The sequence below is a fragment of the Gymnoscopelus braueri genome (genome assembly GCF_963280865.1).
Source record: "Gymnoscopelus braueri genome assembly, chromosome: 9".
NCBI classification, from domain to species: domain Eukaryota; kingdom Metazoa; phylum Chordata; class Actinopteri; order Myctophiformes; family Myctophidae; genus Gymnoscopelus; species Gymnoscopelus braueri.
In genome coordinates, this window is record NC_137610.1 from 33,987,129 (window position 1) to 34,059,217 (window position 72,089).

Here is a 72,089-nt window from a genome sequence, read left to right on the forward strand (position 1 = left end):
ATCTGGGTCGTCTGGTCAACAGATGATTTGTTCTTGGAGATATGAACAAATCATCTGTTGGCCAGATGTTGATTGGGGGGAAATTGCACAACAACCATGTATTGTATTGTCATAAACTGCTTCACTTGTAGATGTGAACTGCAAATGAAATCAGCAGGCAATTCGACATTGTTTCAGCGCGTGGGTCACACATCAGGTTCAATTAGTCAAATTATTACACCTGTGCAAGATGTTCGACCTGAAAAAGGAATGGAATATTTGTTTCTCTGGTTGTGGGTTCATGGGGGTTTATTATGTAGGAGCATCTAGTTGTATCCTGGAACGTTTTCCTGAGCTCATCCAAAATGCCTCTAAAATCTCCGGCGCCTCGTGCGGTGCTCTGGTCGCAGCTGCTGTCACAATCGGAATCTCCATGGGTGAGAATGACATTTGAGTATTTGATGATTAAATGAAGCATGTTGTGCAGTCTATGACCAGAAATCAGGTGTGATGCAATCATGATATTTGCACATACAGGGAATTTCTAGTGTCCCCTGTAATGAATTGCATGCAAATTAAAAGGATTAACAAAATAGATACATTCATTTGATTAAAATTGGCCATAGAAAGTAGCCTATATGGAGGTTGTAAAATGTCATAAATATGAATCATTCAATTTGGTATGTACTGGCTTTATTAGATTAAGACTCGTAGATGTATTTAATCTGACATTTTAGCTTTCACCCCCCCCCCACCCCAGTTTCCACTGGATTGTCACCTCCAAAGTCCGTAGTTCTCCAAACATGTACAAATGCAAAATATAAGGTGCTTACCCGCGTGCCCCAAATGTTAACTAATCCTACGGGGGAGTTGTGCACTGTAATGGTCCATATTTTTCAATAAATAAGTGTTTTTGATCTCGTCTGTAGCCGATTCTGTCAGAAATTCCCAATGGGTGTTTCTGACGAAGCGCATCCGGAATTCACTCAATGTAAACAGGAAGTAAACGAGGGGGGAAAAGACAGACGGCATTAAAACACTTATTTATTGAAAAATATGGACTATTACATTGCACAACTACCCCGTAGGGTTAGTTAACATTTTGGGCACGCGGGTAAGCACCTTATATTTTGCTTTTGTACATGTTTGGAGAACTACGGGCTTTGGAGGTGACAATCCAGTGGAAACAGGGGGGGTGGTAGCTAACAGGAAGGCTCCAAATCAGTTAACATTCTTGAAGTGGCCTGCACCGGTAGAGGAAGCTTTTATGACCAATGTCATTAAATACCAGCCACTCCTCCTCCAGACCATCACAGACCTAGATTATAGGTGCAATCTACTTGTGTTTATCTTTGGCAGCCAAGGGTATGTACATAGGTTGGTTGAACTTGGTTCAGGTTGTAAGAGGCTTCCAACAATTTGGGATGGCAAAAAAGCAGCTAAACGGCTTGCAAAATTCTGTGCAATCTCTGCTATTATTGGTAGCCACCAAATATGGCGAAGACTTATTTTACCGTGTGTGTGTGTGTGTGTGTGTGTCACACACACACACACACACACACACACACACACACACACACACACACACACACACACCTCATGGTGACACTATACCAGGCCACTATACCAGGCCACTTCGCTATTCCATTCTGATTGGCTATGATTGCCTTCCAAAACTAACCTGACCTGCCAGATGAGGGCGGTATTGAGTTTCACCTGCGTGTACGAACCAATCAGCGGCTGCTAGGGGCAGGATCATCCAATCACCTGCCAAGTAGCTTGAAAAAATGGAACGTGGTCTTGCATCGATTCTGCTACCGAGTCCCAGATGTAAGTAGGTTGTGAAACAAAATGTGTGTCGCAAGCTTCTTTCATCTGGCAGAGCCAGGTTATTCCAAAACTTGCAGGAGGGGCGCATTTGACAAAAATGGCAAAAGTCATGATCCACCCGAGGGGTCTCTAAAACCAGAGCCTTAAGCGATTTCACTTACACCCATAGAACATGCCACAAATGCTACCAAGTCGTTGTTTGTTGCAGAAAAGTGATTAACAAACAAATGAGGTGCAAATGTTCTTGTGAGTCGTGACAATGATCGTCAAACAGGGTTTTGATATTCCATAGTGTTTGCCTGTAAATGCCTTCAAAAATAGGGGGATAAACATCTGGCCTGGTGTAGCAAGGCCTATATAATGTAGCCCTGATTGCAACTTGTAAATGTATAGGTTTATACTGCTTTTAGAAGACATTTGTTTCAATAATAATTTTGAGATGTTTGTATAGGTACTGTACATTATGGACGTACCATGTTGGGGCCACAAGTTGTATCCTGGAATCAGAATGGAATATGAAAGAAAGAAGAAAAGATTGTATAACCTTTGGTTCCTTTACTTATTGAAAACGAGCATAGGAAAACGCAAAATATATGGTGCCTCGGTAGGTGCTCTTATCGCAGCAATCAGAATCCCAAAGGTGATTAATAAGACAGATGGACACTTGCATGCTGGTATTTGTGGTCTTTCCAATGGACCCTTCGCTAAGCCCCACCCACTCCACTCTGTGACTGGTGGTGCGAAGTTAGTCACACCCAGGCCTGGCAGCGCCTGGCAATAGCTGCTTCTCACCCATTGACTTGCATGTTAAATGATGGCTTTTCCCCTTAAAAATAATCGATCATTTCAGGAGCAAGAGCTTCAAAATCTCTTCTAAATCTAGTCAACTAGGCCTGCAGTAGGCTATGCACTGGACAAATGTGCATGACATTATTTCAATAAACTAAAAACATGGGAAATGTTAGAGGGAGTAATAGCCATGGATACACGACGGTCGACTGTCACGACCGTCATGGATGAATTTCAACCTGGTGTTTGCACTTTCTCCATTTATGGCCTGTACATAAACGTTCATATTTCAAATATAAAGTGCTTATCCCATGGCCACGGATGTTACATGTGTATATACGGGCTCTCAGAAGTACCTGTATCATCCGTATTGTTCAATAAAAAGCATTTTAATCTGATCGGTGGCCATTTTCTCCATATGCTTTCAACTGAGTGACCCTATCGGTTGGTAGGTGTATTGCACTCGAATACATTATGAGAAAATGGCCACTGATCGGATTAAAATGCTTTTCATTGAACAATATGCGGAATATACGCATACTTTTGTGCATAATTGTAACATCCGTGGCCATGGGGTTGCACTTTATATTTAAAATCTGAACGTTTATATAGATGTACGGACCGTAAATGGAGAAAGTGCAAACACCAGGTTGAAGGTGATCCTTGACTGTATCAGGAGTTTTCATGTGCCGCAGGGACTGCATTAGCAGTTAATAAATAGACAAACAAATGAACTAATATACTTTAACGTGCGGAATCCGGAACAGGCAGCGCTGTGATTCTGAATTTTGTTATGATTCCGGTGATTAGTAGCCTATTATTGACACCACCTGGGCGAGTGAGTCGTGTAACTTTCCCAACGTTAAGCTGTGTATGTGTTCAACAACACAGCCATGAAGCCTTGCAGTTTAAGTGCAGATTTCAGCTTGGGAAAAGCAGCCTCCAACGGGTTTGGGTACGTGGTTCATAGTCACCATTACGTTATCGTGCATGGTATTCCTATTCTTGCCATTATGTTGGAAATGATTGTGTGTGTGCGGACTATATAACATTGACAACTATGGCAGGTGACGAAAGCTTGCCAGACCTATGCCAGGCTAACAACGGTTGCTAAGCTGGCATTGGACAGTTGCTTTTGGGGTGGGGTTTAGCGAAGGGTCCATTCTGTAAATGTAATCTTGAACATAATGGTAACACTCACTATGTGTCCCTGTGATTGGAGTAGGGTGCTGTGCTCCTTCTGACGCTCAGGTGTTATATATTATCATTAGCCAATGATTTTTGTATATACATGTTCCTTTTGTCTGTCATTATAATATTTGCCTGAAGACCTAAAAGGGTCGAAACGTTTTTGGAGCTTAAAAACAGTGTGCAGATGTTTTTTATCTTGTCCTTAACACTCACCATGTCTTCAATGCATTATAAACATCCTATAATGCATTATAATCTGTTTATATTTATAACACTTTATAATTATAGGTATAAGCAGTAAGCGCTCATAAATATTTATAACAATACAACTGTAACAATAATCACTACTACACTATTTAGCATTTCACAATGACTTGTAGGCCTATAAATGCATTAAAATCTGCTTATAAAGGAATAATTAGTTATAACCAAGTAGTCATTTATAACAATAATCATAACATAATAAAGATTTTATAATGACTTATAAGGTCAAGTACTGTATCCTAATTTAAAATTACTGAGGATTTCTTTAAATAATTATAATGCAGTATAATTTAGGGGCAATTGTGAAACGCATACATTTTAAAGGCCAGAAGGCCTTGAGCAAGGCGCTGAATCACTTCCGGTTCACTCATTATTTAACTGCTCTGGAGAAAAGTGCCATCTAAATGCGTAAAAAGTTTTTGTTCATGTCCATGTAGAGGTATGCTGTGCTGAATTGATGTACTTCGCCAAAGAGGCGAAGAAGCACAAACTAGGACCAATGTCCCCGGCGTTCAATCTGCTGCAGATGGTAAAGGAATCCTTGCTGAGGATGCTTCCAGAAGACGCCCATGTCCGAGCCTCCGGGAAACTCAGTGTTTCTCTTACCAGGGTGCCTGATGGAAAGAACGTTCTGGCGTCGGAGTTTGACACCAAAGAGGAACTCATCCAGGTACTGAGTTATGTATGTGACACTGTGACGGGGTATGTTGATGGAGGTGTGTGTTTTTGCAGTCTACTGCATGTGAGTGCATAGTGTTAAAGTACATTGTGTATACTGTATGTCTGCATAGCTATGCATTCTAAATTGGATAAGACACTTGGTTTATCCCTGTGGGGTGGTATTTAATCGCAGCATTAACATACAACAGATGAAAATGTATGATGATAGTACATGGATGAAATATACAAGATGTTCAAAAGATTCCGTGCAGTGAGTTGTCTTATATTGTAATTTCCCACTTCCCAGGCTCTCATATGCAGCTGTTTCATCCCAATATACTGTGGTGTGATTCCACCAACCTATCGAGGAATCGTGAGTGGACCATTACATTGACCATAATTCACAGGTTGTCATTAGGGCTAGGAAGTCTCACCGGAATGTCCTCCCAAGATCCTCACCCTAGCTTAAACAACTCCAAACCTGTACCTCAACTTAACCACACTAACAACCTTAACTAATGTTAATTAATTATACCTACTGTATTCTAATTTTAAAGCAGGACTTTGTATGGTGGCCATCTAGTGATGACCGTGATGACTATATTCACATGCCGGTTATTTTGTCCTTACTTCATATGAAGTAAGTTAGCAAAATTACTGGTATGTGATAGTGGTCTTTTGATTTGACAATTTGTCAATTGAGCTTGTTTGTGAAGGCATTGAATACAACCCAGATTTCAACTGTCTCCCAATTCACAATCCCTCTCAACTGTTTCTTCACATAACTTTTTATATTTCATTTGTAGTATTTAAATTGTAAAACTGTTTTATTGCATACTTGCTTTTACTAGATTTTTAAAGCTGTGTCGCCAAGTCTCAGTTATTTTAAACCACAAATAATGTACATATTAATTCCCAGATAATAACTTTTTTATATGCCTTCATCTGCACAATTAAACTATTTATCTAATCTGAGACCCATCTATGTCCATGTGTCTTTCCCAGCACTACATGGATGGTGCCATCAGCAATAACATGCCCCACTGTGACCAGCGGAACACGCTCACCTTCTCAGCCTATGCCGGGAAGAGCGACATATGTCCACGCGACGGCACCCGCTACTTCCATGCGATCAACTTTAGGAACGTCAACATCCAGCTCAATTCAGAAAACGTGTACAGAGTCGCCAGCACCTTCTTCCCTCCTGAGCTTCAGGTGAGACCATTGGGGTCCTTTCCTCCTCTACTCCAAATCAAAACACAAATATCTTAAAGGTTGTTGTATTATTATTAGTAGTAGTATTAGTATTACTAGTTTAAAAAAATATATACGTCTAATTTAGTATTAGTATATTATATACACAAATTAGACTAGTTCATTATTTGAGATTACGCTGACTAAAGTAGAAGACTGCAATTTGAAGACATAATTGTGTGAATATAGCTTTTAACATGCATGCATTTATGTACTATAGCAGGCAGTATTATCCCACCTTGCTTTGTTGTTAGGCATGCTTTACAGTAGTACAGTAGTGAATGTTGGTGTTCTGGAGAAATTTTGGAAATTAGTTTCCAATAAACATTAACACTAATGGATTACCTTCATTTCTGTTTTCTTACCATGGTGTTGAAAATATGAGAGATATGGCAAAACTGAGAGAACAGATCTATGGCTTTGATTGATTGAATATACATTATCAAGTTTGTTAACAGTACAGGTTATAGGTTATGCTAAACTCCCGCTTGGGACATTACTTTTTCAAACAACCGCGGACTACTTTTTTTCGCCGATAAAGTATAGTTTTGGACCATGACGGAGGCGCGCCGACTCAGCAGACCTTGAGGCCAAGGAGGCGCGCCCGAGCGCCTCCAGGCGCGAGTGCCCGCGACGACCGGACGATGGTCTGCTTGTCGACTAAGCGCTGTCCGAGTTATGTACCGATAGGCACAGAATCGTAAATGATGTTGTGGGGACGGTTTGCCCCTCTATGGTTTGCCCCAACTGCCACTCACTGCACTAACATAGCCCGCCAGCCCCGCCTCCTCAGGCTCGCCCTCTTGTGCTTCAACTGCATGGAATAAGGCTGTTCGCGGGTGTGTGTGTGCGCGCGCGCGTGCGTGTGCGCGAATACGTGTGTGCGTGCTCGTTTGTGCGCGTGTGCATGCGTGCATTAGAGATGCGCGGATCGCGGTTTTAGCCGCGGTTGCCGCAGTTAACCGCAGTTTGGGTGGATTCGGGTCAATCAAATATAATTATTAATTAATATCGGATAAACCGCGGGTGAAATATTGCGGTAAATAAATTAATGACATCTAATATATCTATCCATAAAATAGCTAAATCTCTGCGTGCTTGTGTCTGTGTGAGTGTGTAGAGCAGCCTCTGTGCGATGCGATCACAAAATGCATTGATTTAGCCTATGGAATGTCAGTGTGTCTTTTTTTATTTTTTTTAAATCGGTGCTGCGCTGAAGAGCAGTGTGCTCTGTATGTTGGATGCCGCATGTATGTTGGATGCCTGTATGTTGGATGCCGCACAGAGTCTGTATGTTCAGCGCAGCAGAGCAGTGCGCTCTGTATGTTCAGCGCAGCACCGGTTTAAAAAAAAAGGAAAAAAAGACGCACCGACATTCCATAGGCTAAATCAATGCATTTTGTGATCGCATCGCATCGAGGCATTGCACAACTAAAACTAACGGGGAATACCAGAAAATAATAATATTTGACATACGGGAAAAACGGTTGGTGCGGATATTTAAATTGGATAATATAATTATTGCGGTTGGATAACGGATGGATAATTAATTTGTTCATGCGGATTCGGATGACGTGAGAGGCCATCCGCGCATCTCTAGCGTGCGTGGTGTGGGACTCATGTCTGGCTTGCATTGCCCTCTAGCGTTGGTTCTACAGAATTGCCTGGGGGGCGGTTCTTTTCCAATTTACCTGGAATGCCAATTTACCTGTAACATATATACAGAGAAAGAAGGTGGGGGGCAGAGGATTTCAATTCAATTCAATGCTAAATGAAATTAATTAAATTAAAGTGCCAAATCACAACCAAGTTGTCTTATATAGAACAGAGACCCGACATTTCCCCACTCGTTGAGTATGCAATTTCTGCGACAGTGGCAACGGAAATATCTCCCCCTTAACTGGAAGAAAGTCTGGCAGATCCAGGATGGTGTTAAGCTATGCTCAATTGTATATGGCTACCAGTTTTATTCAGATCATAGAATTAATTTATTTACACAAGGGAACATACAGTAAAAGGATATGATGACATGTTTTTAATATTTTTGAACAATTTGGTATTAAAGGGACATTTCACTTTCATACATGTTTGGGGGATTTTTAACGTCTACTCAGGCTTTTGTGAGTACCCCAGACAGATTTCAAGTTGCTTGATTCAGTATTTAGATATTTGATATAAATTTGATCAGACGCTCCCCCTTCCTACACAAACCCATTGTAACTTCAAACTCCATTTTAACCATGAGGGATTCATCGAAAACACCCGTCCTTGGTTCTGGTGACTGATATTGTCCTTCTAATGCGTGGCAATGCAAGCCAGTGTTTTTTTTTTATTATAGCCCCTCACGCATTAGAAGGGCTATATATCTCTCATTTTCCTACATGGCTGAATGCATGGTCAGGGACCACACGCGATACCTTCACAGACCACCAGGTCCACGGACCACCAGTTGAAAACCCCTGAGTAAAGGAACCTGCTGGCAGCCGCAGAATAAAACTGACTCCATGAAGTGCTTGTGATGATCAGCAGAGGGCAGCATCAAATGCACTTGTTTTGTTACAGATTCTGGGTGGAGTCTGCCATAGTGGCTACATGGATGCTCTTCGCTTCCTTCAAGAGAACTGTAAGCTCATCTCTATGCTAAAGGCACTTTTTATTATTATATAATTCATAATTGTACAATATTTGATTATTCATTTCTTAAAACTATATTTGTACATTGGGGGAAATCATTACCTACTGTATATTTACACATGTAAAACATGTCATTATGACTTTGATTATGTGAAATTCAATTGAAAGTAACACAGTACATTCTATCCATCATTATTTGCAATAGTAGTTCACTATTGTTTGTCCAGAATTCAATTTAGGAGCAAAACTGTAAAATGTCTATTTATGCTAAGCTAAACTATTTTAACCAACAGAACTATCTATACTTTAGATCGGCATGCTTAATTCCAACTGTCCTCTCATGTTAAAACATATCTACCACAGGCCTCATCCATGTTGAGTCTCCTCTGGAGCCCAAGCCTTACTGCTGTGAGCTGGAAGCAGCGCAGACCAGAGAGAAGAACAAAGCACCCTGGTGGCTGGACCATACAGACATACACAACCTCCCTGTCCGTATCAAAAAGGGTAAGAACAATTCATTGTGACCAGGAGGGCACCATGAATATCTGGAGTTGTTTTAAAAAGTAGAAAAGGAAGGTGTATATACTGTATTATTCACATTGCTACAATTAATCTATGGGTATAATGATATAGAGAACCTCAAAGTTAGCGTAAAGAATAATGGTATGTAAGCCTTGCCCGAGCCATGTGGCCCACAGGGCAGGAGCCTATCTCATGTTTTTATAGCGTGAGGTGGCTTGATGTGCAAGCCATGATGTACAAGTAGTAAGTACACCCCTGGACATGGCGCTAGGGACTCATGCCCCAATCCAACCCTTGATGCTAATGCCCAGTTCAAGACCCTACTTTAAATTTAGATGTCACAAGACGTATCAGTAGGCGGAGATCTCCGATTCTCAGAATGTGAGACTATTGCAGACCAAGGGCGTATCGTCATAGAGGCCAATGGGGCCATGGCCCGGTCTGGAAAACTCTGCTCCCCCAGGGGGAAAAAAAACAAAAAATCAACATAACAACATTAGCACCCCCTCACCCTATTCTCTTGTAGCCAACCACAGAAATTCGCCTTTGTTTTCAAGTCGGGCTTATTTGCTAAAAAGTTTCCTACCTTGTTTTGAAAAAGATTAAAAAATGTAAAAAAGAAATATGTTGCTAATATATATATAGCGGCAGCTAATGTTACACAAAGGTGTTCCCTGATTGAAAGGTATAACAACGTATAGGTGTTCCAGGTCTAAATGTGGATGATGTCAGTCCCTGGAAAACTTGGTGCTTTATCAGGAAAGATGTGTAGATGTTGCTGTGATAGAACTAAGTAATGTCAAGAATGTTGTCTTGTTGTTTAAACCTGACATGGTCAATTCTCAAGTCTCATGTGGTCTGAGTTAGGGAAATTGCAAACTTACACCATCTGCTGGCTACATCCATGTTTGAATCACCATTCATTTCTCCATAGATGAATACCTTTCATGAAACCGACATTTTACATTTACAGTACGCTTATCAAGCTAATGCTAAGATATAAGAACAGAGTATTTTGCAGAGCCATATGACGGGTGAATATCGAACTATTTTATAGCTTTATTGCGTCACCACTCAAAGTGCTCTTAAATGCTGCATTTCTATCTTTTACTGTCAATCATTTGAAGCACTGGTTTGCAATATAACTGGAAATGGAGGTGACACACTGTAATTTGTACAACTTGTACTGTGCAGTGTGCATTACATCCAATTCATTGTTACACCTGCTGAATTAATTCTTATCCAATTCATTCAGCAGGTGGTAATTTGATTACTTTTGCTCCCCATAAATGTGTGCTTATCTTTGTGTCAGTGGTGTGTGAGGCATGCAGGGAGGGTCATGAAGGAGGTAGTCCGTTGACCCAGGCCTCCTACCTGCCTGTGGAGTCGATCTTCTCTCTGGGCCGGAGGTGAGACTCAGCATTACTATCATCAAGTGTTATGAGCCAATCACAACCCTTGGCATCAATGTCATTATCTGATAAATCAGCACTTGTTGTATAGGCTTCTAAAACAGTTTAATTTGCTGTGCATATAGAGCACCGAAGTCCTGATGTCACTCGTTCATCCCCAGGTTTGCGGAAGTAATTTCTCTATGGAGAATAACATTGGGTCATCTTAGAATCGTCTCATATAAGAATTGTGGTCCAAAAATAAACACCGCGTGTCGGCGTTATTGTCAGGGAGGAGGTTCTGTATCGTTTATGATAGTCAGTCACTTATATTTGATACAGTCTGTTTCTGGCGAAAATGTAACTAATTCGGCGGAAGTAACATTAGCGCTTTCTCACCGTCAGTTGATGCTTCATATCCATAAGAGTCAACCCGCCGGGGTCATTTGTTTATTTTTGGAACACAGTTCTTATTTGACGCGATATTAAATACGTCTATGGGATTCAGAACGGGGGTGGAAAACTGCGAACCAGGTAGACAAACAAAGGATGTGTAAATGACGTCAGACTTCGGCGGTCTATTCAAGACTCATTTAGCTTAGCTGTCAGGACCTATAGGAGCAATTTTGGGCTTACTATACCTTGGTGCAGCATTGTCATAGCTATACCACTCCAATCAGAATCAGAAGACTTTATTGCCATGACATGTGAACATTGTGAAATTGAACAGGAATTTGATTTGGTACAGTGGAGCACAGTTTACAACAAAAACAACACTCCCCAATACCACAGCAGCCGTGGGCGGCGCTATCATGGAATGCCTTCCCGTCGACGTCCTGACTCCTCTCTGAAGTCTGTTGCTCCTCTTGGCCTGCACAATCGTCATCCAAAGCTCCTCAGCACCAATGCTTTATCAGCAGTAGTTAATTTATTTACATAAAATAACTAAACACAACTGTTGGGGACAAAAGTGGAAAAACATTGTAGGGTGGTAGAGTGACATGTGTTGTCTTTGTAGACTGGTGGACTGGCTGCCTGGTGTATCCCAGGACATGACCTGGCTGTACCACAGGGCTGGAGAGCTCTACAAACAAGCCTGGATAGACGAGCCATTAATGGAACTCAAAGGGTAAGTAAATAAATATATATAAATGTAATAACATACAGAAACCAGTTTGAATACCATCAAACAGCCCAGGGCTGAGAAATGAGAATGTAAAGACAGTGAGCCCAGGGCTGAGAAATGAGAATGTAAAGACTGTGTACCATGAGATAGTGTAGGATGATGTGAAACCAAAATGAAACGTAAACCTGTGTGTGTGTGTGTGTGTGTGTGTGTGTGTGTGTGAGAGATCCATAGGAAAGCCATGCCATTTAGACCCCTTCTTGTTTTTTAAAGGTCAGACCAATATATCAATGGAACCTCATTGATCTGATCCCCATGGGAATGAAGGTCATTCATAAGACTTGTTATTAAATTAATATAAATCACTGGAGGAATCCGATTGCATTTAAAAGGTTTATAGTGTGTGGCATTAAAAAAGTTAATCAGAAACAAATTGACTATCCAGCCTCCCCCAGTCCCGGTAGAGTAGTTCCGGAGAAGCGGACTGAGTGGCCCTGTCTTTACCTAAGAGGACTAAGTCGGGGCTTGATCAACCCCGGCTGGGTCACCCGGGGCGAGGGTGTATGTTGTTGTGAGGCCCGAAACACCCTATGACCCCACTCACCCCAGGCTACAACACTGATGATACGTCCCAGGTGCATCCATGTGATGTTTTCTTTATAGAATCCATAATGTTGCTCGAGTATTCTACATTCTCAACTCCTTACCTGTAAAGCCCAGTCTACACCAATGATTCCAAATGCAATAAAACCGTTGTAATACATTGCAATACGTTGCAAAGCGAAATCACAATGGTCTGAATTGCCCTGAATTTCAGATCAGTGCATGTAATAAATGCACTCCAACTCTTACTCAACGATGACTGTGATTATGTGATTATGGAGTATCGGCAGTGTTCTTGTGGTGGGTTGTCCCTTTTCATTAGGCCAACTTTTTGGTCAGTGCAGGAAAGGGACAAGTGGGCACCTCATGTAAAATTGGCTATTTTCCCCAAAATGTTAAAAAAATAAAATATTGAAAATGTCTTAAGTAATGTAAAGTGTACATGATTAGAACTTGCTTGAACATTTGCCAATTAAAGCCTAATTCTTTTACAATTGCAACAAATTGTTACAAAACCTGTTCATCCAATCATTTTGGGCATAAACAAGATGTTAAAGGATACATTTAGGTCTGATAATGATGTACCGTGCATGTTTAAATCATGTATACTTTACATTACTTCAGAACATTTTTCAAATATTTTATTTGAAAAGAAATTGGACAAAATGGCCAATCTTTTTATCAAGGTGTCCACTCTTCCGTAGTAGCCACTCTAATTGTATCCAGTGCAAGTTAGTGCTAGCTGTACTGGTTTTGTTACCGTGTGTCAAAATTACCCTCGATAATGATCAATTATCGTCGATAAACTGAATCATTGTTGCCTCCCTCAAACTATAGGCCTTTGACTAGTTTTTTTTGTAACACCCATTTCCCAGCTACACTCCACTGCGCAGATGTACCAGCCTGCCGGCACACTTGGACGTGTGTTACCCGAGAGAAGAAACAGAGCAGGTAGAAATGCTACCTCTGACCTTGACACCCCCACCCACCTCGAGCAACATCTTCTTCTTGGATAGTATGGATACATATACAAACCCAGATTTCCTACCACTGACACCGCCTCCGACACCTACAACCAATCTAGAGTTTGGGTGTGTGGTGGATGCAAAATGTCAAACCAGACTAAACCCCGAACCCTGAGCCCACTTTGCTGGCATCTGTGAATTAATCAGTAACATTGAAAGAGTACATTACGAAAAAAAATAAAAAAATAAGAAGGAATTGCTATAAATGTGCGCTATGGCTATGTATTGGAATATATACTGGATTTGTAGGTAGTTAGAGTTCCGGCACTGATTAAGTTATTGATTCATCAGGGGCCGCAGAGCTGCCAGTCCAGTTTGCTGCTGTTCCTCTTCTTCAAAAGAAAATCTGCCTTCCCGACCGTGCATTAAAATAGTCCTATGCCAATCTTATTCAACTGACATTGTGGGCTTATAGTCCTGATGGTGGCGCTACAGCAACCGCCTTGAAAATCCATAACGAATCAGTCGTATACATGCTATCACTCAAGTGAGACGAATCAAGCAGAAATGTTCAGATGCTTTGAACTGGTAGGAATTATGAAGTCCATCACTCTATTTTCTCAAACTGTAAAACAAATTAAACTCCAGATATTTTTGCTCAAATGTTTCACTGTAAACGGAACTGTAAATGTCTACTGCAAATATTTGCTAAATAAAGCTCAAATGTTCATGAAAAAATAAAAGGCAAATTACACAGTTCTGATGTCATGGTAGATCAGGGGTGCCCACACTTTTTTAACTTGAGTTCTACTATTGAAATTGCCAGCTCAAGGTGATCTACCACTCGCACGTGCATGAGTGGTAGGCATGGTGGTAGGCATGGTGGGCGAAATTTGCGCGGTTTTGGGTGGATTTTTTTTTTCTTCTGGTTTTTGGGTGTTTTTTGTTAGTTTCTTTTCCGATTTTTGGTTACTTTATTTCGGTTTTAGGGTCAGGATTAGGTTATTTAATTATTATTTTTGCCTGATTTTACCGATTTATTATTTTAAAAAATTTAATTCATTCATTTTATTTACCAACCAACAAATAATTATTATCCCATTAATGAAAATACTTAAACATTTACCTATGGGGGCTAAATAACAACATTAAGGCATTAGGACTGTTTCAATATTTTTCCTGGCGCCCCCCCCATTTAGCGCCGCGCCACCTTTTTCTGCCACAGCACCACCTAGAGCCTGCAAAAAAAAAAAAAAAAACTTTTTTTTTTTTTTTTCAGGGGCATTGCAGGTGGTCTACCTGCGCAGCCTCTGCGGTCTACTGGTCGATCGCGATCGACGTAATGGGCACCCCTGTGGTAGATGTACTGTAGTGTGGTGATTTGCAGAATTGTATATCAAAAACTAAAGATGGATGAGGGTATAATTCAAAATGCTTTCAAACATCAGATTTCTCAGTTATGAAGCAATCAATGTTTATAAAAAATGTATGACAGACATGTCACGGTGAAGTACAACATTTTTGAGAATTTAGTCTCGATAACTTGTTTGAAATCTGCCCTTACAAGTGAATAGTCAAACTATACTACAATACTACAATTCTGCCCAATTCTACAAAGTTGTTTCCAGTAGCTATTTGCTTGATTACATGGACCTCTCTCACTCACAATAACATTAAGGCAGAAGTAGCTCAGGAGCTAGCGCCTTGCTAAAATGACACAGATGCTTTCCGGGTTTTAATGGGTTAATAAACATTTCGATCACGACAGTTCTGCTGATCAACCCTCCAGTATTTCTCATTTATCTTCCTTGGTGATAGATTGATAGATATGTATTTATCAATAAATATGTATTTATCAATCTGATAAAGATATATTTCATTTGTATGTGCTTGTTCATATTTGGGAGCCAGCTTGTCTTTTGTGCCAGTTTGGTTGAACTGCCTGGGTCTCTCAGTCGGTGCCTGGGTCTGATTTTTGTTGTCTGCTGGCCTCCTTCTCGGTGTCAACATAAGATAGTGGGGGGTGACCTGGTTGCCAAGGAATCGGTCGTGGCGACTCTGGTTGCCAAGTAAAAATGAAGCAAGGTGAGACTACAGCTGGATGACGGAAGGCAGACACCAACACCATCTGTGTATAAAACTATGTGCTCACTGTTTAAAATTCAGAATAATATCTGGAATATCTGGAAGCTATCTCTTAGAATTTCCAATGCTTGTAACATATGTTCTCATGGAATAACCCATTTTTAACCCATTAAGACCAATTCTACAAATGCTGTCTAAATCAGTAGTTCTCACACTTCCAAGATTTAAAAAAAAGCTAAATAATAGCAGATGTGCGAGCTTGTAGATCTGCAATTTTTGAATAGCCAACTCTAAAATAAAAAATAGCATGGATGCTTTCCTGGTTTTAATGGGTTAATAAGAAGTTTATTGATTTAATTAATTTATATCTGACAGACATACGGACAGTGAGCTGTTTTTACTAGAGAAAATAAACTTGACATCAACTTGGTCCATATCGAGCTGGATTCAGAACTCTGGGATCCGTTTCTGGCAAGCGGTGGCCACCTTCCAGCTTAAGAACCCTGAGGGACAGAATTTCAGAACCACCATTCTCCAGATTTCCGGCTAAGTACAGTATGGGTTTATTCTATTAAATAGGCTTTTGGCTAAATTTGGAGAATTGGCTATGTTAAACACAATATTCTACACCAGACACTGTTTGTCTGGGTTTTTGTTCTCCTTCTGAAATGTATTCACCAAATTCCAAAATGATTATAATTATTATATAACCTTTCAAAAAGGTTTTTAAATATGTATTTCTATTTATAATAAGACTGTCCACTTGCTTGAACTGCAGAACTCTCTCTCTCTCTCTACAAATGGTTACAAATGGTGTTTTTAATATTGATAATAACTTGTAGGAAGTTACAATAACCCAAAAGGGTTCCGAATGGAGTTGTGTGGAATTTCTGTTCTATAAAATCCACAGTTATTCTCCTTGTCTCTCTGCCTGTGTGCAGGGAGTACTCCTAATCCTTATCACCCCAGCCGGACAAAATGTAATCCATGTATGGATGTATGTTTGTAGATGTGTATGAATGTGTGCGTATGTATGTAGGGATCTATGTATAGATAGATACTTTTTTGAATATCCATTACAGTGGCCAATCACTTCAACATCATTACATGAGTTAAGTATTATACCTTTTAGTCATTTGAACGATAATTTGTTTTAATTTGGCCCAGATATTGAATTTAAGATATACTGTAACATATAGTTTATACAAAGTACTGCTCAAGCGACATAGCGTGGTCTTATTTGAACCCTAGAAATTCAGTGCCGTTATTCATATTTTTATTAATTTCTTCTTAATTTCTTTTCTTAATTATACACTTTTATCTTCAATCAGTAACATTAGTATTATTCTCATGTTGTATGAAGATGTTTTTTCTTTTGGCAAAATTATTACATGTTTAATTCCTTTCAGACACATTTAGTTTTTATTACTGTTGTTTCCTGGAGTCACTGGGTATTTCGGGTCTTGCAACAGACACCCTCCACAGGCGACCCGACCGAGGCTGATCAGACCCCGGCCTGTGTCCAAGTGGCATGCTACTGCCCTCACTGTCTCCTGGGGGTGTGCTAATTAGGGGTAAGGGTTAGCCTGGCACTAGCCAGACTGACAACGCGGATCCACTCCCACTCGGAACGTATGTGATTGAATCCACGCTATCAGTCCAGCCAATGCCAGGCCAGGTTAGTTGAGATGTTGCAGCAGGTGTTGGCGACACTAGGAGGCTCTAGGAACTGTGGGTTGCCTCCGGGCCTGGTTCCTCCTTCGTCTGACCAGAAGTGATCTTCTGTGCGTCGCTGCTGCTGAGCACAAACATCTCATTCTGCCTTGATGGATTATTAGGCTATGTTTTGTTTTTTAGAAAGACGGTTAGAGAAACGTATACACTTTTCTAATTATACCAAGTGACCTCACCAACTATCATCCTAAGAATTGTGTAGAAATTGCTTTTATTTTCATTCTATTTTTTATCAATCAATAGTTTACTTTTCACCTACTAGCCAAATCCCTTTCTGACACTTGGGCTGCATACCAGTGTCAACAGGGGAGAGGTTAGATATTATCAGATACCATTCTTTCCTATTATTTATATTTTATTTATATTTCTGGTTTACCTGTTTGTTTTAGAAAGAACGGGTACTCCAACCTCTTTTGATGTAAAATGAGGCCCCGTTTCTATTATCAGTAAATTTACATAGATTTCATTTTATTTTGTTTAGATTTTATTTTGTACTCTTTTCCTGAATTCATAGTCTTATTGAAGTGAATTGACTTGGACTTGACTAGACTAGACATTTTGTTTTGTTTTGTTTTTTAAGTTGAACTGTTTATTTTTGTCTTGTGATTTACCATCTTCCTTCTGTTCCTCTGTTTATCAATGCAGCTGCAATGATATTGATGCATAGGGGAGAACGGGGTAAGATGACCCAGTGGGTAAGTTGACCCACCCCCTTTATCTAGAAAACTGTGTTGTCATGTGACCTTAAATCTAGTAAACATCCATCATCCACCACAGTTTTTTAAATAATTTCTTTGCTACTCAAATTATGCTGAATGAACTTTCATTTGGATGAATACGCTCATTTAAGAGAAGTTTTCAACATTGTATGAACAATTGCAAATATTGAAAGGTTCTGAATAACAAATGTAATATATAGACGTTCGGGCTGCTATGATTTTCAACATGCACTGATGTCAGACAACAGAAACCATGTATTATTTGATGTGTCGTTTTTATTGTCATTTTGACATTATAGGTTGAAGTTGGTGACATTTTACACACACATATTTACAGTCCATGGACTTGGCTGACATTTTAACATTAGCCATGTGACCGCAGCAGTATCAGTCCCATCAAAAGCACGTGCTGTTTGAGCTATGAACTGCTTTTATTTTTTAGATCTGATAGCGCTGTTTAAGGTGGAACCAGAGCTATGCTCTTTACAGACCTGATGGCGCTGTTTAAGGTGGAACCAGAGCTACAGTATGCTCTGATACTGCAGTAACATGGTCAGTATCATGTCAGTATCATGGTCAGTTACATGTCAGTATCATGGTCAGTATCATGTCAGTATTATTCTGAGCCAATCAAATGAAGCCATGAGAATGAGCAGGACCCCCTAACAGGAAACGGGCATGCTCCCTTCTGGAAAAGGGAACTACAGTCAAACATATTCCAGAACAAGAGACGAACGACACCCAATTGGTTGTCCCATTACAACAACCAGCGCACAGTAGCAGAGCTTTGTCTCCGCCATATAGACTTCCGCTTGCTTAAAAAAAAACTTTAAAGGACAACTTTGTTTTTTTACAACCAAGGTTTATGTTTTAGATTGTAATTAAAGTAAATAAAAGATGAGTGTTAAAAAAATAAATTTACTGCTTTCTATAGTTTTAGCAATTTTCACGATCTTTTTTTTACAGTGGGCGGGGGCATTCTGTCCGGTGGCTAAATATGTCTTTTTTTACACAATAACCCGGCGTTTTCTTTATTATTATTTACAGTAGCTCTTCTAGCCCCCAATAACTCACATCTGGCCATCAAAGACCACAGGACCTTTTTTATTGTGTAAAAAAGGCATATTGAGCCACCGGACAGAATGCCCCCGCCCACTGTAAAAAATGGCTAAAACTATAGAAAGAAAAAAAACATATTTTATTTACTTTAATTACAAGCTAAAATATAAACCTTGGTTGTAAAAAAAAAACAAAGTTGTCCTATAAGTCATGCTGTACAAACAAAAAACGTGTTTTTATTCTACTATCATATATTTTGTGCTTCTATAGGACTGGTCTGTGTTGAACAGCGAAAAAGTATTATAAATATGCATGCTACTATAACCATTTACTCATATTTATCATATTTATGAATGGATCAAAGCAGAACTTAGTAACACATTCATTCAGAATGTCTTGGTGCATGTGTGCGCATGCATGTATGCACATGCACGACCACGTGTGTATTAGGACGAGGTGTTACATTAACATTCATTCAGAATGTCAGCATGTGCACGTGCGTCTTGCAGTAAAATGTATTCAGATTTTAATTAATGAAAAAAAAACGAATCTTGAAAATCATGGATTCATAATTACAAATAATTTACCATACAGAACAGAAATACATGGAATAATGTCCAGTCGTCCACATTGATGATGGTTTCTGTATTTGTGATCTATAGCTACCTGCTCTGTGCAGCATTTTGGTAAAAATGGGCTTCATAAATAAATGTGACTTGACTAGCCACAGTCTCTGCTGACAGGTAGATTAGACTAGACATCTGAATGAGCTGTTATAACTTCACTGAGTTTAAATGACATTATATTGATGCAAAATTCACTGAGTTTAAATGTCATTATATTGATGCAAAATGCACAGGACAGTCAGTAGAAGGAAAAAAACAGAATGGTAAATCAACAGAGCAAAGGCAAGATAGGATTGCATAACATTGCATTCAGACTTTTCTTTCTGTCATTTTGTCTGGTTAGGTTCACGTACTGTGCTGTTCGCTGCGCCATCTAGTGGTGATGCCAAACTTCTACAGTTACAAGAGAGCCTATTGGAAAGAAGCACATGGTTAACCTTTTTGCTTGTAGTTTTCTTTCAGTGAATGAGCCAACCACTTCCCTTCTATATGACATTTGAACGAAGTTGTGCAACCCTCTGGTCATCCCTAGCCTACACACTATGGCCACTTTTTGCTTTTCTTTGGATGTACTGTACTGGAGATAAGGACAGTGTTCTTGTGGGAAGGCAAGCTTCAAATATCAAAGACAATTAAAACATTTACGAAAGGCTGATATCTATGATTGTCTACAGTCTTAGACATGCCCTTTTGATGGTTTGACTGAATTTAGTGTGACCAACTGAAATGCCAGAGACAATGTTTTGCGCAGGGGAAGAATGGAATATCTCCTTTGCCGGTTGTGGATTTAGAAGTGTTTACTACATGGGAGCGTTGAGTTGTATTCTTGAACGTGTCCCACATTTGGTCCAAGGTGCATCTAAGATCAGTGGAGCGTCATCAGGGTGCCTGGTGGCAGCAAGTCTAGTCACTGGAATCCCCTTAGGTATGTACTGTAGGTAAATGGATCAAAAATGTTTTCAATTATGTTGATCTTTGTTCAGTATGTCAAATGGTGCCTGGTACTAATAATACTAATAATTAATAAATTGAAAATAATAATATGTATGCATTGAATGCAGCTCATGAGCACTATGATTTCTATCATTGTCTACCATTTCTTTCTTTCTTCGGATCCCCATTAGCTTCCGCTGCCGCGGTCACTAGTCTTCCTGGGGTCCACATAAAACATAACATAAAAAAACATACAATATTCATACAAACAACAACTGACACCCGTCTGTCTAAATCTAAGTTACATTAAAATGCCAATGATAATTAGATAATACAGGAACATAGGTTAAACATCATGTACAAAAACATATTGATCATTCTAATTGTGTGGTCTCATTAATATTAGATTTCTTTGAATAAGTATTTGCTCTTGATTTGTTTAATATTTGCAGATAATGAGTTCCATTGTTGGGTGGCTCTATAAATAACTTTTTTGGAAGTTCCAAATACCCTGAGCTTACCTGTCTGGTTTGATAACTATGTTTTAGACCTGCATTAAATAATTGATCTCTGAAGAAAAGTTTAAAAACAGCTCTATTACTAGTACTCATTGCTATAGAGTGTTTGTTCAGTAACAGGAATCTCCATGTCTCTCCAGCTCTTAATTAAACAGAAAATGCTTTGCTGTCAGACATTTAAGCCCATGTGATACATGCCCTAACCACTCAACAAGTAGCCTTGGGAACTAATGGTTCCTGTGCCATATGGCCCATAGGTCAGAAGCCCATCTCCTGTTTCTTTAGTGTGAGGCAGCTTGATACAGTACAAGTACAGTACACCACCTGGCCATGATGCTAGTATGTCAGGGGGACTTGAGGCCAGTCTCCACAACTGCAACTGCCATAGGGGATAATGGTGTCAAGTAGTTGCATGTTGCAAGGAGTTGCATTGGTGTAGACTGGCCTTAAGTCCCCCTGACATACTAGCATCATGACCAGGTGGTGTTCTGTACTTGTACATCAAGCTAAAGAAACGGGAGATGGGCTTCTGACCTATGGGCTATATGGCACAGGAACCTTTAGTTCCCAAGGCGATTTTATAAATGGTAACCAATGCCTCCTTACTCAGCATCAAGGGTTTGGATTGTGTGTAATGGCTAGACCACAACTATTCGCAACTCCTTGCAACAAAACAGGTTTAAGGCCAGTCCACACCAATGCAACTCCTTGCAACTGCCATAGGGGATAATGGTATCAAGTAGTTGCATGTTGCAAGGAGTTGCCTTAAACCTGTTTTGTTGCAAGGAGTTGCGAATAGTTGTGGTCTAGCCATTACACACAATCCAAACCCTTGATGAGTAAGAAGGCATTGGTTACCATTTATAAAATCCTCTTTGGTATAACTTTGCTGGGGATTGAACCCATACCTCCCAGTTTCAAGTTGAACACTCTACCCACAAGGCCACTGAGCTGGGCCCAAATATATTATATGTATATTTTGGGAATATTTTTAGGCATGGTATTCCATGTTATGTAACCCTGTTACTGTATGTATAGTTAACTCTCTTCCAAGCAAACGGTGGTGAATCCCTGCCACTGTAGATCTTTTACAGCCAATAGCGTATACTTAAAGTTGATTACGGTAATTGTCAACAATATCGAAACATATTGCTGACATCCTGGACCCTGATTAATTTAATTTGAGATATATTCTGAGATGACAGAAAAGCTTTCAAAATTAATTGAAATGTATTGGCGTGGGTTTGATTAAAAAAGTAACTTAAACAAGTTGTAAGAGCCATATTAAGAATTCCATGTGCAGTGTGCAATATATCTGTATTAAGAATGAGCCCTTGCTCATTCCTTGCTCTTTGATTTAATTGTCTAAATAAGCCTCAGCCAATGTAATGCTTCTCTTTTATTTGATTGCTAATTCATATAGTCTGGTGGGTTTTTGTCAGTTTTTTTCTTTTATTTAAGTAAAGCATATTTTTTTATGACAAGTGTCATAAAATAAAACTGTCTGAAGACTTGTTTTGTGCGTCAAGCTTAATACCTATGACTGCTACACTAGAAGTGTGCAAATGTATTGGGGAAAGAAGATTCACAAGTAAACGATAATACATTAAAATCTATATACAATTACAGCAAACAGCTGATGTTCATTTCTCAAATGTTCATCCTCTATATCATACCCTCAATACATTTGAGACCTAACAATAAGTAGTAAATTATATTAGTTATTCAATCAAACGTTGGAATGGCAAAGGAGGGTGTCACTAAAACAGACTGCTAAAATGAACATTACACAATATGACTAAAAGAGTGATTGGTTTGACTGGTAGCATGAGCACAACAAGTTCATTGACACCTACAGTACCAGTACACAGCAGTAGGAGCAAATTCCATAGGTCATACAGAGTTCAAACCAGAGCAACAACAACATGAATGAGAAAAACATCTACATATATCTCTCTTGCATGCTCCTGGTGGCAAAATGAATCATAACAATTTATGATGGGGTATCACAAATCAGTCAGACTCCTGAACCCATGAGAGGCCCATAAATCAATGAAAAAGTGACAAATTAGACTCAACAGCACCTAGTACCTACCGTCAATGACAAGCCAGGGCAATTACAAATTATTTGATGGAGGTAAATACAGACCGTTTACAAAGTGCTTAACCACTTAACCACTTAAACAATTGTCTAAGATATTTTTTATAACCAATCTACAAACTCACAAGCTTGTAAGTGTTTAACATTTTTGCCTATAATGACATACCCAACATTTTTATATAGAATGTGAACCTGCTGCCCATTTAAAGGGATATTTCACTTTCAAACATGTTTGGGTTATATTTCACTTTTAAACATGTTTGGGGTAAGTTTAACATCTACGCAGGCTTTTGTTAGCACCCCAGACAATTTTTAAGTTGCTTGATTCAGTATTTTTAGATATTTGATATAAATTTTATCAGACACGCCCCCTTCCTATACAAACCCATTGTAACTTCAAGCTCCATTTTAATCATGATAGATTCATCGAAAACACCAGTCCTCGGTTCTGGTGACTGATATTGTCCTTCTAATGCGTGAGGGAGCTGTGTTTTTTCTATTCCTTTTTTCATTTATTTTTTATAATGTTTTGGGGGAAAATTATTTGAAAAAATAAACAATTTTTTAAAATAAATTAATGAAAAGTAATCAAAAAAACATGGACCCCTCACAACGGGTGTTTTCGATGAATCTATCATGGTTTAGTTTAGTAGTTTCGTAGTTTTGTTCCCTACCTATGTTGAATGCACTTATTGTAAGTCGCTTTGGATAAAAGCGTCTGCTAAATGACTGTAATGTAATGGTTAAAACAGAGTTTGAAGTTACAATGGGTTTGTATAGGAAGGGTGTGTATCTGATAAAATGAATATCAAATATTAAATACTGAATCAAGCAACTTAAAAACTGTCCGGAGTGCTCACAAAAGCCTGAGCAGACGTTAAAATGACCCCAAACATGTTTGAAAGTGAAATATCTCTTTAATATGAAATTGGCTAGCCAATTTTTTTGTAGCCAGATGATTTGAGATCTCCGCCCATAGGTCAGGTGACCAGACATTTTAAAAATAACTGCATCGCAGAACGAATGCAAAAAATGTTAAGGTTGCGCTCGGGTGGCGCAGTGGTAAAGTCCCTGCCCACCACCACGGAGGTTGTGGGTTCGTATCCACCGTGGTGCATCCGGCTTTGTCGGGCGTCTATGCGAACACAATTGGCCCGTGTTCGGGGGAGGGAAGCCGGGTGGGGAGGGTGATATTGGTCATTGTATGTACTCCTACGGGCTGGGGCGGCACCTGCCAGCGGGGAGTGATGGGCGGGAGGAGTAGGACAAGGGCTCTACAACGTCCTCCCGGTGGGGGCTCCTCACTGGCAGGTGAGTCAGTAGGATACAACAGCAGTGACAACACAGAAATGTGTGTGGGGAGGAATCAATTGGCATTACACATTGCCTGCCAAGAACGCATATATGCGTTCTTTAGAATCCATCACTTGCCTTATTTCGTGCCGGCAGTTATAAATGGCTTAGCATAAGCAAGCAATGCTCCAGATCATCTCTGTTCCATTCCTCCGTTCGATTGCTCGATTACACACACATTAGTCATATTTATACCCCTTCTGTCAGTAGGCAATAGGTCTCTCCTCCTCTTCTCATCTATTTCTTAATATTAGGAAATATTAACCATCTTGTGACTAGGCCATATGGTTATCTGCACGTGATTTCTAGATATAACAAAATACATAAATTTCCCCATAAGTTCACTTTGACCTAGTGTACAACTCATGATATGCCTCTTGTGTCCGATCTATCTCCTGTGGGAGCCATCTTCTCTCCCTTCGTGGTCACTTTCCCAGACGTGAACTCCTTGTTTGTCAATCATGCTTAGAACATTTACTTTAAGTAGGCAGAGTAAGAGTAAACAAAGTATCTGTACTCTAACTACTTTTTATGCTTTTCATCATGAATCATCATTTTCTGCACACAGAGGCCCTAGGCCTCTAATCCAGAGGCCTTTCTTACTCTCCTGCATAGGTTCTTCCGCCACTACAAAGACTTTAAAGTTGCCAGTCCTTCATAATCCGACTGTTTCAGGATTGTTTTTCAAAGCGGTAGCCTAGGGATAGGAGGTGTGTCCACTATTCTAGCCCACATTGAATTAGATGTCACCATCTCTGATTGTCTCTCTACACAAGACTAGTATGTTTTGTGTTTTCTTCCTTTAGGGGTAGCATATAAGTTTATTTACCCTAGAAATATTTTTACGGTAATAATAATGTGCTGTCAAGAGTCCAATTTACCAAGGAGATTTTATTTTGAAATAGACACTGCAAGGGAGCAGCTGGCATTAGGCCTAATCAATGCATGAGAAGGAGAGACAGTATCAGAAAGACTATGAAAGAGAAAAGCAGAAAACAAAACAAGAATTCTAGCAGGGAGAGCTGAACCTCACTGACAGGGATGACACTGGTGGTAAGTTTGTTGTGATCATTTGTGTTTGATGCTAATACTATTGTTTGATGCTAATTCTGTTTTTTGTTGTTTGATGCTAATGCTGACACTAAATTAATTGCTTGATAGATATATTTTTTTGTAAATGCTTTTGATTCAATGTTTTATTTTGTTAAATTACTAGATCATGTAGCCTACTTTGTGGTGTGATTGTGTAGTTTTCTGTTGTTTTTTTTTGCTTGACTTTATAACAACTTTATAACATTTAAATAGCTATTTGTGAAAATAAATATTGACATTGCTTGGATAACATTGTGATGTGTTTTGTCTTGCATATGGGTTAAATGATAACCTTTACAAAGTGTTGTCACTTTACTTAAAGGTCACAAAGTTATGCTATAGTATACAATAGTGTGATACAATTGCTAATAACCATTATAAAATGTTGTCACTTCACCTAAAGGCCACAAAGCCATGCTATAGGGTATATACTGTAGTATGATACAATTGCTAATAATGAATAATAATAATACATTTTATTTGTATTGCACTTTTCATTCACAGAGAATCTCAGAGTGCTGCATGGTTAAAACATATTATCAATCATAGAAGGTTAAAAAGCAGGGTTTAAAAATGTCTAGCACAAAATTATATTGCTGACAGTGGTCACACAATTTAACACAAAGGCCTTCCGAAATAAAAAGGTTTTTAGGTTTTTAGAGTCCAGGGTCTCTTAAAATGATAGGAAGGAGGTTCCACAGGCACGGTGCTGCCGAGCAGAAGGCCCGGTCCCCCATGGTGCGTAGCTTGGTACTGGGGACCTCACAGAGGAAGCTGTTCGCAGAAATATGTTCACTTTACTTGTGACTAGGTGACAAAGTCAAAGTCATGCTATAGTGTATAATTAATGTTTATAAGACATTCCATTTAATAAACATGACTTATAATGCGTTATGATACATTACAGCACTTGTCTTTGTGCCTTTATAACTGGCTAAGTTGTGGTAGTTATAACGTGCTGTTTCACTGAACATTATGACCAGTACTTATAATGCGTCATAAACGTTATAAGTTGTCATACATGATTATAAACATTTATAAAGAGTGTTATAATGCCTTATAAGTGCATTATAATGCAATGCAATGCAACCCTGATTGTGGATGTATTGCATTATAGACCCAACCTTAATATACAGTCTTACCCAAATCTATGAAAAGGAAATCGTAAAATCACCATAGAAACAACTGCCATCTGTTCTCCAATTCTTGTCGAAAGGAGGAGTCATTCACTGCTGGCTGTGCTGTTTACATTTCTGACTAATAAAGTGTTCAATCAATCAATCAATCAATCCACTCACATCGCTGTCCTCTTCATCTGTGCAGAGAAATGCATCGCTGATGTCATGTCTACAGCTATTGAAGCCAGAAGACACACGCTGGGGGTTTTTCACCCTACCTTTAACCTCCTGAAGATAGCTAAGGACTTCTTGGAGGAAAACCTTCCAGAAGACGGCCACGTGCGAGCCTCTGGGAGGCTCTGTGTGTCTCTGACCAGAATATCTAATGGGAAGAATGTTCTAGTGTCAGAGTTTGACACCAGAGAGGAACTCATCCAGGTAGGCTACTGTCCTTGTTATGTCTTGTCTTAAAAGACAATTTGAGTTATATTTGCTCAAATGTATTTCATGTTTATATCTTCGATACGTTTAGGGTAGAATGCTGGGATATCTGGCAAGGGAAAGTGATCATTAACTCCTCCATCCATCCCTTCCATTTAGAGCTCCTATATTTTGGAAAGACCTACCTGACCTACTCTTCTAATATTTTGTCTCCTTTCACAGGTTCTGATGTGCAGCTGTTTTTTCCCTGTGTACTGTGGAATGGTTCCTCCCTCATACCGTGGAGTAGTGAGTTGACGTGTGTGTGTGTGTGTGTGTGTGTGTGTGTGTGTGTATGTAAAAAAATATTATTTTGAAAGGCTTGTTCAACAATATAATGCCTGTTGGCCTTCATATATTAACCACTTAACCACAGGAATCCTAGTGCCCCTATTTGGGGCATATGATAGGCAAACATTTGGTGAACATTTTGTAGGTAATAGCATATCTACGAGCTTGTAAATCTGCTATTATCAGCGAAGAGATTTGGTGTAGAGGGTAAACGAGGAGGGAGCCAAATACAGACACCTGGGGGACCGATCAACATTGGTGGTTAAGTGGTTGGATATTTCTCATACGATAAATAGCAAAAATAGCAGATCTACATGCTCACAATGACGTGTTGTGAGCATTGTGAGTGTTGCGATGTGGTGTATTTGAAACAATTTGAATGTTTTTGAAATATTTTTACAACCTTGAAAGTGATTGTGCTGTGTGCCTCCCCCTCCACTCAGTGGTATATGGATGGGGCACTGAGCAACAACATGCCACTCTGTGAGCAGAGAAACACCATCACTCTGATTCCCTTCTCCGGTGAGAGTGACATCTGTCCCAGAGAGGGAATGCTCAACTTCCTGGAGGTTAACGCTTACAATGTCAGCATCCAGATCAACACCGGCAACGTGCACAGGGTCACGACCTCTTTCTGCCCTCCAGAGCCTAAGGTCACGTCAGCCTTTGGCACTGCTCCTCTTGTCCCTATTTAGCTAGTTTTAGATTTGTCTAATTTAGCTGTTGTGAAAAGAGAAGAAGGAAAAAGGCGAAATAACTTGTGTGTGATTGCCCACATTTCCTTGGCCGTGTTGAAACATCTCTCTCACTGCTAGACCGAGTTAAGTTTTGGTAAATGGAAGGTGATTATTTTTAGACTTTGGAGGAAAGGGCAGGGGATAGTGGAGTGATGTGAAAACATAATTTTTGATGAAGAGTGTAGCATATGAAAGGACACTTTAGCGTTTCCATTAAGAGAGAAAAGGGGAAAGGAGGCTTTCCTGAAGGTTCAGCTAACTAATGCATTAACCACATACCCACAATGTTATGGGTTCAAATTCTGCTCATTGAAGGCAAGAGAAAAGGATATACATACTGTGTGTGTGTGTGTGTGTGTGTGTGTGTGTGTGTGTGTGTGTGTGTGTGTGTGTGTGTGTGTGTGTGTATAGAGAGAGAGAGAGAGATTCACATTCATACAGTTAACCAAAGACATAAATATCCTACAGGGCTGGTTATCCTTTCAAAAGTGCCATTGTTAGTTGATGCATATTTACTTTATGTACAGTGTCACACTATCTGCAAATGTGTCCACTTGAGGGTGCTGAAGCTGTGCACACCCTGGGTTGCCTTATTTGTACTGATGTACTGTCATTTTCGTCCCTTTTAACTGTACCAGAACATCCAACTGTAATTCTTTTTAACTCAACAGAAGTTGGCTGAGATCTGTCACAATGGCTACATGGACGCTCTTCACTTCCTGAGAGAGAACGGTTAATGACTTCCTCTTCCTTTTTTCGAATGACCTAATTTCAATATTGAGGGTTGTGGTAACTCCCCCCAAAAATACTTTAAATTAATAAATAATCCCTGTACAATAAATGTATAGGAATTTGGTGGCATTGGTAGTATGGTACCCAAATGTATCACCAGCATGAACAGTTGCATCATCATGCAACAGACATGATCATGTACTTACATTACATTACAGTCATTTAGCAGACACTTTTATCCAAAGCGACTTACAATAAGTGCATTCAACATATCGTTGCTGTCCGGCAGAAACCAGCTAACTCCATTTTGACGCTTTTTTTCCATAAATCAGGGCCATTGAACACCATTTACGTCTGTGTGTTGGTAAAAAAAAATATTGCACCAATGAAAAGCATTAAAAAGCGCTTCTGACAAAACCAGCTAACTCCATTGGATCCTCAAACTTTCTGCTAAACCAGCTGACTCCACCAAAGGGAAGTGGCCTTAGCTGGTTTTGCTGACTCTAGGCTCCACCCCCTTTTTACCTCCAACCTCATTGTGAGCTTAGAGGTCCATTTAGCTGTTCTTATCAATGATGAACAAAACCTCCTAAACTCCACTTTTTGTTTTGTTTTTTTCATTTCCTGATTTTTTTTGCTAGAGATATGTATGTATACATATGTAATGTATAGACACATTATGTATTACAACATATGTAATGTATAGACACATTATGCACAAATGACACCTTCATATGTGTTTCCGGTTCAAATCTGCTGTGGAGCCAATCAAACAAACTATGAGAAAATGAACCAGAACAGGAAACGGGTATGCCACATTCTGGAAACCCGGGACTACAGTTATGCACAGAGCCTATAGCTTCTTGGAGATGATTTATCCTTGATGAGGATTAAGGTATAAATCTGTATGAGTTGTGATGAATTATAAAGATTCACCACATACTCTCATGAGCAAAGTGTTTAGAAGACCTGATGTATACTGGAATAGCAGGCAGACTAGATATGAGTCTCATAAAATGGTTGATTTTCATCCCTAGACCCATGTTATCTCCTAAATGAGGTGTAACCCATGTCCATTACAGGGTTCCTCAGTGTCATGGCTGAGGCAGAAGCCCCTAAACCCCCATGCTGTGAGCTGGTGACTGAAGAGACACAGTCCAGACAGAAGCATCCCCAGAAACAACTACACCGGTGGCTGGACCACACAGTGATACACAACCTGCCTGTCAGTATTAAGAAAGGTAAGACGTCACAGTGCAGGATGCAAAGTGAGTTTCTACTGTCCAGTTTGATCAGTTGTACAATCAGTTGTACAATAAGGAAAACTAAAATGGCACTGTGTGTCACAAATAGTATTCTGATGAGTCCTACACCCTAAAATAGCATTAAAGGGAAACATCATGATATTGTTGGGCTAACATTCCATTGGAGCCTTAAAGGGACTACACCATGAATTTTAACTTTTCCTTCTTTTTTGTGTGTTTTTGGTCTCCCCTACCGCTCTTCTATCCCAAAAAAATACCCCAGTTTGAGCACTCAGGCTTTCACAGCATATCTGGGGTTTTATGTAAATTGGTCTCAAAACAGGCCAAACTGATTTGGCCCCGAAAGTGACGTCACTAGCGGTACAATCCCTCCCGTTTTTCAGTTCGAACTTAGGAAGAAAAACAAAACAAAAAAACATTTTTCTTCTCTTTTTTTTTTACTTTTTTCACTCAGAACCAGGAGATAACATGCATACAAACTGGCTCAATAGTGCAACGTGCAAATCAGGACAATGTGGTATTGCAGGTGAAAGTGCTTTATTATTTTTTTAGTTGGAATGAGTATATCTGAGGCTTGATTTAGGCTCAAACCTTTTGAAAAACGTTTGAGTGACATAAACAATATGATATTAAATATATATATATTTTTTTAAATTCATGGTGTAGATCCTTTAACACTGCTATATGATAATGCTGCCATGCTGATGCTTGCCCATGAAATGCATCATGGGAGTTGTAGGAGTACAGAACAATTGTCTCTCTCAATATGGGGGTGTATCATAAATATTGTTGTTTCAGATAATCCTCCACTTATTTCTCCCTTGTTTCCATTTTTCTCCAAATAGAGTCGTTATGCCAGTTCCACCTATGTGTAAAGTCTCTATCACTGCTAAGTGCTAACCCTACCGTTCGTCTTGTAGAGGGTGCATGTATACAACCACGTGTCTCCTCCACATTCAAACCCTTTAACATTTTCTACGGTTTCCTGTTCAGAGATTAGCATAGCTTTTATTTTAAAGGAGGTGTATGAGAGTAGGTGTTTGAGTCAATGGAAAGTCAATGTATGAGTCAAAAGTCCATATACCTGTGTGTGCGTGTGCGTGCGTGTGCGTGTGTGTGTGTGTGTGTGTGTGTGTGTCAGTGCTGTGTGAGTCGTGTAGGAGGAGCCATACAGGAGGTGATCAGTTGAAAGAGTTTCTACCAGTCAAGGTGGTGTACTACCTCCTACTTCCCTGTATTCTGCTTCTACTTCCCTGTATTCTGCTTATGGAGCTGGCCTTTATACTGGTCAAAAGGTAAGACACACTGAGCACAGAATGGTTCCTCTCAACTAACTAGAGGTCCTATAGGACCAGTATCTTTGTTTATAACCATCTGATGTTGTCTGGTTTTGTGGCTGTACTGAAGTCTGCTGACCAAAGTTGGAGACTTCTACAGGCAGACATGGATGGCTACAGGCAAGCAGGCCAACAGGTGAGTGGCAGTGCACACCTCGCAGGTCCTGCTGTTACATAATCCTATTTGTTTCACTTGGATGTATTCCTAAATCTGATACAATTTGAATAGGTGCTTCAGTGCGCTCAGGTTTCTTGTGGAGTGTGATCGTTATTATAATGTCGAGTTGTAAAGATAGAAGGATTACACTGAGTAAAACTGTAGGGCCGTAGGCTGTAGGGCCAAAAATATTTCATGTTTTACTACTGAAGAAATTAAGGTTGGTGTATCTGTATACTTCTGCTAACAGCAGAATCTGTCAGCACCACTGCCCTTAACATGTAGTATTGTTGTTGGTAGGAAAAAACGCAGAAACACCAGGGAAGGGGACTAAGAAAGGGGAGGAGCCAAACCGAGTTGCTGTTTCTACACAAAAAAGGAGGTGGTGCCCCCAGAGGCAAAAACGAGGGGGAAAAACTATATATTTTTTCTTTCCTTTTCTTGACCAAATGGGTTCCCAGATTGGTATACTTCAAATGCTGATAAATCATACGTCTCATTCCAGCAGTCTGTTCTTCAGAGGACTCTATAAACAGAAGGGAGAAGGAGAAGTATTATACCGCCTCCTTTGATCTATGACAATACTCCCACCTCCAGAAATGACTTCTACCTGGACACCAATTATACCCTGGAGCACCACCCGTCCCACTAACTCAACATGTAGCACCACCGACCCTACTGCCCCAACACCTACAACCACTAGAATCACTTGTCCCACTACCAAAACACCTAGAGGGGGGGGGGGCTCTTGACCACGCTGGAAATTTTTTAACAGAGTATAGTAGATGTAATTTCCAGCATTCTAGTGGATTTTGGGAGTTTGACACTTTTATCAGGTTTTATTTACATAGGATCCATTAAAAAGTTAAACCCCACTTTGAGAATCAATGCTTAACGCTTTTTGAAAGTCCTGGAAAAAAAAACAAGACTTGCGCAACAAAAATCGGCAAGACACACCATCTCCGGTTTACTTCCCGTATCTGCATAGTCTCGCGTCTCGCGTAGCTATCTGCGTGAAGTGGGTGGACGCCTTTTTAGGAGACCGGAAGCAGGTTGGCGTCCGCCCACTTCACGCAGATAGCTACGCGAGACTATGCAGATACGGGAAGTAAACCGGAGATGGTGTCTTGCCAAATTATGTTGCGCGAGTCTTGTTTTGTTTTGTCGATCTGCTGTTTTTGCTATGTTAGAATGTTTAAAGTAACAGTTTTGGCCATAATGAGGTTTCCGCCCGACAGACAATATATAAATATATTGTACATGCAAAATTGCTGCTATACGAAAACGTATTGTTACTGCACTGTTTCTTATTTTCATTTGTAATAAAATGTCACTGACATCACAAGGTATTCTTCATTTTACGTATGGTCCAGTATATTATTAATTCATATCAGTCACTGTATTCCAGTGGGGCAAAGCAGCCTACTGCTACTTAAACAAAATATATAAAACATAAATGTAAACAAATCGCTAGTGCAGTCTGGATCTGTCATGACCTTCATGGATGAACTTCAACCTGGTGTTTGCACTTTCTCAATTTTTGACCCGTTCATTCATCTACATAAACGTTCAGATTTCAAATATAAAGTTTTTGAACCTGGCGAGGGTGGGAGTTGAAAGTGTGACTTCTGCTTAATATGCGGCTGCTCTATCCATAGCTCAGTTGGAAGAGCTCTTGACTTCAGACCACATATTTCCTCCGAGGTGGAAAGACTGGTGACGTGAGGTTACAGACCACAAGATCATGGGATCTAATCCCAGCACAGGAACCTTGGCATTTGAGCAATCTGGCTCCCACGGGTCTACTATCTTTTTTCGCCTTTATCATAAAAGGTTGCTGGACAATATATAGAGGATGAAATGCATAATTTATTTAATAATATAAAGGTAAATAAGGTAAAGGTAAATACATTGTAAAAAATGAGAGACATGACGCTTTATTAGCAATTAATTATATTATTCCTCATTTTGCTGGTTTCCCTTAAAACCCTTTACTGTTACAGAGTAGAACTGCCTTAGAATCTCTGCTGTTGATGTGGCCATAGCTGAATGGTTAAAGAGCCTGCCTGGCAAGCCATAAATCCCAAGTTCGATCCCAGGCCTCAACAATGTGTCAGTGTTCCCTAAACAAGACACTTAAAAGAATAGTTCACCCAAAAAATACTTATTTTCTATCATTCCATGAAGCCTTGAATTCATGGAGATGTTTTTGACACATTCCTGAGCACAGACTCCGACATATTGGTTGGATGCATGCATGGCGCATATAATAGGCTATCGCATTGTAGATTAGTAGGCTAGGTGATAATTCCAATATTCACTATACACTTCTCATGTTTAAGTAATTGAATTATATATTTAAGGACGACTTGTGCATTTAATTTGTCTGCAATACTTTGCCACGCTTTCTCCCTGAATCCATTTATTGCGGCCGTGTTTCCTTTCTTGCTTATTATACATTTTACTTCCTCGTATGATTCCGGGGAGACATCAAATTTCTCTTTTGGGTCTTGAGTCAAGACCCCGGCTCCCGGGGAGACATCAAATTTCTCTTTTGGTCTTGAGTCTTCTCTTTTGGGTCTTGAGTCTTGGGACTCAAGACCCAAAAGAGAAATTTGATGTCTCCCCGGGAACCGGGACCCAAGCCTCAAGACTCTTGAGCTAAAAGGTTTGTGAACCACTGCCATTTAGAACAGTGGTTTTCAACCTTTTTCATGCCAAGGACCCCTAAATTGATATACATTTGGCCGCAGACCCCCATCTGAAAATGTTTTGTGCCAGGGACCCCCAGAAGCAAAGATTTGAGTTAAAAATATTCGCTTTAAAAATGTATATATACATTCGTTTCGTATATATACACATATACCCCCCCCCAAAGGGGGGGAGGGGGCTGCAGTGCTGCTGCAGTGCTGCTGTTCAGCCACAGAAGAACGCCGCTCTGGTTTTGGGCTCCATGATTGGTCAAGTTCAAGGATTCTGCTATTGACTTTCATGGTCTTTTATAGGAATACGTGAAGCCTGGCTTTACCATCCTGGCTCGACACAGCCTGGCTTGACAAGGTCTAGCTCGACAAGGTCTCTCCTTTTCAGCCTGGCAGCTGGCTTGGCGTTCATGCAACGGAATAAACCAGGCTGTACGGACCAGACTTTGTCAAACCTGGATTTGACTTAAATCCAGGCTTATTTAATTCTCCTTTCGTGTAATAGGCCCTGGGATAAGTCAAAAGATATTGAATTCACAATATGAAAGAGTGAATATGGCTAAACTGCTAAACAATGAACCTACAGTAGCATGCTCTAAGTGACATGCCATTGTAGGATGGGGCAGGAGGAACCCCTATGCTTGGTGATAAATATTATATTAGCTGTGAACAAATTCTACACATCTGCTTGCGGTGTTATAATTATTGTACCCCTACATGACATGTTTTGGCCCATCAGAATGGTAAATATTTGGTGCCATGATACATACGTATACATTTGACTAAAATGGTAACTGGCGCATTTATAGTGTCTTTATCTAAGGCGCTTTAAAAACATTCACACAGCGACATGTAAATATGTAGGTAACTTAATTGTTTTTTTCTGTGCTCTTGATTCATTACATTTTTAGGGACTTAACATGACATGTTAATGATGTAAGCTTACTTACATTAAATAAAAATCTCTAAAATCATCATAGAATCGTAGAATGAGGGTTAACATAAGCCACAATATATATACACACATACACACTATAAAAAAAACACATTTTAATGAACAAACAAAAGTTCCATAAACGTCCTTGTGAATGACATTTTCATAAAACATTAAAAATGTGATTCAAAAAAATCTAAAGGAAAAACAATAAAGTTAGCACCCGTTTGAGTTATGCAACTCTGATAAAAGGTTTCTGTGGAGTCACAAAGACCCATGACCACAAACACACTCACAGGCCTCAGTGGCAGGTGGAATCAAAACCAGTCAAGTGTCAAAATTGATTGTTTTAGAATAAAAACAAAAATTACTTGTAGTTAGTCAAGATGGCTTGTAGATTCAATCTTACCAGAATTTGAGTGATGGCTGGTGTTAATTTCCGACCATGATACCAGTCATGTGTCTAACAACCAACGATGAATTATCAGCATATCCTAGGTATATCCATAACATACCCCTCGATCTGGCTGCGTCATGTTGACACTAGCAGTGTGTCATTATGACGTCTGTTCACAATGCTAACTCACTGACAGATCACATTATATTGGACTTTGTAACGTTTTATGCATGTCACCCAAGTTATGCTGAAAATGACATCAAGTGTACTTGCAGGACAATTTTTTTGTACCGTTCTACTAAACATGATATTAGCAAAATATGTAATATTTTGTTTTGTTGAAAGGTAAATCAAATATAGGATATTATAAGAGTGTACTGCATGTACAATGCATTATGCCACCACAGGTTCCTTTTGGACCAATTTTGACCAGTCAAAGGCTGTTTCTACTGCCAGGGCAGTAATCATAAGTAAAACTACTGCAACACAGTGCAGTACTTTGCAATACAGAACTAACACAAAATAAACGTTTAAAATACATGACCTAGTTCAAAGACAATGAAGTTATCATTGACAAAGTCCCTGATTTCACATATTTAAAATGACCGCCACGAGGACAATCATGCATGTATTGACTAACAAAAGGGTAGAAAAGTGCAGAAAATATTCTGCAAAATCTCTACAAGTTCGGACAGATCCATCTATGTATGTATACCATATATAATCAACTACATCACTAATTAAAAGGGGGAAATCTACAATTTGAAGATGGCCTTCTTTCTAAATGAGGTGCTGCCTCCTGTGAAGAGAGAGGTAACAAAAAAGCAGGTTTTCAGCAGACAACCCAAAGGCGGTTGAAGTCTTTGTATGTGCATACAGAGCTCTTGTTTTGGAGGCCAGGTTTCCCTTCACACGCTGGCCTCTGTGGGTCCACCAGCAATGTCTGGGATCTGGTCTGTAAAAGACTGGCTCATCCACTGTTTGTCTGGCAGATTGTCCTCTGTGGAAGGATTAGCTTGAGACGTGGTTGCCTTGTCTGAAGAACCTGTAATGATAAAAACAATGATGATACTACTACCACTGCCATTAAAGCTGCTGGCAATGCTAATACTACTAGTAGCACTGCTAGCAATGCTGCTACCAAGTAGCAATACTAATGATGCTACTACTAACATCATAACAATGCTGTTACCAATAATGCTGCTACTACTACAATTACATACTGTATAATAGTGCTATAATCAATTGCGTGTCTGACAAATAGAAATTATGACATGGCTCATAAATGGTACTTTTATCAATAAGTTAATGTTTGTTATATTCTAAAGTCTATTAGGAACAAACAAACAAAACAAGATTAATTTGAGCATGTACAGTATGCACTATCGAGACTCAATTTCCAAGTCATTATCAACCACAAATCAAACAGAAAAGATCATTTTAAACAAAGACAACGTTACGTAAGTGATAATGAATCTTATTATAGAGCCCACCTTTCCGTTTTTGTAAGATTATTCTATGGGCAGTTTGGGCCAAGCATTTTGATTGGTTGAAATAGGCTTTCCAGCCATGGTCAAATTAGGATAACACGCACCACAGCAGCAGTGCTCAAATAATATGCTTATCACTGTAAATATCACTCTGTAACTGATTCAAACACAACTAAACACATTTCCATGGTAATGGAGGTGTCTAGCTAATGTTATTTTGCTTTTCAAGGCTATTGGAATCTTCAGTGTGTAAGGAACTAGTTTTATCGACACTGTGGTGTCCCGATTGTTTGACCTGTATGTTTCCATCACAGTTGGTATGTTATATGAGAAAGAATAGAAGCAACATAGGCAATTATAAAAAATAGTTTTGGGATGTTTCACTATTGTAAAATGATTAAATCAAGAGACATAGAAACAATGTGATGTATACAGTCCTGCATACATCACATTGTTGTCACAACGTTCAGGACGGCAACTCGCTCGCTTTAGCTCTCTCGGTGGTCCCTCACGTGGTTCCAGTTCGCTTGAGACTGCGCGCCTCCGTCATGGTCCGAAACCAAAACCGAACTGGGTCCGAATGGGGTGAATTAGCCATGTTTTAATCGACATGTCTTGCATGAATCTTGAGACTTCACACAGATGTGATGTATCCAGTGTGTGTCTTAACAACACATAGCCTGCCAAGGACGTATGCTTATGTCCTTTCAAATAAAACACTTGGCTGCCAAGGACGTAAACATACATCTTAAACAAATCCACAAGAGGGCGCTCTAACACAACTTAGGAATGATCCCTTGACGCTGAGAGAAGGAATGGACGGATGTGACGCCATCCCAAAAAACATCACCTCTGTGCACTCCTAGATTAGGATTTGTAGAAAAACACATCTAGCTCGGATTTCTCCTTTTTTTGGTGAAAACAAGCCTTATTCAACGGGCGATAGCAATAAAATGGCCAATCGCGGTAAAAATGTTTTCCTCCGGTGGATAGAAGAGATCCTCCCCCACCCCCCAGACACTCTTTGTTTACTTCCGTGTCTACAACGTGGCTTCTGCGGCTCTCCAAAGATCGTCAATTTACGGTAAAAAAAACCCCGCTGGCATGGGGATGAAAAACAATGTTTTAATCTCAGGCAGTCAATGTGTTAAGGGTAAGACAGAGCATCTGTGTGTACTGTACCTGTGTTTTCAGCATCTGAAAATATACAGTGACCATTGGTCTGAGGCTGCCCTGCCTCAGGTCCTCCCGGTGGTGCGTAGGCTCCTCCGTAGGCGTCCTCGTACCCGGGGTCGTACTGCTCCTCCTTAATCGCCATCCTCTTAGCATCCTCTGTTGGAGGTCAAATAAAAAAAGTAGGAGATTGCATGACTGACAAAAATCTAAAAAGAAAAATCTACTGTTTCTTTGGGCAGAGTTTATGAAAAATATTATGACATTATATATAATTCTTACCCTTGGCCAGTCCCAGGTCGAAGGAGTAGTGGACTTCCTCAATTTCTGCAGCTTTCTGTACTCCCTTCAGCTGGTCCCTGAGCTCCCTCAGTTTGATGTAGAAGTGGACTTTGTCCTGGGCACGGGGGAACTGAGCACAGCGGGCACTGGAGGATGGCATCAGATAAAGAGCCTGCGTTGGGAAGAAAGTGGCAGATACATCATAGATAATAATGTTGACATATTGGGACTGTTGTAACAGAAATATCTGTTTGCACAGAAATATCCAGCATAATAAAGATAACAAATATCTACTCATCTATCCATCTTAGATCTATCTATGATATAACAAATAAGTAAAAATGTAATGAAGTCGTTATATTTTATCATTGTATTACAGAGTACTTACCACATCACAGTCAGGGATCTTGTGCGGCTGCAATCCAAACGTAAGAGTCTTTGGCTTTTTACCAAACATCTCTCTACAGAACATTTCATAGATGCCTGTAGGAAAATGCATAATTTAAATTCTCACACAACATAAAATTACCCTCTTAAAAAGATATATATATATATATATATATATATATATATATATATATATATATATATATATATATATATATATATATATATATATATATATATATATATATATATATATATATATATATATATATATATATATATATATATCTATATCTATATATATATATATCTATATATATATATATCTATATATATATATATAGATATATCTCTATATATATATATATATAGATATATCTATATATATCTATATCTATATATATATATATATATATATAGATCTAGATCTAGATCTAGATCTATAGATATATATATATCTATATAGATATATCTATATATATATATATCTATATATATATCTATATATATATATATCTATATATATATATATATATCTATATATCTATATATATATATCTATCTATATCTATATCTATATCTATATCTATATATATATGAATGATAATTACTTACATTTTCCATTGAAAACTGCTATGAGAGGCTTGTATTTCTTCAACTTCTCTGTGAGTATTTTGCCACCTTCACGTAACTCTTTACTATTGTAATGAGAAAGAAAAGTTATATTAATTACAATAAAATATATAGCACCCAGGTTGTAGTCTACAGGTCTGTCTCTTAACACATTGATTGCCTGAGTTATTTCAGATTTTTTGCAGTTTATTGCCAGAGATTTTTCATTGAAAAAAAAAAGTACTCAGGAGCTGAGATTTTAAAGTTTTAAGTTAACAAGGAAGTGGATAGGAGTCTAGATCTTCGACTAATCATATCTCCTTGGTCTTTGGGTCAAATAAAAAATAAAAAAAAGTTTAAAAAAAATAAAAATGAATTTTTTTTCTTTTTCTTAAAAACGAGTTAACTCGATCTAGGCAATCAAGTGATGGATTTTAAAAAAGAGTAAAAACGAGTTAACTCGTTCTAGGCAATCAATGTGTTAAAGGGGGACATTATCTCACCCATTTCAGTGATACAGTGTCTATACATTATGACTACCATTGCAGTGGGTAGAAAAACATCACATTAACACTTACAGGTGCATTGGTAATATACATGACTGCATGTTTTTGTTTTTATCATTGCATGTCATTTGTTTTCATGTTATTTGTTTTCTGTTAACCTGTGCAAGTGCATTTCACAAGCTGCAAAGGCTAATCTCTTGAGAAAGTATAATACTGCAGTCTATGGTTAAAAACCAATGTGGACAAAAGGCAAACAGGCCTTTTCTTTGCTGTTATGACCCTAGGGTCATATGTGTATATTTCCCAGTGTATTGTCTTTCTTCCCTCATTGGTGTGTCGCTGATTGACTACCAGATGGTGTGAATGTGACTGGCTAACTCTACTAGGTGGAGCCTGATTGGTGATTGGCTCCTGTGACCAGTCTGGGGACTATAAAGCTGGCGGTCTCCATTACCTCTGATGTCTTCCTCCTAGCCAGCCTCCAAACAACAGCACTTTGTTATGTTTTAGAATTTGGATAATGTAATGCCTTGGGTGTGTAGGGGTGGGTGACCTCTTTTGTTAATAGTTTGTTCACTGTTTTTTGTTATTTATATTAGGTTAGATGTTTGTATTTTTGGTTTCTTTTATGTTAGGTAGGAGTTGTGTTTTGTATTTAGGAGTTATGGCGCCCCCCTGAGGTAATATTCATGTTTATATCTTTAAGTGTAAAATAAACTTGACTTGTGGGATTTTAAACCTGTGTGGCCTGGCTGTTTGGGAACAGGGAGGGAGTCCATCTTTTATGTGACCCCCTAGCCTGGGTCGTAACATTTGCCAACGCTTATTTCATTAGAGGATTTCACAATCACACAATATTCAGTTGATTTAACCACTTGAACCCTAATGTCCCTATTCTGGGGCACCCTTGAATTCAAACGCTCACAGTGCGTTGCAATGCATTGTGAGCTTGTAGATCTGCTATTTTCACCGAAGAGATTTGGTGTAGAGGGAAATACTAGGAGGATCTAGTGTATAACCCCTGGAGGACTCTGGTAATTTAAGTGCTTTCATGTCACTGTTTGAACTTTCCATCCTTTTTCCTTGTCGTGTACCTACGTTGAGAGGTCTTTGCTCCCTGGAGTAGCCCTCTCCACCATGTTGGTGAAGCCGATCTTGTACTTTCCAGGCAGGATGTTATCACTTGTGTGGTTGAGCAGCTCGTCAGTGAAACCAGACAAGAACAGACACTTCCCTGAAACACAAAAAAGAGCATTGACCAATTCAATCTGGAACTTTGTTATTGAGATCAATTGTCCATACCAAGGTTCCCATACATTTTCGATTTTAATTATCTACACTAGGGATTGGTGATATCATGGACTTCATACAGTGTTCATTTTGACACCAAATTCTGATTTAGTCTTCGTCTTTTGAATAACACACCATTTAGTTTTAGTCCTATTTTAGTCTTTGTCAACCAAATGTACTTCTTCATATAACATCACAATATTTTAAGATTTTAACTAAAACACTGTACGTTGATGGGAATATGAATATGACAATTTGTGACATGTAACTTACAGAAATGATTTCCAGGACCTGGGAACCAGCGTCCGATAAAAGCTGCCATCAAACCAGGGTTGATGCCAATCTGAAAAAGAGAAGAGTTTTATGAAAACCTCTACTTTAGGTAGAGAACTATTCCACTCTTAGACAGACATTTACACATGGGAGGTAATGCATTGAGTACCAGTGACCTTACTGAAGAGAACCTCAACAGTGATTGTAGCAGGTTGAGAGGATACTCATATGTTCACCTTCCCCAGCTCAGTTTTTATGATATTATAGCTAGTCCTTTTGTGGCTTTTACCTGTATGAATATGTGAATAAACCCTCTTGAATCTTGGGACACCAATTGGCAACATTCTGGTCACCAGCTTGCTTTTCTAATCTTTATGTGAGCAATACTCCATGACTTACATCTGCAAGTCATGGAGTTACAGTACATAACTAGCTTGACATATCACACCTGTATTGTTCACATTAATTTACTCGACAGGCAGTAAAACTCATTCTTTTCCTTCTACAGTTATCACACAAATCCTGGAAAAAGTGATTGCGTTCAGTAGACCTAGTTTTCACAGATGTTCTTATTTCCCTGCACTTTGCCTTCACCAGATACAGTTATAGGACAACAAATAAAAAAATAGTACACTTAGGAAGATCCCATCGTTTTCAGTTGACAACTGTGCCAAAGCAGTAAAAAAGCCACACAACCTCGCTGCACGGAGAGGACGTTTTCACGGCCACCACAGCATGGGATACAATTGAAAATATTTTAACTTGTGGTGTCAGGTGATGTTGACGGTACTTCTGCCGCCATAGTGTGAAGGTGCTTGCATCCCACTTACAGTAACTCTCGTATACTCCAGCAGCCATGCGTTTTGTTTATGCCCAACCTTACAGAATGGGAACATTTCTGCTGCCGTAGTGTGAAAGGGCATTTATGTACCCTCGCCACCGTTTCTCAGAAAACTCTTACGTATGTGCTCCTGTACTGTCAGATTACTGTTTCGAACTATGCCGTTCATGTTTAAAAAATCTTAGCTTATGTTTACAGGGAATTATATTTACAGAATTTAACACACTGGTAAGTGAAAGTCATGTATTTTTTCCCCAATTTAAATCCCTCCAAGTAATACACAGAATCCCAACTGTATCTTTATCAGCTGCAGACAAATTCCGTGCTGTACTTCTTAACATTGGTCTTAAGGAGGACCCAGCATTTCTCAAGTCTTACATTCTACAGGCAAGTTAATTGGTTCTAAACACAGGACTCTGACATCAAGATTAAAGTTTTTATCTCCGCTTGTTGATTTAAAATCACCTGGTGTCCCAGGTTGAGTCCCCCATTTAGACAAGACAGCAATTAAAACTTCAGTGGCGAACCATTGCTTAAGATTAACTAGCTACCCATCCCAAACCATTCACTTACAATGACGTAGTCCAGGTTGTATTCTAGGAGATCTGGGAGAGTTTTAGTCATCACTTCCTCCTCTGACATCCCTTTGAAACGATCCACTTTCCTCCTGACCTTCTTGAAAGTCTCATCGATCTTCTGCTGGCTGCCATCTGCCTCACCCTCCTTGGCTTTCTTGGACTTGGGGCCTGGTTTGGCCTTGGGTGCGTTGGGGTCCTTAGGGGGCTTTGGTTCTTTTGGAGCCTTGGGAGGCTTTGGAGCCTTGGGAATTTTCGGAGGTTTGGGTTCCTTGGGCTGTGCTTGTCTGCCTCTCTTTTTGGCTGGGGCTGGAGGAGTTAGAAAGAAAGTAAATATTGGTGTTGTCAAGTAAATACCCCAGCCCCTCCTCCAATTACAATGCTTTCTGTTGGTACATGGACTGAAATGTAAGTCTCGAGTCTCACAGAGATTCTGATCACTCCCGCCTGCAACAAGGTATTCTATTGATGTTTGTCTGATTCCATCCTGCAAAAACATGAAATAGTCTAAGCTAATCTCGTCAAGCTCATGAGACAGGTCTGTTTGGCTATGCGAGTCTGCAGATCGGTGCAGTTCTTGGCAAAAACCTGAATTGGCTTGTTATAGTGCCACCATGAGGCTGACTTGAACATTTTCAGGTGGCATTTCTTCCTCGGCCTAGCCCTAGAGGAAATGTGCGTGCAAAATGTCACGGCAATCACATGCTGCGTTCATGATTTGAGGTATTTTTTTTTCAAAACGGACAAATCCTGCAAACTTTAGAAGATTTGATTTGATTGATGCTTGGACAAAATCTGTAGGAGTAATATCAAATAATGTGTTTAGCAAAAATCGGCCTCCTGGTGGGGCTATAACAGGCCAATCTGAAAAATATTGATCCCATAAACAAAACATCTATCCAAAAAGGATTACAGTACGTTTTGTGAGGTCTGCAGGCTCCTGCTGAACCATCATGGCCTCTGGATTGGCCGGCATGTTTGGCACAGCCCTCTCTTCCGCCTGTCCAACAGCCACTGGGTACTGAGGCTGCTGCTCTGCCGCCTGTCTCACCGGGTAGTGAGGCTGATTCTCTGCTGCCTGGCCCACTGGGTAGTGAGGCTGCTTCTGTAGCACCTGGCCTACTGGGTAGTGAGGCTGCTTTTGTACCACCTGGCCCCCTGGGTAGTGAGGCTGCTGTAGGGGGTTAAAACCCGAATACTGGGTCTGGAGAGCCTGTAGCTGCTGGGCAGACTGGATCCTGTCCACAGGAGGGAGTAGGAAAAAATATATATACAGAGGAGCATCCAAGCATTAATACTAACTACACATGCAGGATGAAACTGAAGTGGGACCTGCTGGAAAGGAACCCAATTAAACATCTCTCACACACAAACAAACACAAACACACGCACACACACACGTAAGGTCGAATTACTAAATGTGGTTGATGTGCCCTCTAACAACATGATGCCTTTTTCCACTGCTCTGCAAATATTATTTACAGTGTAGCATAAGATGTTAATAAATGTACAATAGACAGATCAATTGATGTAGCATGTGTTTTCTATTCCAGTTATAAGTTAAGTTAGAACTCACAGTATAATCTCACATTAATTAATTGTATATATTTTTTCCGTTCGGTTTGACTGAAAAAGGCATCAAAATCAATTAAGCGATCCTACAGATTTGTGACAATAGAAGGCAGCAACCATCCACCATCTAAATTACATCAACCAGATCCACAGTTGAGAACATGGTGAGTAGAAATAACACCACACAGCATCTGCATTAATATGCTCATGAAAAGAATTACATTCAATCTGATACCACATTCCTCTTTAATCTGCTGGTGTTAACAGACAATTAAGTAGCCCAAACCCAAACACACTAGTAAACAATAATTCAGTCCCCTAGGCAGCAGCAGAAGCACGCAGCACAATCAAGATGATTATGCTGTCAAAACAATGGTGGAAAAAAGTTACATGGACGATTGTTCGCACATGCTTTCATTTCATTTTCACACTCGGCCATTCAGAGGAGCTTTGCAATTAATCTGTGTCCTTTACAGCCACATTGGGATGGGGAAGGGGACTCACCACTGTTGAAGGTATTCCGAGGGGTAGGGCACTGATCCATACAGCTTTTCTTCCATCTTAAGGGTGGTTTGACTTTGTCAAATAGATTGATATTCATGTTGAGGATACATATTTGGGTGATACACCATTTTGGCATTACATACATGTATGCATATCTGGCAGTGTATGAAAGTGAATGCATGTGCCAGCAGACAAACTGATAAAACTCTTGCTCAAAAGAAATTGAACAAACCAAATCAAAAGTAAAGGAAATGATGACAGATGATGCAGAATAACAAATCTAAGATAAGTTTGAACATTATCAACCTCAGTTATCAAATGCTTTGAATTGCACCCAAAGCTCTGATTAGAAAGTGCATCTTGCTCAAATTTGAATAATTATTCATTTCATGGATAGGCTAACAAGCTGGTGGCTATGCTAACCTCGATAAATATTATATTACAGGCCTGACATTTTAACAGTAGTCATAGTTATTGTCTGGAAATAGAATTTGTCATATTTAATTAAAGGATTGTTTAAATTATACTGATAGTATGAATGAATTAGCCGAGTGGCTAAGCGTTGGCTCGTGTATTGTGTATAGGGTACTTTTATGGCCTTGTTTAATCAAGCAAGACATTACTTCCCCTTTAAAAAATAAAAAGCTTGTATTGTGAAATATATTCAATTGTATCGTTAAATTAATCTATTGTATTTCTGATAGAGTTGACTAGGTGTATCTTAAATATCGAAGAGTAACGCTTATTTCAAACGGTAACAGGATAGGTGGGCACTAGTAGGGAAAATGGCCCCTGTCTAAGTCTTAACCTACCCCCCCCCCTCTTTCATTTTCTTCTTTTGTATATATTTTTTTCTCTCTTCATACCAGTAACCTGAAAGCTTGATTGTATGACATTCTGTATAGTAGTGTGTATATCTGTCTGTCTCTTATATGTCATCATGATTTGTGTGCATGGGGTTCTCATCTTAAACAAGCCAAGTGCTTAATGAGTCTTCCAGTTTAGTAGACCTTGTAATGTGAATTTGTACTTCCATGTACTGTGATTCTCATGTCTTACTAAATAAAAGTACATCAATCAATCAATCTGGGCACCTCGATGTAAAATTGGCTATTTTGTACATAATGTTAAAACAAATAGTAAAGTATACATGATTAGAGCATGCTTAGACATTCGACAATTAATGTCAAATCTTTCTACAATTGCCACAAAACCTGTATATCCAGTCATTTTGGGGCATAAACAAGAAGTTGAAAGATATATTTAAGTCTGATAATGATGTTCCGTGTATGTTGAGATCATGTATACTTTACATTACTTGACATTAACATTTTGGGCAAAATAGCCCATTTTACATCGAGGTGCTCAGGTGTACAAAGTGCCCACGTATCCTGTAACCTTTCAAACTGGGGGCCTTTAAAATGTGTTTGTAGAAGACAGGAATTTTAAGTTTAACATTTAAAGATAACATTTTAAGGCCCCAGGTAAGTTTTAAATAATAAAGCCCTCTTTCAGTTCTTTAAGTTCTACATGTGCCTTATTTTCCTCATTTCACCAATCAAGGAAAATATGGCAACCTATGCGAGTATAGTATTGTAGACACCGGCAGCTAGCTAGCTACCCGCGCTAACATTAGCTTATTTAGCAGAGCTGAATCATTACGGTTCACTAAAGAGTCCTTATCGCTACAAAATACATATAAACGAGTATTTTCTAAAAGAAAAGTACACATACCCGTTACAGTCGTGGCTATATTCGCGTCTTCTGTACTGAAAATTGGTATATTTTCATGAATTCCGCGTTTCAAATTCAGATGTTTTTCGAAGCGCTAGCGACCAGCAACAAAGAAGACATGACTGACAGGACGTCACAAACAGTGTTGCCAGGTTGTGTGAGAGAATTAAGCAACCAGGTCTATGAAAACAAGCCCAAAAGAAGCATGAGCCCTTTATCGGCTTTAAAAAAATATATCCGATCTACAAGCTCACAACGCGTCACATTGTGACGCGTTGTAGATCGGCTATTTAAAATAAGACAAATGTGGAATAACTTTGAAACAACTGGTACGGGGAGGGGGGTCCCATGGCACAACATGTTTTCAGATGGGGGTCCGTGGTGGACAAATACATATGAATCTGGGGGTCCTTGACATGAACATGTTGGAGAACCATTGGTTTAAAGAACATTAGGAAACAAGCCCAAATAAGAAACTACACTTTAGAAACCAGCCTAAAAAAACGCAACTATTCTACCGATATTTACAAGCAACTTTACAGAAAAAGACGCCCAGAGTCGCTTATAATAAAAGGACATGGCAACACTGGTCACGCAACGTCAACTTTGACACCAGGAGCTACCAAATTGGGAGATTCAAGTGAACAACTTCCTTCTTCATTAATTATAATGCAGAAAGCCCACATTAAATGTCCCAGTTCAAAACTAAGAATGGAGTTTCTATAACCTAATGAATATGTTTATGTATTACGTAATTGACTAAGCTCTGAGTCTGAGAGAAATAGTTCAAAGCGGACACCCCTAATTTCGCAGTGGTATGTTCTGTATATAGTAGACTTTTAAACTCTGTGAGGTCGTTTCTCATTGGCTCGACCTGGCTGCCGCGTTGCCATGTCGTCTTATTATAAGCGACTTTGGGCTTCTTCTTCTTCTGCAAAGTTGCTTGTAAAAATTGGTGGTTGTTTTTTTTGGGTTAGTTTCTAATGTGTACAAATAATAATTATTTAAACCAGTGGTTCTCAAATATTTTCATGAAAACGTTTTGTGCCAGTGAACATTTGTGTTGTTAGAATGTTTCAAAAATATTCCACATTTTATACAAGCTCACGACGTGTTGTGAGCGTGTAGATCGGCTATTTTCAAATAGTTGAAAGTGCTCACGTGGCCTATAGTTGCTTCTTTTGGGCTTGTTTTAATAGACCTAGTTGCTTATTTCTCTCACAAAATATGGCAACACTGCCTGGCTGTGGCTGTTAATAACAGGAGAAGCGTCATGTTGGGACGTTTAGACGCAGTCGTGGCAATCGATTGTGTTTTTTATTACCTTTTTTGTAGCTGTATGCACAGACTGCACCGTATTTATTTTCAGATTATAATACCCAGTAATTACGCAAAGTAAGATAAATGTGCTACATATGTGTGTGCACAATTTATTTCTTTTCTTTTGTTATTAAATTCATTTTTATTTAATGCTTTCTGACCACCAGAGGGCAGTGTTTTCATACCTGAATATTCATTGAGAACCACGTCATCCCCTGACCTGATGCTAGTCATGTTGTACATTCAATAAGTGTGCATTACCAATCAGAAATTCCAGAACATAAATACATTTACACAATCACATTCTCCCAACATGTAAACTACTTTAAATAAACAACATCAACAGTAACAACAACAATACTAATAATACATAGCAATAACAAATAAACAGAGCACCAAACACCAGGAGGAGATATAGATGCCACAATGGTCCCATTGCCATTCATTTATTGTTGTATGTATTTCTTTGTCCTATATTGTGATATGGTGTGATACTCATCTTATTGTTCTGTGTAACATTTTACCCAAAACAAATTCCCAATTGGGGACAAAGTTTACCTTACAATGACTGCACAGTAAACAGCAAAACTTAATAATTTTGTGTTGGTGGTCAATGTTGTGACTTCTTGGATCCCTTCTAGTTAAGTTGTGAGTTGTGACCATAGACTGACCCTCTCTATTTTTAACTCTATGGTTGTGACCAGGTAGGCTGCTCTTTTCCAGTTGAACACACCAAGGGGAGTCAACGTCCAGGTAAGGAGTGGTCATCCGCCACTATTCCTCTTATACACAGCCCTGAATTTGTCAATGTCGGTGGTGTAAAGTAACAAGTACATTTACTCTAGTACTGTACTTAAGTACAATTTTGAGGTATTTTTCCATTACTGGATTATTTCCAACTAGCCCATACCCGGTCGGCCGGTCGGTCGACCCAAGACGGACACCAAGACAGAGGTTACTCCAATTATATAGTAGGATTTCAGTACTTTTACTTCTTCTCCACTACATCTCAGAGGCAAATATTGTAATTTTGCTCCACTAAAATTATTTTAAAATTTGAGTTACTAGTTACTTTGTAGATTTTGATTATTACAAAACATACATAAACCACCCTATACATTTCGGCCATTTGAAAATAGCCGATCTACAAGCTCACAATGCGTCGCGATAGACGCTTGTAGATCTGCTATTTTCCAAAGATTTGTATACATGTTATACATTCTGCACAATGCATAGGCTACTTTCTACTTTTGGTACTTTAAGTACATTTTGAAACCAATACTTTTGAACTTTAACTCAAGTAAATTTAGAATTCCGGACTTTTACTTGTGACAGAGTATTTCTACATTAGGCTACAGTATTGATATTTTTACTTAAGGACGACTTCACCCATTTTCAACCTATCTTCATATAATAGGCCCTCACTAATGCTCATGATAAAATGGTACAATTTTTTTCTACTTGGTCTGTGTCTCATAAGGAGGGCTGTGGACAGTCCAGAAACCCGTCTACCAGTGACATCATCATTAGGCAGGATTTTTTTTTTCAACAAGATTTAAAAAGAAATATTTAGATTTTTATTAACGTGAGAACAATGGCTTCTATTATTGCATTGCAACTTTCTAGGAATACAAAGCCTGCAGTTTCTATTAGCTTGGATTCCCCATCGATGATAAAATAAAAAATAAATCCACCACTGGTCAATGTGCATCAGGTTGTGTGAAAAATGGTAAAAGTGGAACAGAAATCCTCTAGATGTTACATGTTGCCTTTGGTAATGACTGCTCAAGTAAAGTTTTGGTTTATTAAACATCCACTGATAGTCTGTCACTATTCCAAATGTAGGGCAGAGGGAAAAGTTAGGCCAATATACAGTAAGGATGCCATAATAGGCCTCCGCATAAGATTACAATATTTATAAATGCGGGAACTGGGACTACATATCCCATTATTATACTAGCTGTGCTATTAGTGCACAATAACAAAAAAATCCAGTCTTTCAGCTGTAAAAGTGTGTGTGTGTGTGTGTGTGTGTGTGTGTGTGTGTGTGTGTGTGTGTGTGTGTGTGTATATCATTGCGAAGCTTGTCAGAAGACATTATTCTGAGAAAATGTATTGTACATTATACACTCTGAAAACATATCCATGTATGTGAAATATGTGTAGCTTATACAGTCACCTCCAGAATTACTGACATCTTTAAATAAAGATGCAGAAAAATATGACTAAAGTAGCACTTTTGGTAGCAAAAATAATTAAATAAACCTTTCATTTCATGGTTCATTAATTAGTGGAACAACATGCTTCAGTTAACACCGGTCTTCACCGGGGCAAATAAGGAAATAAGGTTCTGTAGAAAGACAGTAATTGAGGTAGTTTTTTTATGTACCTTTAGATAATAGAGATGAAAAACCTTCTCGATGCCAAAGTCTTACTGTATACCACTCTACTTCGATTAATTAAAAGGTGATCACCTTTTAATTAATCGAAGTAGAGTGGTATACAGTAAGATTAAGATAATAACATTGCAAAATAACATAGGAATAGTAGTAGGAAAACATAGTTTTAATTCCCAAAATGACCCACCTCTGTTGATTAAAGAATATCAGTCTAAACAGGTTTTTTTGTGAACAAATTCTCATGAAATCATTAGTTTTATATTCAGTTCTTATGTTTTAGATTCCTAGTTTTAATATTCTATTTTGTTATTACTGTTGCCTTGCCACCTTGAATCATATTAGGAGGACCACATTGGAAATAAGTATTTCATTATACATTATGCTAGCTGTGTTATCCGATATTATTTATATAATATTGTGTATTTACTAGAACACATTGCCCCATTTTATACTTCGTTGTACGATGGCGAAAATAGTTGGATCTACAAAATAGGGACACCAGGTGTAAAATGGTTTATCTCTCTTCCCCGCAGGACCGGAACACTGGCATCCATCACAACATTTTTTAAATCATTTTTATGAACTGGCTTGTACTCTAGGTTTCTAAAATGCTATTGTATAAATGAAAGCTCCATGCCTTGGTGGTTCCTACCAAGGCATCTCTTGCCTTTCCCCTGACTTCCTATCCCTGTAAAACCATCACAAGCACATGGCCAGGGGCAGGACCTCAAGCTCTTGTTAAACTGTGTACACACAGAGCACAGAGCTGGACTGCCTGGCTATCATTAGGGGTATTATATTATATAAAGAGTCTTACAGCAGCCATATAATAGGCTATAGCATTGTTATGGCTCGGACTACATATTGTCACATGACCCTCGCTGACCAAGCTGATCGTAATCACATTTCCCTGAGTAGCTACCATGGTTACCATAAGTCACTCAAGCCTGGCTTACATGCTGGGGCCCAAATCTGCCCAGATAGTGAAGAAATAAATGTCTCATGATTAGGAAAATGAAAGAAATGTGTATTCCACAGATGAATGAGAGACACCAAAGAGAGAGTATACTGTTAAACAGATCATCATGGCTTCTTTAATATTAAAAGAGCACAACATGACATTCAATAGTGAGTTGAAATGATATTGCGTCAATAGCCTACAGTACTGAGAGTGTGTTTATCACTCGTCTTCCGTTAGCCACAACGTTGTTATACCTATAAATCCTTCTCTATGGGAACCTGAGACTTTTCAATCATAGATACTCTACATTCAGATCCATTCGCAATGGAAATAAACTAAAACTAAATGCTGTACACACAATCCACAATGGAGCATACACCTGACAAGTGGAAAGACTATACAAGCACCAGGTAATCGTCACCTTCATATCAGATAATAGACCAAATCTTCATGATGTCACCACAACCAAAAACGTATTTCCGGGTAGATAAGGCCGGCAGTATTATTCGTACACCTTATTCTTGGAAGAAAAGTACACTTATGATATTGTTATTGAGTATTAGAAACATACAATGTTGTTCTAAATATCCACAGGTTGACAAACTAAACATAGATAATGAACTGGACACTTTTATCTATCTTGTATTGTGTAGATAGATATCCATAGACATTCCACTCTGAAATACCACTTTAACTGTATATTCACAAACATTCTGATTTGGTCTATAGCCAAGGCCAATGGATAGGCCTAGACAAGAACAGGGGACATACTTATTTAGTGTATGACATGCAGTAGGACAGTACAGTAGATTCAAGCCTGGTATAATGTGCTTTAGGCTTACATATTAAGGAGCGCCATTGTACAAGTGCGTTAGCTGCAGAGCCATATTGTGCGCGGATGCAGGGCTTGGTAAACAGGCAGTCATGTTTGCTCTGTTAAAACAGTTTATTTTGCATTCTGGCTGCTATTTAGGAGCTCAATTGGAATGCCGTGGCTTGGGTTTAATGGAATGAATGAATTTTTTTTTGGTCAACTAAACTAAACTAATTAAATCCACATGGGAAATACACAACCACACTAAACTGATACCAATGTAGCCTTTACATACATTAGTACAATCATCAGTGTTAATGTATCCATTTGTAACTCAGAGTGCACAAATATAACATTTGTACGCTCTACGAGTTAAAATAACACACAGTGTACACATAAATAAGTTGTTCTGTGGTGTGTTATAACACAGAACTCTTGTTAAATAATGTATGTGTCTGAAATGCCCGTTAGCCAACTCCAGCATTCACTGGCTCTAGACGGGTTTGGACGCATAGCTGCACATCATATAATATTATTTCATATAATGTATATAGACTATAACATGTGACAAGGGTATATAATTGGGTATTTGTGGGGTAGCTAGGTAACAATAAAATGTACAGGGGTAAATAACATAGATATTAGTCAAGGACAATGTATGTCTGTGGGTTATGTGCATACAGTGTGTTAGTGGGGTCAGAAGTCTACTTGAACTGCTTGGGGGATGCAGGGATCTTGATTTCCTGTCCTCTCTCCAGCCTCTTCTCACACTCAATCAAGTAGTTGACGCCATCAATCACTGTCTGCACCAGCTGGACCTGAGGACACACACACGCACGTGCACACACACACACACACACACACAGATGGGTCAATTCAATATGAAACTACAATTTGCAGGTAGTTGAGAAAAAAAAAGTACCACCGCGCCTCAGCCAAATCAAGGCAGGTCCGGTGCGTCACAGGAGCGGGACACAACAGCAGAGATGAAGAAGAGATGTAGTTTACATAAAAACTTCACCTCCAGTAATAAAAGAGGCTTAAAGGCGCTCGGGTGGCGCAGTGGTAAAGTCCCTTCCCACCATGGAGGTTGTGGGTACGAATCCACCGTGGTGCATCCGGCTTTGCTGAGCGCCTATGCGAACACCGCGTTTGTACTCCTACGGGCTGGGGCGGCACCTGTCAGCGGGGAGTGTTGGGCGGGAGGAGTAGGACGAAGGCTCTACGTCCTTCCGGTGGGGGCTCCTCACTGGCAGGTGACAACACAGAAATGTGTGTGGGGAGGAATCAATTGGCATAACGACTAAATTGTAGCCTCGTTCCCAGCCTTACTCATCTGCGAAGAGAAGAGCCTGGTCACGACCTAAAGCAGAGTGTGTCTATAGGGCAGGACTTTTGTCGTACGCGTTTCCCCCGGAAACAATATTTTTCGACGAATCACAACACTCGTTTCATTCACAGAGAATGTTAACAGATTTGTAAAGCATCAACGTAATTTCCTTGGGAGGTACTTCCGCCAAATTCAACCACTTCCGGTTGTCACTTCCTAGACAACCAACAGCCCAGGTCTTGCCCAGCATGACTAAATTGGGGAGAAAATGGGGGTAAAAAATTATTGGCTACTCTATTTATAAATACAAAATAAATAAATGAGGCTTAAATGCCCGAGTGTCTTCTTCTCCTATGATTTGCAGGTGTCTGCATTTTCTGTGAACAACCTTTATGCTCGCACGCGCACACACACACACTCTCACTCTATTTTCTTGACTGATTACCCTGTTGTTGGGGTACGACTGACTGGACTTCATGCTGCTTACAACAATCTTGCCCTCTGGATATAAGTGTCTGCTAAATGCCTAAATTGTAATATATAATGTTCTTTCATGTGCTTTAAAGTACAGTAAAACTCCCTCAAATGGTGCCTAAACCCAGATGTTTTTTATAAAACACTCATTATTTGAAGCAACAAAGTGTTTAGTCTACTCCAGCCCTCTTTAGAGCCTGTTGACCTTGCACTGTCCTTGAGAACTATCCAGCAGTCTGGCTAATAATGGAACACATACAAAACACATTCACAAAGATTCTTAGACAGGAGCCTCATTCCTAAATGTCACAATCTCCATCTAGGAAAGATAGTAGCAATTAACTCTTTATCAGCATGTTTAATAGCACAGAATTAAAACCAGTGGTGGAAAGTAACCAAGTATATTTACTCAAGTGCTGTACTTAAGTACAATTCTGACATAGTCCTGTACTTGACTTGATTATTTTCATTTATTGATACGTTATACTTCTGCTCCACTACATCTAAGAGGCAAATATTGCACTTATTTCTCCACTACAATTATTTGACTGCAGTTAGTTACATGTTACTTTGCAGATTTAGATTAATACAATATTAACTGATGTATTCATTATTATACTGTAGGTTAAGCTACCCAGCAGCAAACTGTCTCCAAAGAACAAAAGCATTATGGAGAGGAGCATGAATTTAACCACTTAAGCCCCAAAACAAAACAAAAACTGATCATCTTTGATTTAATTTATTTTATATTATATTAATGACATGCCCAAATAGGGAAGTCAGGTTGAAAGTGCAGTCTCAAACATCTAAATTAAAACTGCAGTAAAGAGGACTGCCACTGCCTGCCTATAAATCTTCAAATGCGATTTCTAATAAGGCCTTTGTTAGTGGATTCATTACTCTCCCATGGGCCCACTGAACATTGTGCCTTTTTGGTTCATGAACAGCTGTGATGACATGTTGGTGAAAACACATAAACACAACATGGACAAGCACAAACAGACACACAGTGAACAGAAAGGGTTCTCCACATCAGACCTGGCTCAAATAGAGTCCATTTGGTTCCATTCTTACACTCTCAGATACAATTAGACTTTACTTTGTAGAATTTGCAGATAGTTATTTCTTACTGTAGAAGTGTAGTATTTTCAGATAGTAATTTCTTAGGAGTTTGTTTTACTTTTACCAGATGGGTGGTGTTTACCACATCCAAGCTGCTCAGATACAGCCAGGTTCTCAATCACGGAAAAACGTCAAAACATTTGGACTTTAAACACATCTGATAATTTGCGACCGAAACATATCAAACTGGACATCTTTGAAATTAAAAAGGTTGAGAATCACTGATGTAAATGAGGTCTTCTCTATTCTCCTACATGGGCTGTTATAACACCAAGGGCGGTAGGGAACATTGATCAATGCTCCTACTCTCCAGTGGCTCATCAGACAACTGAACCAACTCTATTCTTCGACAAAATGTCACAACAATTTGAACCGCGCTGCCGTAGGATGGAACAGTACGATGAGCACTGATGAGCAACACTCTCCATGCCTCCATCCAACACTGAAGACCCCTGTCCACGTAATAATTACATCACGTATTTTACACAGAAACAGCACAAGCACACACATGCATAACATGCATTCACATGTGTGTGTGTGTGTGTGTGTGTGTGTGTGTGTGTGTGTGTGTGTGTGTGTGTGTGTGTGTGTGTGTGTGTGTGTGTGTGCACACACACACTCGCCGCCCACACAGTCACATATGCACAAACATGCACAACTAACCCTGAATTAGACGTGGAGGCGCTGAAACTAGCCGATCTACAAGTTGTGACCCTCCCAGCCCAGCTGTGAGCTAAGCTCTGAGCTGTGTCCCATGTACGGAATCGGCGCGCAACTAAGTATAAATCAGGCCTTACACAAAATAGAGAATGCCTGTATTGTGTGTGTAATCTATGTGACTCAGGCATGACAGCATGTTGAGAGACACAATACAGACTCTACGCTACCCTCCTCTCCCGACTCCTCTCGGGTGATGTAGAACTTGAATCCATGGTTGTGTTACCTCAGAGTGTCCGAGGCGGTCCAGGTTGGAGATATCAAATGTCCCCCCTACAGCTGCAGTGTCCACACCTCCTGTCCCTCTCTTCTGGAGACGCAGGTTCTCTAGGATCTTACTGAATTTAGGGTCCTGGGGACAGGGGGAAGTCAATGTTAAGCCACTTTCTCATATGAACACAGGAAAATGTCCGGGGAATCATGTCGGGACATTGTCTGGTGTTGGCCGTTCACACATACTGTATAGCATGAAACAGGAGAATGTCTGTTTCAGATGCGTTCGTTCACAGTTCACACATTAAGGTAAATACTCTGTTTGATAAGGTGAGGGGTGGGGTCTGGGTAGTAGACGCACACATTAGCTACTCCCACTTAAATATAGGGGGAGATGCAAGGAATCAAATACAAACATCGTTTTACTTTCTTCCACAGGCTGCTTGACATTCAGTCTCCCATTGATGCGTCCATACAAAGCACAAACAAAACATCTTTCCTACATCAACACGTCCACTCGCTGAATGTAAATTCACCGGACTATCATCGCGTCCATTCACACATTGAGCCATTTTGGCTCAAACGGACATTACCCAGACTTAAGTCAAGGGTCGTGCCAGCATAGTCTGTTGCATGTCCGATCCTTCTGAGCCAGAATATTGCGTTCATACATACAGCCCCTCCGTTTGAAGTCTGGAAAACTTCCATAATACAGTGCATGTCTGAAAGTGCACGGCTTTAGACAGTTTTTAAAGCAATCAAATTCAGTGTAGAACATAAAAACATTATGTAGCAAATATACATTTGTGAAAACCATAGTTTATTGACACATCCTCAAATAGTAGCCTAAATGTTAAATAATTTCAGGGCATTTTGAGATTTCAGAGGACAGCGTATTTTGCTGACCTTTGCGAGGTGGGGCAGCTTGACGTGGACACCCGCACGGAGCCCGGTCCCCAGGTTAGAGGGACAGGTAAGGACGTAACCCAGGTTCTCGTTCCACATAAACTCCCAACCTTTTTCCTGGATGAGATGCTCTACCTGAAAGAGAGAGAGAGATGGAAAGTGAGACAGAGAGGAGATACACAGAAAGTAAAGGAGCGGACAGTAAAGGACTCATGCAGCAACGTTTTTTTTTTGTGCATGTCACATTTAACTTATAATTGGTCAAATAAATGGTAAATGGTGCATTTATATAGCGCTTTTATCCAAAGCGCTTTACATAGATTGTGCATCACATTCACCCATTCCCACACACATGCACACACCGATGGCGGAGAAAACCATGCAAGGCACCAACCTGCTCATCAGGAGCAATTAGGGTTCAGCGTCTTGCTCAAGGACACTTCGACACTAACTCTGGGGGAGCCCCCCCAACCCGGGATCGAACTGGGAACCTTGTGGTTTCCAGTTCACTCTACCCGGCCACTCTACCCGTGAGCCACTGCCGCCCCAACTTATAAGCAAACAAATAAATAAACACAAATAACTTTTTACTAACTATGATAGATACAAAAACAAGTATTATATTAAGCTTCAACATTTAACTTGAATGAAACGATGAATCAGCAATCAAGTAAATATAAAATACACATATACACTGAACTTCCTTTTATTTAACCAATTAAAGCCTACCGGTAAGCAAAAATGTTTAAAAATAGCAGATCTACTAACTCACCACACATTGCACCACAACGTAAATAGGCATGCCAGGTTAAAAGTGGTTAAAAATCTGAACACATTGTCTGCATAATTGTCGATAGCAATGTCGTCAAAAAAGTCAAATAATGGCTGATATATCTATTTGCCAAACAGATACATTGGTCATGCTCTAACTTCTTAACAGTCATAAGTACAGTTTGGCCATTACAACAGTACAACAACCTCACTTTCATGTTGACTACACTTTCCCTAATGGTGAACCTGGATCGCTGTCAGGGATAAATAATTGATGTTGGAGTTGCCTTGCGTTTATCTCTCTCTCTCTGTGTCTGTGTCTGTGTCTGTGTGTGTGTGTGTGTGTGTGTGTTTGTGTGTGTGTGCATGAGTGAGTGTGCATGTTTCAACCTGCTGCTATGTCACACTTAAGCCCATAGCCTTTGTGTTTATCATTAAAACTACTTGTTTTTCTGATGTTTTTGTAATGTATTTTTCTGTTTTTGGTTGTCATGTTGTTATTATGTATGTGTATGATTTCTATGTGATGTCTTTTTGCTCTGTTTTTGTTTTATTATTTATAGACATTTAATATAAAAGCCATATTGTTATGTATGTTATATAATTGAAAATGCCAATAAATATATTGTTTAAAAAATAAACTTGCGTGTTTATATACAGTATGCACACTGGCATGAGGCACTGACACACAGACAGACACACAGACATTACACACACACACATACCTGTTTGAGACCTCTGCAGAACCTGTCAAACACTCTCTTCATGTTTCCTCCCTTCTCCATGGAGATGACCCTGGTATGATCCTCCTCATTGATCCAAATCAGGAACGTCTTCTCGTTGTTGTGCCTACGGAGGTCAAAAAGGGACAAATGTTAACATTTGTGTAGACTATCTTATTTCAATATGGACCACTCTTATTCATGACCAGTCTACTTAAACCCTCTATACTTCAGTCCCCCACTTGTTCCCCTCTACACCAAATCTCTTTGCCAAAAATAGCACAGATTTTCACTGATTAGTCGCCCCCAGAATAAGGATGCTAGGGTTCATGTGGTTAAGTTCAAAATCATGTTACCACATAATATGATACTTTGTTGTCAGATTCATGTGCCACATCTGTATCAGGAGAGGGCATAAAACACACTAAAATCTTCAGTGTTCATTTCACACACACACACACACACACACACACACACACACACACACACACACACACACACACACACACACACACACACACACACACACACACACACACACACACACACACACACACACACACACACACACACACACACACACACACACACACACACACACACACACACACACTTCCATTGGATGATCATCATGCCGGCTTGGAAGTGGCTGGTTGGTGTGACTGTTTGCAATATTATTTTAAAGTGACTTTTGTATATTATGTGTATGTTGTACAACTTTTGTGTAATGGTTTAGCTGTTTGATAGGATATCAGATATTCTGTAGATTGGGTAATTGATGGTAAATTGCTAATCTGTGTTCTGGGTGTGGCTCACCCGTTATAAAATGGAGGCTCCAGATGAAGAATTTCAGGTTGACTTGGGCTAGCTAGTAACAAAACCAAGGGAGAACTGCCAGGGCCTTCATGGAATGTCTCAAATTCTTGGTTTGTTGTGTTTCTTTAGTTTAGCTTTTCAAGTGTTCATTTCTGATTTCGAAGTTATTTTTGGCCAGCCTTATGTGTTAAATTGTCGTGTCCGCATAGGCCCACTGTGAATAATGCTGCACTGATTTTTATTGGCGTTTGTGGAGGGAAATAAATATAAAAATCCTGCATTCCTGGACTTTGAACCTGTCTTTGGAGCCTAAACCGTTGGTCAACTGTTACATTCGCAATATTAATTTAGCAATATGTATTTTACTACGTAGTCCTCTTCTCTCTTACAGTAAGTATGATACACGATAAGCAGGAAGTAAGTCCACAATGAGGCTAATGCTCAATTTCCCCTTCTTTATAGCATCAGTTACAAAACAATTGTCTGGTCATGAATTTAATTTAGAAACATTTGTCCAACACACACAGCCATCTTTCCTAGTAGAGAGACTGAGGGCATTGAATGTGAAGGACATGCAACACAGGTCTCCAGCTGGTATTGAAGCAGGGAGTTGTGATTATGCAGTTGCTACACTATCAGTGACATTAGCATTCTGAAAGCCTGATAAAAAGAACACCGCTCTTTCCCTTCTGCTGCTGCAGCAGCACAGTTACCCGAGCTGACCTTGTGAGGAACTGCTAGAGGTTTAATGAGGTAATGGATCCAGGAGAGCGAGAGAGAAAGAGAGAGTTTTTCTGTAACAGAAAAGAGTGGAGCCAGAGAAAGTACTACTCGTGGGAAGGAACAGGGGACTGAAGGGGGACAAGCAAGAACAGAGGAGGGGCAAATGCAGAGAGAAAGGAATAGAGAGATGGGAGAAGGAGATAAACGGTGACAGTAAATTATTAAAAAAACACATTAGTCCAGTAAAAGAGAAACTGGAGAATACAAAGGAAGGAGAGAGAGAAAGATCAAAATTGAAGAGAGGGAATATTAAGTGTGAGAGGAGGAGGGGAGGTATGGTAGAGAGAAAGAGAGAGGGAGCAGCAAGTGAGGGGAGGAAGAAAGAAAGGGGAGTGAGATGGAAAGAAGAGATAATGAGGGAGAGAGGGGAGGCGAAGTGTTGGTTTGCTGCCATCTCTGAGGCCAGCAGAAAGGGAGATCGTAAGACATTGAGGAATAGAGGTGTATGAGTATGATGATGATGATGATACCACAACAGAGAGAGGGGTGGACAAAGAAAGAAAGAAAAGAAGGAAGGAAGATGGGAAGGACATATGGATAAAGAAAAATGTAAGTGATAAGAGTGGAGAGAAGAGACAGAGAGAGATACTGTATGGTGGGAGAGAAGAGATAAGAGAAGAGACAGAGAAAGATAAGACAGGAGAGAATGAGGTGATTGATACAGGTTGAAACAGGTCCATTTCTGTGCTGAAAACCAACTCTGAGAGGTCATTGTCCACAATGCTAAAATGATCCACCACATCTCAGGACAATAGTCAATCTCATGTAAAACTGAAGAGTAAAAACTAGCCATCTTCGCAACAAGGCAGAAAAACTAGTCTTTTTATTACCCCTCCCCCCCAGTATTTGTTCCATTCCACACTGGATGTAAATGATTTCAAGGTCAAAGTCGATGACACAATTATCTCTAGCAAAGAAGAGATTACCTATTTGGGTTGTATTCTTGACAAATACCTGACAGGTGAAAGCATGGCGACAAAGGTGGTCAAAAGAGTAAACCAGAGAACCAAATTTATGGGCAGAGTTTCCTCTTTTGTCAACCCTCAGGCCCCTCTCAGGGGCCCTGATTCAGCTACTTTTTGACTATGCTTGCACCTCTTGGTACTCCAACACTTCAGTGTCACTGAAGACTAAGCTTCAAACCTCCCAAAACAAACTGATTCGGCTACTCCTCGGACTGGGGTCCATGACCCACCTTTCTCCCACCAATTCTCCTTCTACAGCACTGCCACCCAGGATTGGAATAGTCTAACCCCATCCCTCAAAAAATGCAGTTCGCTGGGCTCATTTAAATCAGCCTTAAAAACTCACCTTTCAGGAGGCCAAAAGAGGAGGTAGTACCATTTCCCGTTAGACAGACAACCCCCCCCCCCTTTTTTTGTACATATGTTTTTTTTTTCTCTCTGATTGTTTAGTTGTTTAGTTTTTTTTGTACATAGTGTTATTTATTTTTCTGTATTATTGTGTTGTTTTTTAACTGTTTGGTTGCTACTATATATGTCTATGAATTGAATACCAAGGACCCCAATGGAAACAGGACTGCAAGGACTTTTTTGGACGGACCTTTTAGACAAAGTATTATAAATGTAATTGTGCCGTTACATTTTTGGCCTAATAAAATATTCAATCAATCACTCCTTTGTATTTTAAATTTCTTAATTTAGGCATATGGTTTGGGAGGCTGAAAGTGAGATAGTGACTATATCTAAATCCACAAAGTATATGATATAGTCATATCTGAATTATTGTCTTTTTCTATATGCTATTTACATGAGCCATGCACTTCTGTGCCTGCCAATAAACCGAATTTCTGCGTATCTCTGCACTAGCTCCAGCAAGCATCAGTGTCATCTGCTGCGTTACTTTATTATGTTGGCAATTAGCCTCATTCTACGATCCGTCCTCCGCAACAGTCATTGAGAAAGTGTCTCCAGAAGTTTAATGCACATTTCTGTGATTACCGTCTGTAGTTATGGAGTAAGGACAAACTGAAAAGTAACAGTAAATATACTATACAATGCATGCCACAGAATATGTACTGGAATAATATGTTTTCATGCTTTGGCATCCCAAATAATATCAGAATATTCAAGGTACAATATCTCGATTTCTTATAGCTGTGATAAGACCTCCAGCTTGTACAGTAAATTGGACACCTGCAGTGCATACTGTAAACGGAGTATTTGACATTAATGTGATTCAGATGTGAATGTAAACGTATAGCCAGTTAAAAGGAGACACAGGAGCAAGGCTCTTGTGGGATTTGAACATACATTAAGCCAGCTATGGCCTAGGTCCAACTGTGTGTAGCAACCTCTATGGTAGCAACAGCGATCCTAAACTCCCAACTACAGACACACAGATGATGTGGATCCATACTTGCCATAGTTTAATGGCAAGTATGGATCCACATCATGTTATCATAAATTACTTAGGATGTTACGTGATTATTAAAATAATATTACAGTAAGTGTTTCACTCATGAATGTTATTCTATTGATCTTAATGGAAGGAAAATAAAATTTCACTTCTATTTTGTATACGTGTTATGTAAAGTATTTTGTAAAATATGTTTTGTAAAAGTGCTATAGAAAAAAAAGATGCTTGCTGGAGAATGATCAGAGTTCGACTAATATGTCAGAGTTTCAGTATCATCTGTTCGGATAGGATTCCTTGCTTACCATATACCACGGGCGTCGGGCCAATCACGGGCCATGCCGGCACAGGTCAGGAGAGGTGACACAGGCTTGTCAAACAGGAAGTGATCCTGTGAGAGACACAAAAAAACGGAAAAACAAACTCATGTTTATAATGAAGATAGTCTTACTGTCAAGATATTCTGATTAACATTTGCTTTTTGGCAGCTCACCAAGATATGTAGCAGCATCTTTTAATCTGTCTACATCTGTGCTAACAACTACACCCTGTATGGGAATCCACCCAAAGACCTGTATTACAGGTAAATGTCCTCTCTGTACACCCTCCTTCATGTCTTTATCCACAGTACTAATAATAAAACACCTTTAAGAGAGGGAAACAGATCATTTTAAACCCTGGAAATTCAAATAATGTGGAAAAACAGTACCTATTTTATAATTTGGCATTCTCATATACAATGAATATGTCATATATACATTTAATTTCACAGTTAAACGTAGAGAGGCTTCCAGAGCATTGCAAATATAGCTGGTTTTGAATGCGAGACATTTACAATGTTGCCCAATATTATACCAATTACAGACAATACACTATACACAACTGGCAATTTCCTCCACTCGTGACATTATGATTCTTCATACCCGAACAGCTGCTTTTTCAGGAGTTATGGAGAACTTTTCCCATTTTACGTCATTTCCATATAGTTTTGTGAATAAGCTACTGATATTGTTGTGTAGATATGGTGTAAATATCTGAAGTCGTGCCTTATCTGTTCCCCTCCCTTTAACATGTTTAACATGTAACAAAAAAATAAATAGAACACAGTAAAATCCTCAGTGTTAATTTATCCATTTGTAACTCTGCTATTATTGGAGTTACAGACCCCCTGGGACCCCCCCAAGGACCCCTGGCGGTCCCTGGACCCCACGTTGCGAACTAATGGTTCAGAGTTAAATCATAGTAACACTCAGGATTTCACTGTGAAGTTTGCTTCAGTTCTTCAGGCAGAGGAGGACAGAAGATGCTTCAGCCACCTGAACAGACTCACATCAATGAGCTGCTGCTGCTCCTGGTCTGACATCACGGTGAGGCTGTAATATTTCCCGGTCAGGTCTCCCTTCAGTCCCGCCAGGGCGTCCACCACCACCCTCTCCACCTCGCGGCGCTCAGCGCGGGTGCAGGCGGGGGGCAGACTCAGCCCGCGGATGCTACGGCCTGTTCTCACCCTGGACGACAGCACATAGCGCTCGTCAAACTCGCCCGACTGAATCTGAGGGTGGCGGACAGGGTTGGATGTCAATGCTGTGTGTTATATGGATCTATATGTCGTCTCATGTCTACATAATGTCTTCACTATAGACAGGATCGGCGGTAAGTAATTGGTGGGGGAATATAGTGTTAAGTGCCTAAGGACACCTGGGAATCACATAATATACATAAAGTAGAGTACCTTACTACAATCCAGGTCAGTGGGGTGTTTCATGACTAGAGGGTCGTAACCATTATGCCTTTCTTTAATGATCGGGTTCAACAGGTCACCAAACACCTAGAAACAAACAAAACAACATTCATTACTTTGAACTAGACCATACCCGGTGAAGTGTGCAGGCGAAAGTAGTTGCAAACGTGGGGTTATTGCGCGTCCTGTCGCGCGCCCCGTCGCCATCCACACATTATTGTTAAGGGGAAAAAATGTAAGAGTAATTTTTCCTGCCATTTGTTGTCAAAAATAAAACCTGAAGCGACCTGGTATAGTGCCACCATGAGGCCGATTTAAAAGATTTGGGCCCTTTCAACATCAGACTTGATTAAGAGATACGATGTTGCCCAAATAAAATAAGCCCAAATAAAATAAAAGCTGTTGAATGAACACTATGCCACATACAAACGTGTGTATACTTGCTGCGGCTGTATGTTTAAGCACCACGCCAGAAGGATGTTTTCAGGTTCATGGAACAAAGCAAGAAACAAGGGTTTCTACATCACTGCCAACAAATGAAGAACCCATCCTCTCCCACTTTCCGCAAGTCTAGTCTTGAATGGATTCATTTTCAAACCGACAGAGAAACAATGTAAAAAAGCTAGTGGAAGAAACTGAATCAGAAAAGAGTCCACTACAGAAGGCAACACAGCCAAACGTGTTATCATTTTAAACCAATTACAGAGTACAGTGTATCAACGGTCTAGTCAGAGTTGTGCAGAATTGTTGACTCCTTGGATACAAGGGTTCATTGAAACATGTCAATAAAACTATTAAACACTGTTAGATAAGGAAACCCTTTCTGCAAATAGGAATAACCATTATACCGTTCACTGCACCCTTTTTTTTTTACTTTGAAAGAATATGTCCTGTTTGTGTGCTGTGCATAATCTAATGAATACTTTGGAAGTCTGTAACTAATAATAATAAAAAAAATATCCAAGACAAATTCCTCTTTAATCAAAGTTCTACTATATATCTGACCTCGTATGTCTCCTCATCTCCAGCCACCATGCCCACGGTCTTGATGAAGGGGTGTCCAGGGTTGTCAACACCTGTCTGGATGGCCTGATCCAGAGTGTAGCCGTTGGGAGTGGCCTTGTCGACCAGCTTGGCATAGATAGCTGGGCTGAGGTGGCTGGCCATGCAGTTGTTGTGCTTGCGTAGGTCTGGGTACTCAGCACTGTTCAAAGAGTTAGGTTTGTTTTAGTCTGTATTGTGGTTAGTCGAAGGATCACAGTGACTGTGAAATGTGTCATAAAAACAGTGTGAAGAAAAAAGGAAAAAAAGAACACATTGTTCGACTGAATTCAATGACAGAATTGTAGATTAATCAGATTTAGTCATGGTTGAACCTATACAGTAAGAATGTAAATACTTCTGTTTTCCAATTGTCCAGGCTTATTGCATACTGATAGATCGATCATACATCTGCAACTATGTTGTACTGTATGCCTGATTAGACATATTTGTTTTAACTGTATGTGAGGTACTGTTGGCTTAATGAGTGTCAGTGTGAAATGTTAAGGTAGAGTAAGTGATACGTTTTGTTTTTTTATTGAAAGGTTAAAGCTCTATATTCTGATAGTAATCATTGCTGTATAGCGTGTTCAGTACAGGGTCTCCCCGTCTCTCCAGCTCTTTAATGAACAGAAAATACATTTTCAGGTGGGTTGCAAATGTTCAGCCAATCAGGAGAGCGTACCCCTTTATCTGCTTAAATTTGATAGTGTTACAGTTCCAATTTTGTCTGCCAATTGTTTTTGTGTCATCACTTCAATTCACTTGTTTATCCTGTATGAGTTCTCTCTCCTGATGGGAGAAAATTGGTATCCCATCCATAAAATGTAGTTTCTGTTTACCAAAGAGGTGGAGAGACAAGGAGACTCCTGTTACTGAACAAACACTCTACAGCAATGAGTATTATCAGAATATAGAGCTATTTAACACTTATTTAAAAAAAAAAGTTTATTTAAAAAAATATCACAATATCATATAACCACATTAAGCAAGTCATTCTAGGTTCTTCTAGATTGTTCACTATTATTCAAAGCTGCACAAGGCTTCGTAATGCAATGTGTTGAGCTTGCAGATCATATTTTCAAATGAGCGCAGTATAAAATAGGGCTAAGCTACAGTATACTATAAGATACTTTTAATAATTATGAGGCAGAAAAATAATATCTGATGTACAGTATGAAGGTTTCATGTTGTTTTCACTTCCTATATTGTCACAAACCGGCCCGACTCCAAGCTCCTCCACCAAGCTGCTCCCAGATCTGATAAAAAAAAACCTTGACACCTCCCTTGCTGCTCACTCCCACCCTTACCCATGCTTCCTAATATGGTGGACCCGTGCAAAATGACTAGAAGCTTGTTTGTCTCGTTTTGGCTGCTGCAGTCTGTTGGACATGTATGAAGGGAAAGGGGGAGCTGGCATCTACAACCATATTGTCCTACCCAGAATATAGTTGAAATGGAGCATGGCTAGTTAACAGAACAGGATAGGTCTACGACTCCTTGAGAGAGAGCTCTGTCTCGATGCCACAAAACCTCTAATATAAAATTGGAATTGTGTGACTTGCTGATTTAGCGCAATTGTCTTGCTGAATTTACAACATCAACATGTGATGGCTAACAACCGTTTGTATATTCATCCTCCAAACAGCCACGTCTAGCCAAGATACTGCAGTGAACGCTTGGGCCTTATCCAAAGACTCAATTTGGCTCTCATATCCAAATGGAAAGATGCACTCCATATAGAGAACAGATCTCCCTTGCGGTGCTGCAGTCTCTGTGTCTCTGTCTATTTATATTGCGGGCCCGTGCGCTCGCAAGCGGCGTGTGTCCCAATGTATCTGTGTGTGGGGGATGCACGTACACAGGTGCCCGCTATGTTGGTCGCTGTGCAAGTCTAATTTTGTCTCAGGAATTGTAAAACTGCTGTCGAAAACCAAGCATGGAACTTGCAACTCTAAACTAGGTACAATCAATGATGTCGGCCCACCCGGCGTAGTAGGGGTCCGGGCACCTAAGCTGCTAATGCAGTCTGAAAGGGTGTCGCGGGTTCGACTCCCGACCTTTGCTGCATGTCACTAACCATCTCTCTCCCAATTTCCTGTCAGTCTACTGTATTCTATCAATAAAGGCATGAAAAGCCCCAAAATATCTTTAAAAAAAGAAAGAATCAATGATGTCACCGTATGTGTAGCCAATAGAGGGACTTCTGTATGAACAGAGACACAGGCTTCTCCTTCCTATTCTACTCCGGAGGGACGGTACGGCAGGACTGCGGTAATACTTTCACAAAAATATTAAATAACAGTTGTCGTTGAGGGATTGGAACATTTTGGGAGTGACTAACATGGCCTACTGGCAAGCGCAAAAGGTTTGGCACTGATTGGTCCAGCGGTCTGCGAGGTTAACACACACTCATGTGTACACACACACACACACAGGGGTGAAAAGATAATCTCTCGCCCCGCCTTTGGCTGCAGAGATAATAAGACATGTGCACGCACACACACACGCATGCGCACACACACACCAGTCTTTGTGAATTTGTGTATTTGCCATGATAAGCTCTTGTTATTGTATTTCATATTTTCTTAACCATCCCATCATGTTTAATCAGTATGTGTTCATAGTTTTTGACCGTTGAAAATTTATTATTTTTTAATAGTCTGTTAACAATGGTTCCCTCTGATGTCACTGTCAAGGTTAAATGTGTCTGTTTTCTTTGCACGTTATGTGTTTTTATTCTTATCAGGAAAATGTATACCTAGCATACAGTTTATAACGCATCTGACATCATGTTTTCTATCTATTCCCATCCTATTTTGTCTACTTCTGTATCAGTTACTTTAGAACTACCATGTGACACTGCCTTGGTGTGACAACTGTGACTTCTGTTCTCCAAGCTTGTGCTTGCTTACAGATCTGGTAATTCAACTGAATGACCAGTCACCAGACCAGTCAACATCCTAGAGAAGCTTGCTATCACATTGTCATTACTGTGTAATATCATACCAAAAAAATAAATAAGACAAATGTGAGCATGTACAGCACAATACTGTAAAGAAAATGAAAATACCAATACAGAAAAAGTATGTAGCCTAAATTATGAACTGTAAAATAAAAGGCATAGTAAATTAATTCCACTGGCCAATGGCCATCCAGTCACATATCTGTCTACAGTGACCATTGAAGTGCCTCTTCCTCTGTGGCCCCCACTACTTATTCGTATGTCTCTTGCAAAGTGGCTGGCATGACAGAAGTCGATAGGGCACTATATCGATTTCGGTGTTACATCTGTTGTCGGCTAGGTAAACTGGCGATTAGGGCACTCAATCAATGGCCGTACACTGGACCGGACACAGTGTGCAGAGGAGCTTCTTCAGAGACTGCATCACACACAGCTGAATCCATCTGCAGCGTGCAAGGACTATCCGCAGACAGGGAGGCAAACATTACAGCAGTAGACAGGCTACATGTGTATGGGCTACATACATACATACATACAGGTGTGTGTGTGTGTGTGTGTGTGTGTGTGTGTGGGGGGGGGGGGTGTAAAGTAGCCAATTGTCTCTGACAGTGACAACCACCAGCCCATCCCTCCAGGCCAAGTAGCAGTCTACCAATTAAAATGAGTTTTATAGGCTACAGCAGCGCCTGCATCCAGATCCAGGTCACTATATAATATGACGATGAATTATAGCCCTGTATGAACCAGCTGGGTTGTCTTGGAGTTCAAGCGAGGACATTCCAGATCATTCTATTCTATAGCCCATTAGCTGCTGAGAACACCTGCAGTTTGGAACATGGCAAACGTGAGCATATGAAATTGCATGTCTCTAATCTCCATCCCTTCACTGAATAATTTGATTTATCATCGTCATCCGATTATCAGCCTCAAACAATCACCGCGGCGTTTCATGTTGCTAATCACTGCCCCAAGATGCTATGTAAAGGAGGCGCGTCAATTGGTGTATATTTAGAATCGCAAACGTTTTAATGACAGTAGACTGGACGCTTACAGGAGGAATTTGACAAAACTGTATCAATCAACATGAAGTATGAAATAGAAACATAAATAAATATCAAGACTATTAGATCTGTATCCTTGGATCACAAGACGGTCATCTGTCATGACCGTCTTGGATGATCTTCAAAATAGTGTTTGCACGTTCTCCCTTTTTGGTCCGCACATCTACATAAACGTTCAGATTTCAAATATAAAGTGCTTATCCCGTGGCCACGGATGTTACAATTATGTACGGGCCATCGGAAGTACCCGTATCTTCTGTATTGTTCAACAAAAAGCATTTTAGTCCAATCGGTGGCCATTTTGTCATAGTTATAATGTATCAGAGTGCAATACACCTCCCAACCAATAGGGTCGCGTAGTTGAAAGCATATGGAGAAAATGGCCAACGATCGGAGTAAAATGCTTTTTATTTAACAATACGGAAAATACGGGTACTTCTGAGGGGCCGTACATAATTGTAACATCCATTGCCATAGGGTCAGCACTTTATATTTGAAATGCGAATGTTTATGTAGATGTTCGGACTAAAAAGGGAAAAAGTGCAAACATAATTTTGAAGGTCGTCCATGACTGTCACAGACAGTCATGTATCAGGGCTGTTAGGATGACAGTGCGTGTGCGTAATACATGATTTCTCTCATGTATCAAGTTTAGGCAGAAATTGAATTGATTGATTGATTGATGTACTTTATTTAGTAAGACATGAGAATGGCAGTACATGGAAGTACAAAGAATCAAATGGAGGTAAAAAAAAAAAGAGGAAAAAAAGACAAAGAACATAAGTGTGTCTATGAAGTCTGCAATAACTGTAGCCTACGGGGCCGGGTTTTTACCTGGCGGGGTACAGTCTCCGTACCGGGGCTCCAGCGCTGACATGGTCCCGGTGGAGCAGAAGCCCAGCCGTTAAGGATCCCGCTCCCACTAATGACAAGATTCCCAGATTCCGTTTAGAGGACACGATCCTAGTGAAGCTGCTTGCCATTTTTCCGTTTTCTTTCTACCTTTATATTTTCCTCGGTGATGATGATGCTGATGCGACGCCTGTGGTGGAATGAGAGAGAATGGAGAAATGGTTATATGCGAAAGAGAGGAAGAGGAGGGGGCGGGGGACAGAGAGAGAGAGAGAGAGAGAGAGAAAGCGAGAGAGAGAGAGAAGAGAGAAAGCGAGAGAGCAGTGGTGGAAAAAGTACTCAAATTTTTTACCTAAGTAAAAGTATCAATACTGCAATGTAGAAACACTCTGCTAGAAGTAAAAGTCTGTAAATCAAAATGTACTTGAGTAAAGGTACCAAAGTATTGCTATAATGTACTTAAAGTACTAAAAGTAAAAGTACTCATTGTGCAGAATGTCCCATTTCACAAGTTTTCAAATGTATAAAAATAGCAGATCTACAAGCTCACATTTGTAGATCGGCTATTTTCAAATGGCCGAAACAAATGTATATAGGGCTGAAGTGGTTAGTGTATGTAAATGTACATAGTTACTTTACACCACTGGAGAGAGAAGAGAGAGATGTGTGAAACTACAGAGAATAAAGGCACGGTCGCCATACAAAGAACACATAATATAGCCTATCATATTTCTAATTATGATATAGCCTATTTGATCAAGCTGCTACCACTCCCACTTAAGAATCATTAGCCTACACCTGTGCACACAGGAGTGGAGTAGCCTATTGTCTTTTTAAGATAGATCTGTTAAATGTTTGAATACTGGGACAAACCTGTTGCTGCAAGAGAAATGTGCAGGATCTACCATTTCACTTTTGTGAAAAAACAAAGCCTAGATTATATTAACTGTGGGCAGGCATATCAGATAGAGCCTTGAATGAATGACATAAACATATCCTGTCCTTACTTATTCATAAAGACAATGATAATATATAATTTGATCAAGTTTACAGGTTAATATTCGCTAAAGTATGGGAACTATCCCAGTTAGCAAATATTCTCTCAAGAGAGATTCTGCTCTCTTTCTTTTTTTACCAAGTTTCCAGATGGCAAACATCCCCCAATGTATCAGTGTTTTGGTTCCCTGCACATGGATAAATTCCAGTGTCTTCTCAGCCATGAATTTAACATGTAATTCTCACCAACCATGTTCGGTAACTGAGTTTTGGTATCTTCTACAAACAGGAGGTGCCTGTTCAGCCCTTGGTGCTAAATCTGAGCTGATTGGTCAGCTTCTGTATAACCCCTCTGGAAAAATACAGCTTATATCACTCCCCATGGCAAATAAAGGTATATAATAGGCCATTAGCAGTCATGGGCTGGTCAAAACCCAGGCAACACAGAATAAAAATTGTAGGCATGGGCCTACATTTTGAGTGGCTAGAGAGTCTATTTTAAAACATTGTGAAAAATGTTATTTAAAAATACATTGGCCAATCATTGCAAAAAAACAGCCCACGGCAAAGTCACAATGGAACTCAACTGAGTGTGGTCAAGGACAAGGAACTCAGTGTTGTGTTTTGTAATGCTAATTAATGTCTTAAGTCTTTATACTGTATATGACCCAACCCTACTATCCGAGTTGCAGCAATGTCCTCATTCCTATGAATGAGTCAAATGCTTCTGGCAGGTTGCAACAATCAACACACACACACACACACAAACTCTTTCACAAATATTGGAAGCAGGAACACTTGGCGTTCAGTAAGTACCCCTGAGCTCCTTATGAGGGATAACTTCTGCAGATGAATTGGTCAAAACCTGGGCATACAATACACTCAACAGGGC

General features: G+C 39.7%; 4 protein-coding genes across 5 annotated transcripts; 2 read left to right on the plus strand and 2 right to left on the minus strand.

Annotated features, from left to right (window-relative positions):
* The first annotated feature begins 162 nt into the window (after nt 1–162).
* LOC308091812 (patatin-like phospholipase domain-containing protein 2) lies at nt 163–13,917 on the plus strand. Its single transcript, XM_080437538.1, has 9 exons — nt 163–416; nt 4,491–4,723; nt 5,021–5,086; nt 5,719–5,928; nt 8,530–8,590; nt 8,965–9,105; nt 10,436–10,532; nt 11,533–11,643; nt 13,119–13,917. Exons 1-9 carry the CDS (start codon nt 230–232, stop codon nt 13,381–13,383), a joined length of 1,371 nt encoding a protein of 456 aa, XP_080293664.1. The 5' UTR covers nt 163–229; the 3' UTR covers nt 13,384–13,917.
* A 3,764-nt stretch (nt 13,918–17,681) lies between these two features.
* LOC308092029 (patatin-like phospholipase domain-containing protein 2) lies at nt 17,682–32,453 on the plus strand. Its single transcript, XM_080437822.1, has 10 exons — nt 17,682–17,722; nt 19,076–19,102; nt 19,775–20,356; nt 26,752–26,984; nt 27,210–27,275; nt 27,761–27,970; nt 28,726–28,786; nt 29,869–30,027; nt 31,193–31,524; nt 31,831–32,453. Exons 3-9 carry the CDS (start codon nt 20,158–20,160, stop codon nt 31,348–31,350), a joined length of 1,086 nt encoding a protein of 361 aa, XP_080293948.1. The 5' UTR covers nt 17,682–17,722; nt 19,076–19,102; nt 19,775–20,157; the 3' UTR covers nt 31,351–31,524; nt 31,831–32,453.
* Nucleotides 32,454–35,277: 2,824 nt separating this feature from the next.
* tdg.1 (thymine DNA glycosylase, tandem duplicate 1) lies at nt 35,278–46,945 on the minus strand. 2 transcript variants are annotated; one of them, XM_080438715.1, is made up of 11 exons: nt 46,818–46,935; nt 45,084–45,155; nt 43,926–44,245; nt 43,006–43,316; nt 41,592–41,661; nt 41,127–41,262; nt 39,526–39,608; nt 38,912–39,006; nt 38,524–38,695; nt 38,251–38,400; nt 35,278–36,623 (listed from the first exon to the last, which is right to left on the minus strand). In XM_080438715.1, exons 2-11 carry the CDS (start codon nt 45,137–45,139, stop codon nt 36,487–36,489), a joined length of 1,530 nt encoding a protein of 509 aa, XP_080294841.1. In that variant the 5' UTR covers nt 45,140–45,155; nt 46,818–46,935; the 3' UTR covers nt 35,278–36,486. The 2 variants fall into 2 exon arrangements, with proteins under 2 accessions (XP_080294841.1, XP_080294842.1); XM_080438716.1 differs by lacking the exon at nt 45,084–45,155 and having other exon boundaries at nt 46,818–46,945.
* Nucleotides 46,946–51,602: 4,657 nt separating this feature from the next.
* On the minus strand, nt 51,603–70,396 carry LOC308092634 (creatine kinase U-type, mitochondrial-like). The gene is made up of 9 exons (XM_080438655.1): nt 70,184–70,396; nt 65,288–65,486; nt 64,274–64,369; nt 63,872–64,093; nt 62,847–62,932; nt 58,570–58,693; nt 57,074–57,208; nt 56,181–56,306; nt 51,603–53,129 (listed from the first exon to the last, which is right to left on the minus strand). The coding sequence occupies exons 1-9, from the start codon at nt 70,330–70,332 to the stop codon at nt 53,016–53,018; spliced, it is 1,251 nt and encodes a 416-aa protein (XP_080294781.1). The 5' UTR covers nt 70,333–70,396; the 3' UTR covers nt 51,603–53,015.
* Nucleotides 70,397–72,089: the final 1,693 nt, after the last annotated feature.

What these genes read in the sequence shown, in the direction of transcription:
- LOC308091812 (XM_080437538.1), top strand. Translation starts at nt 230, where the DNA reads ATGTTCGACCTGAAAAAGGAATGGAATATTTGTTTCTCTGGTTGTGGG. An exon ending in CCAAAGAGGAACTCATCCAG is followed by an intron (nt 4,724 to 5,020) that starts GTACTGAGTTAT and finishes CCCACTTCCCAG; the next exon opens with GCTCTCATATGCAGCTGTTT. An exon ending in ATCTTCTCTCTGGGCCGGAG is followed by an intron (nt 10,533 to 11,532) that starts GTGAGACTCAGC and finishes TTGTCTTTGTAG; the next exon opens with ACTGGTGGACTGGCTGCCTG.
- LOC308092029 (XM_080437822.1), top strand. Translation starts at nt 20,158, where the DNA reads ATGCCAGAGACAATGTTTTGCGCAGGGGAAGAATGGAATATCTCCTTT. An exon ending in AGTCACTGGAATCCCCTTAG is followed by an intron (nt 20,357 to 26,751) that starts GTATGTACTGTA and finishes TCATCTGTGCAG; the next exon opens with AGAAATGCATCGCTGATGTC. An exon ending in TCACTTCCTGAGAGAGAACG is followed by an intron (nt 28,787 to 29,868) that starts GTTAATGACTTC and finishes TGTCCATTACAG; the next exon opens with GGTTCCTCAGTGTCATGGCT.
- tdg.1 (XM_080438715.1), bottom strand. Translation starts at nt 45,139, where the DNA reads ATGGAAGAAAAGCTGTATGGATCAGTGCCCTACCCCTCGGAATACCTT. An exon ending in AGGTCCTGGAAATCATTTCT is followed by an intron (nt 41,263 to 41,591) that starts GTAAGTTACATG and finishes TTTGTGTTTCAG; the next exon opens with GGAAGTGTCTGTTCTTGTCT. An exon ending in GGGAGCAAAGACCTCTCAAC is followed by an intron (nt 39,609 to 41,126) that starts GTAGGTACACGA and finishes TCATTACAATAG; the next exon opens with TAAAGAGTTACGTGAAGGTG.
- LOC308092634 (XM_080438655.1), bottom strand. Translation starts at nt 70,332, where the DNA reads ATGGCAAGCAGCTTCACTAGGATCGTGTCCTCTAAACGGAATCTGGGA. An exon ending in CCCGACGCCCGTGGTATATG is followed by an intron (nt 58,694 to 62,846) that starts GTAAGCAAGGAA and finishes TGACCTCCGTAG; the next exon opens with GCACAACAACGAGAAGACGT. An exon ending in ACCGCCTCGGACACTCTGAG is followed by an intron (nt 53,130 to 56,180) that starts GTAACACAACCA and finishes GTGTGTCCTCAG; the next exon opens with GTCCAGCTGGTGCAGACAGT.